This window comes from Lathyrus oleraceus, chromosome 4 (genome assembly GCF_024323335.1).
Source record: "Lathyrus oleraceus cultivar Zhongwan6 chromosome 4, CAAS_Psat_ZW6_1.0, whole genome shotgun sequence".
Lineage (NCBI taxonomy): Eukaryota > Viridiplantae > Streptophyta > Magnoliopsida > Fabales > Fabaceae > Lathyrus > Lathyrus oleraceus.
The window spans coordinates 344,302-416,390 of record NC_066582.1 but is presented as its reverse complement, the minus strand read 5'-3'; the positions used below and the strand labels follow the sequence as shown (position 1 = coordinate 416,390).

The 72,089-nt window shown below is 34.8% G+C and overlaps 3 protein-coding genes across 6 annotated transcripts in view; 2 read left to right on the top strand and 1 right to left on the bottom strand.

The window, feature by feature from the left end:
• Positions 1 to 2,244, top strand: part of LOC127138237 (elongation factor 1-gamma 2) — a 2,256-nt gene extending 12 nt beyond the window's left edge. The window contains exons 1-6 of one of the 2 annotated variants that reach the window (XM_051064634.1): positions 1 to 113; positions 190 to 235; positions 317 to 580; positions 663 to 764; positions 875 to 1,361; positions 1,594 to 2,244. The exon at positions 1 to 113 is cut by the window's left edge and continues 12 nt beyond it. In XM_051064634.1, the coding sequence (XP_050920591.1) occupies positions 227 to 235; positions 317 to 580; positions 663 to 764; positions 875 to 1,361; positions 1,594 to 1,973 (1,242 nt within the window). In that variant the 5' untranslated portion in view covers positions 1 to 113; positions 190 to 226 and the 3' untranslated portion in view covers positions 1,974 to 2,244. Of the gene's footprint in view, positions 236 to 316; positions 581 to 662; positions 765 to 874; positions 1,362 to 1,593 lie in introns of both variants that reach the window. The other variant, XM_051064633.1, reaches the window with a different exon arrangement.
• Positions 2,245 to 12,326: 10,082 nt separating this feature from the next.
• Positions 12,327 to 14,743, top strand: LOC127138236 (prolycopene isomerase 1, chloroplastic). The gene is made up of 6 exons (XM_051064632.1): positions 12,327 to 13,000; positions 13,077 to 13,364; positions 13,443 to 13,634; positions 13,719 to 13,877; positions 13,963 to 14,199; positions 14,305 to 14,743. Exons 1-6 carry the CDS (start codon positions 12,428 to 12,430, stop codon positions 14,617 to 14,619), a joined length of 1,764 nt encoding a protein of 587 aa, XP_050920589.1. The 5' UTR covers positions 12,327 to 12,427; the 3' UTR covers positions 14,620 to 14,743.
• LOC127138235 (DExH-box ATP-dependent RNA helicase DExH7, chloroplastic) lies at positions 14,692 to 63,145 on the bottom strand. 3 transcript variants are annotated; one of them, XM_051064631.1, is made up of 34 exons: positions 62,835 to 63,144; positions 62,578 to 62,683; positions 62,231 to 62,427; positions 62,076 to 62,132; positions 60,831 to 60,981; positions 60,342 to 60,742; positions 58,974 to 59,192; positions 56,986 to 57,097; positions 56,367 to 56,558; positions 55,354 to 55,433; positions 44,698 to 44,820; positions 44,436 to 44,522; positions 42,284 to 42,384; positions 40,280 to 40,337; positions 36,441 to 36,506; positions 26,094 to 26,176; positions 25,799 to 25,982; positions 24,591 to 24,737; positions 24,415 to 24,516; positions 24,173 to 24,325; positions 23,378 to 23,482; positions 21,956 to 22,096; positions 21,106 to 21,195; positions 20,969 to 21,025; positions 19,498 to 19,581; positions 19,031 to 19,129; positions 18,805 to 18,945; positions 18,232 to 18,302; positions 17,914 to 17,983; positions 17,599 to 17,691; positions 16,520 to 16,732; positions 15,744 to 15,836; positions 15,412 to 15,534; positions 14,692 to 15,189 (listed from the first exon to the last, which is right to left on the bottom strand). In XM_051064631.1, exons 1-34 carry the CDS (start codon positions 63,090 to 63,092, stop codon positions 15,112 to 15,114), a joined length of 4,335 nt encoding a protein of 1,444 aa, XP_050920588.1. In that variant the 5' UTR covers positions 63,093 to 63,144; the 3' UTR covers positions 14,692 to 15,111. The 3 variants fall into 3 exon arrangements, 2 of the variants coding, with proteins under 2 accessions (XP_050920588.1, XP_050920587.1); XM_051064630.1 differs by having other exon boundaries at positions 24,591 to 24,746; positions 62,835 to 63,143; XR_007808736.1 differs by lacking the exons at positions 14,692 to 15,189; positions 15,412 to 15,534; positions 15,744 to 15,836; positions 16,520 to 16,732; positions 17,599 to 17,691 and having other exon boundaries at positions 17,912 to 17,983; positions 18,801 to 18,945; positions 24,591 to 24,746; positions 62,835 to 63,145.
• Positions 63,146 to 72,089: the final 8,944 nt, after the last annotated feature.

Below are 72,089 nucleotides of genomic sequence, written 5' to 3'. Positions count from 1 at the left end.
AGAAGCTAAAAAAGAAATAGGATGTCGGGTTGAAGTGATCCGACCCATTGTGTAAAATAGAAAAACCCTAAAACGAAGTGAGTGTCCGCCGCTCGCAAAAGCGTTACTGTGAGGTAAATAGCATCTCTTCCCTGCTTTATCTTCTTTCTCATTTTCATTCTCATTATTCATTCATTTCTCGTTCATCAGATCTTAAACTAACTAGAGCGGCATATTCAACTAACCCATGGCTCTCGTAAGTCTCTATCACTCACTAATGTTTCGTTACTTTTCTAATAATCATAATAATCTAATTGCTTGCAACTTGTTTTTGTAGATCCTGCATACTGGCCAAGGAAACAAAAATGCTTACAAAGCACTCATTGCTGCCGAATATGCTTCCGTTCAAGTTCAATACGCCCCTAACTTTGAGTTTGGTGTCTCTAATAAAACTCCTCAATTTCTCGCCATGAATCCTCTTGGCAAAGTTCCTGTTTTGGAAACCCCACACGGTCCTGTCTTTGAGAGCAATGCTATTGCTCGTTATGTTGCCCGATCTAAAGACGACACCACTCTCTTTGGATCTTCTCTCATCGAATATGTAACTTTTTTTTGTCCAATTCCCCCTTTCAATTCCTCTATTTTACTATAATATCTAATTTCATCCTGTTTTTACTTTTCAGGCTCAAGTTGAGCAATGGATTGATTTTTCATCTTTTGAGATTGATTCCAATATTCAGAAGTGGTACTACCCAAGAGTCGGATATGGAACATACCTTCCTCCGGTAACTTCTCTACCATGCAAATCTCTTTTTATTATGTTCCTTTTCCCTGATATTATGTTTCCAATTGGTTTTATGTTTTGGATTGATCTTAATTCTTTGTGTGAATGAAGGCCGAGGAGGCTGCAATTGCCGGGGTGAAGAGAGCTTTGACTGCTTTGAACACTCACCTTGCCTCCAATACTTACCTGGTTGGCCATTCTGTCACCCTTGCCGACATCATTATGATAAGCAATTTGTATTTGGGTTTCACTAAAGTCTTGGTCAAGACCTTCACCTCTGAGTTTCCTCATGTGGAGAGGTACTTCTGGACTTTGGTCAACCAGCCAAACTTCCGCAAGATACTAGGTCAGGCCAAGCAGACGGAAGCTGTACCACCTGTTCAATCTGCAAAGAAGCCTGCCCAGCCAAAGGAGTCTAAGCCCAAGGAGGCCAAGAAGGTTGCCGAAAAGCCCAAAGAACCAGAGGTTGAAGAGGAGGCGCCCAAGCCCAAACCCAAGAACCCACTTGATCTTCTTCCTCCTAGTAAGATGGTACTAGATGAATGGAAAAGACTCTACTCAAACACCAAGACCAACTTCAGGGAGGTTGCAATCAAAGGTATTGCTGTTATTCTCTTCCCTTTGGTGTCCTTGTTTTCAATTTCATTGTCAAGGATGGTTATATACTAGCTTACAGTAATAGTTTCATTGTCAAGGATGGTTATATACTAGCTTACAGTAATAGTTTCATTGCCAAGTTTGCTCTATGAATATCATCTCAATTTAAAGAATGTCATAGATTTCCATATAGGCAAGATCAATTAAAAGAAATCCTTTTTCCCATCTTGCAGGATTTTGGGATATGTATGATCCTGAAGGATACTCTCTCTGGTTCTGTGATTACAAGTACCAAGATGAGAACACTGTTTCCTTTGTCACTTTGAACAAGGTTGGTGGATTTCTTCAGAGGATGGATTTGGCCCGCAAGTATGCATTTGGTAAGATGCTTATAATTGGATCGGAGCCACCTTTTAAGGTGAAGGGACTGTGGCTTTTCCGCGGGCAAGAAATCCCAAAGTTTGTGATGGAGGAATGCTATGACATGGAGCTTTATGAATGGACTAAGGTGGACATATCAGATGAAGCTCAAAAGGAGCGAGTCAGTCAGATGATTGAAGATTTTGAACCTTTTGAGGGAGAGGCTCTTTTGGATGCCAAGTGCTTCAAGTGATAATTTATTATATGCAAGGTTATTATGCTCGTCTTTGTTTTTGGTATAGTTTAGTTTCTTTGTTATCTCAGTTTCAGGGAAGTTCAAGCCGATACTTCGATTTGACTTGATGTTTTCACCATAGTTTTCATTTTTGCAAGGGAAGACTAGTATCTTTTTTTAGTATGTATGAAAAATTGTGGATTCAGTGTGTTTTTTGGTCCCCTGTTTTGGTACATGGGTTCGAAGTGTTTTTTATTTGTTTTAAAAAATAAAGAAATTTGATGGAACACTTACAAAGGAGGGGAGCATGCTTGAATTCGAAATGTTGATTTATTTATTTATATTTTTATCATTAGTCTCTAGACCAAACACTAAGTTCTGATGAGATATATTTATTACAAATATTAAAAGAAAATAATTACTTTTTAAAACTCATATTTTTTCAATAAAACATAACTTGTATATTTTCAAATCAAAATCTTCTTTGGCTTGATTATATATTAATGTAAAAGATTGGTAGATATGTATAATTTGTTAGTATGCCTCAGTAGCTCATCCTAAACCTGTGTGTAAAATATGTAGACACAACAAGGAAGCAAAAATGATTTTCCTATATATTTTGGTGAGTTGAATGGCGGCGTTCTTTTCTATATATATTAAGTTTGTGCTGGTTTTTCTTTTGAAATATATTAGAGTAAGATCGAGGTAAAATATGTTCAACCATGTACAATTTTTTAGAAGTGAGTTCCTTTATTTTTTGAGCTTATTTATTGAGTTTATTATAGATTTTTTTCATTTATTTGTTTAAGTTCTATGAATTTTATTTAGGGTGATCACTACACCCTCCTACCCCTATGGAAGGAAATTTAGGAAATTTAAAATTGTCCTTCGGTATTTAATATTGTACATATCGACTATTTTTATTTCATAACAATAGGATAAGTTTAGATTTTAGAATTTAGACAAACTCCTCAAACACCGTGAAAGCTCTATTCTACAACTTAGATGAATGTGTCTATATTTCGAAACATGTATATATTTTTAACTTTGATTTGACCATGGACCTAGGTTGGGTTTGTTGTGGTGGGTTCGGGTGTGTTTGAATTTTAATATTTTTTTATTTTTTTATTTGTTTTTGACGTTTTTTTTAGTCCGTACAGATTTCAAAATTCAGATTACGGAATAATTTTATAAAAGCGATTGCTTATTGCATCCTAAGTGGCACTCACACGTCCTAATGAAAAATTAATAATGTCTTTAAAATTCGGAAATACATTTTCGAACACATCACACACAAGATCTCGTAATGAGTCACCTTCATTTTATTAAAAAAGTAATTAAAAAATATGCTTCCAAACAAAGTTGGGAAGTATACTTTCGTAGGATTTGGATTTCAACTATGATGAAATTATTTAAAGTTATCCAATCTTAGTCCTGAGTCTACAAGCCTTTTCTTCCATGTTTGAAGTATGTAATGTAAGTGTTGATTTTTTTAAAGGGAATTGTTTAACGCAATCTATAAATTACTTTTTCACCCTCGTGAAAAATCCAACAATACCCATAGTATTTGAAGATCCATCTCCATATGCACCCTAACCAAATACGTTCCTGAATCAGACCCTAGTCTATGTACAAAAAAATGACAGAAATGTATTCCGTGTACATTCCGGAGATGCATTATCGGATGTTGTTTAATAAAAAATGCGTTGAACCTTTATCCTTCCTCACTTTTGAAAATACACTCTCTCAAACCTCTCAAATTTCTCAAACTCTCTCAACTCACATTCTCACAAAATCATTCAACGAACTTAAAAGCTTATTCCATTAACATTAAGTCGATCAAAAGCTCACTCAACACCGAACTAAACTCATATTTTGTAAGTTTTTGGTTTTTCTAAACTTTTTTGATTTTCTATATATATTTGTAGAGATTGAGGATTATATTATATAATAGGTAGTTTATACATGTTATCTAAATGAGAAACATGTTTGATAGGTAGTTTTAATGACCAATGCATTATTTTGGATGTTTAGAGGGACTGCATTATCGTCATTAACGTCACTATGAGTTGCAGAAAATTTTAAAGATGTATCTCCTAAAATCTTCAACGTTTTGATTCTCAGAATCTGGAGATGCATCTCCGGAATTTATCAGTGCATTTTTTTTGCTTGACCTCAATGAGTTTGATATGTATAATTCTTGTGTGGTTTACTTATAGACATTATGGTTGATATGTCATGCAAATTAATGCATGACAGGATTGCACATCATGCATCGATTCAAAGGGAAACTACTAAACCATTGCAGACACCTGTTATTTCTATCTCGGTTGATGCGGAGTCATCAGCTTCTAGGGCTCATGTATTTTCGCCTTCAATTTCTCATAGGAGACAAATGTCACATACTCATGCATCTAGGCTTCCATCTTTCCGTAGGAGACATGTGTCACCTATTCAGGCAAATGAGGCACCAAAGGTACCATAGGTACCACATGCACCAGAGGCACCCGAGGGGCTTAGGTAGGTCCTTCATACTTGTCATTAGTGCCTATTTACCTGATTCGTACTGCCAAACATGTCTGGGACATCGAGGTAAAATTTAGTTGGATTTATTCTTTATAAATCATGTTTGTTATAATATTAGAAGTTTCTGACGATGATTTATTTTAATGTAGGACTATGATGTTTTAAAATTCATCAACCATGCTTAGAAGATTACTGGTCTGCAACAACCTAATGAGGAGTGGTTTCAGGGTGTGTTGCGACTATCAGGGCTGAGAGACTTGTACAAGATTAGTTATGCTACGGTTAACCATGGTATGCTGTCTGCATTTGTAGAGAGATGACACTCAGAGACGTCATCATTTCATCGTCCACACAGTGAGATATCTATCACATTGGACGATGTCTCATGCCTACTACATCTTCCGATCAGGGGAAGACTATTAGACCACGATGAGATTAACAGAGATAATACACTAGAGATGATGGTAGACTATCCGGGAGCTGATCCATGGGAACCCCGCAGGAGTTAGAAGCCATCTGAGGTGTTCATACTAGGCTTCGATTCCTGGAGAGGTTCTATACACAACAAATGCATGATGTAGAGCAGGCTGTTGATGATGACGAGTAGGTTGCACAACATAGAGTATATGCTCTGATAGCATACATGTTGTATTTGGTTGGCACATCCATTTTTATGGACAAAAGTGCCACTTATATGGATGTCATTTACATGCGATACTTTGATGACTTTGAGCAGACCTATGAGTACAATTGAGGGTCAGTTGTTTGGTCTACCTGTACTCCAAGTTAGTTGAAGGTTGTATGTGGAAGACCAAACAAGTGACATGTAACATCACACTGTTGACGGTAATATTTTTGCATCTTTTAGTGTTTGTGTGTCATTTTCATAACATTTTTGCAATGCCATTACTAATGAATCATGTGTTTCATTTTCAGGCTTGGATCCTCTATCACTTCCCATATTTATCATGTTGGTAATGTTCTTCCACCTACACTGAGGATATGCAACATGCTTATGCATTTGTCCCGCTCAGAGGGAATCAGGTCACAAAGCCATACATAGTGTATCTTGACCACATGGTAGCAGATCATATACACTTCCATACGTACGTCGATCACTGTGAGACGCATCCTTTGGACGAAATTGCCTTATACTCTGGATGGTTAACTTGTGGTTTACGTATGATGTTTCTTCATCTTCATGAGTGTGTCATGCGGTAGTTCAACTACATGCGGTATGTTCCCATAGAACCCTCTATTTGTGCTCCTCCCACTATGACACATAGAGACATGAGTGTTATGTTTGATGATTATATTAATCACCTGGTACAATATGAGGCACAATGTACCATAACTCCCAATGACTGGAGTTATGCACACAATTATATCAAGTGGTTCTTCAGGGTCTCACTTCCTTATATGACACCAGATGCTCCGGGAGATCTACCTAGACCGGTTCACCAGGAGATATTAGAGGAGGAGCAGGCTAGGGCAAATCATGTTGTTGATGTGTTGCCTAGATGTCTCCATGTCATGGTGATTGGGTAGATATGTATAGATAAATGACTCTTTTCGGTTGGATGTGAGGCGAGGGACGTTCTAGATGCCATGACGGGGGCGGCACTATAGTAAAAGCGGCATCATAGGAAAAAAGGGGGCCCGAGTTCGTCATACCCAATAGTTTATAGTATTTGTATTAGGAACACTATTATCAGTTATATTTTATTTTGACTTCATTATGTACTATGGATTTATTACTTTATATATGTTGTTTTTATCATATCGGTTGTATGGTTTAATATTTATAAAATTGAAAACTGGATGGTTCTAGCTATAATATATCGTCAAATTCATGAGCGCGTCTCTAAATAAAAGTCAAGAATTATCTTCTGGTGTGGTTCTAGAGATGTTTCTCTAGATTATGTCTAGTGTGAATACTCATGACTTCTCGGCAAGTGTATCGATAGTATCGTAGTAATAAAATATAGAATGCACAGGGACCGCTTTTTAACAAGACAAAATATGTGCAAAGTATAGAAAATAGTAAAATGGGGGGTTTTCGAGTTTGCAATGCGAAAAGTAAATAAATGTTTAAACAGAATTACGAAAGCGGTCAGATTGTGTATTGAATCCCCTATTTCTCTATTGTTGATGTTTGATGCCTTATATGAATAATCTCATTACTATAATCTCACGATGAATTAACAAAATTGATATAATCGATCCCTCACGAAATAACTCACTAATCACTGCTTGGAGCTTCATATCCCTAGTCCACAAACGTAAGTAGGATTAGGAGATGCACAAAACGTTAATTCTCTATGCCACTATTCGGGGTCTCATATTCCTATTCAACCAACGTAAGTACAACAACTGCCATAGGTCCAACTCATATACTAATGGTAAATATTCCATATGTGCCTAAAATCAATTTAAAAGAGCATCTCATATTAAAAGCATTAAGAACAATAAGCAATTGAATAGGATTATATATCAAAAGATTTATACAAAGTCAAATCAACATATTACCCAACAATATTAAAATAAGTTAATCATAACACAACTTAACCTAGAGGAGTTTAACTACTCATAATTCAGATTATAATACCAAAAAAATAGATGAGAATAACATGTGAATTACCTTGAAGTAATAGCCTCCAATGGTTTTCAATGCCCAAAATATCACCCTTGATGCTGTAAAAATCGCATTTTGCTCTCCAAAATTCGTAACCCTTGCAAAAGTGCAGAGTTTCCCCTTAAAAAGAGATCAGAATGGATTAGATGCATAAAAAACCCCAGAAAAAAGAGCCATCGCGTGCGTGATGAATTGCATCGCACGATACAACCTTTATGTCACTATCACGCGCACGATGCTGCGCAATGTTGCACGTGATTATTCCACTGAATGTATGCTTTTGCTCCCTTTTTTACCTGGATTTTTACTAAGTCCAATTTCTTCATACTTATATATTTTTTTTCCTCATTCCTTGATCTTTCTTCTTTATTTTAGCTCATCTTTCACTTGTTTTGATCCGATTGTTCGACTAAATTCATGCAATGATGGACTGTTATCACTCTTCGATTAAAAACTTGATGACTTCTCGGCAAGTGTACTAATAATGTCGTAGTAATAAAATATCAAATCCACATGGACTGCTTTTTAACAATACAAAATGTGTGCAATGTATAAAAAATAGTAAAAGGGGGATTTTCGAGTTTGCAATGTGAAAAGTAAATAAGTGTTTAAACATAATTACGAAAGCGGCCAAGTTGTTTATTGAATCCCCTATTTCTCTATTGTTGATGTTTGATTCCTTATATGAATAATCTCATCACTATAATCCCACAACGAATTAATAAAACCGCTATAATCGATCCCTCATGAAATAATTCACTAATCATTACTCGAAGCTTCCTATCCCTAGTCCACCAGCGTAAGCAGGATTATGTGATGCATATAACGTTAATTTTCTATGCCACTACTTGGGATTTCCCATTCCTATTCAACCAACGTAAGTATAATAATTGCCCTAGATCCAACACATAGACTAATTGTCAGTATTCCCTATGTGCCAAAAATTAATTTAAAAGAGTATTGCACATAAAAAACATTAAGAACAATAAGCAATTGAATAAAATTATAGATCAAAGGATTCATACAAAGTTAAATCAACATATTACCCAAAAATATTGAAATAAATTCATCATAACACAACCAACCTATAAGAGTTTAACTACCCATAACTCATATTACAATACCAAAAACAATAGATGAAAATAACATGTGAATTCTCTTGAAGTAATGGCCTCCAATGACTTACAATACCCTCAAAATCATCCTTGATGCTGTAAAAGTTATACTTTACTCTCCAAAATTCGTAACCCTTACAAAAATGCATAATTTTCCCTTAAAAAGAGCTAAGAATGTACCAGTCGCGTCAGAAAAAGCCTAGAACAAAGAGAAATCGCGTGCGTGCTGACTTGCATCGCAGGCGCGATGAAGCCTTTATGTCACTCTCTCGTGCGCAACGTTGCACGTGATTATTCCAGTGGCTGCAAGCTTTTGCTCCCCCTTTCACCTGAATTTTCACTAAGGTCAATTTCTTTACACTTACCTATTTTTTCCTCATTGTTTGATCTTTCTTCTTCATTTTAGCTCATCTTTCACTTATTTTGATCTGATTCTTCAACTAAATTCATACGTTGATGAACTGTCATCACAACCCCGTACTTGAATCATTTTATCTCATCTTTCACTTTTACTCTTTTTTTGAAGAAGAGTCTTTTTCCACTTCTTATTTTCTCATTTTTTTTTTGGATTTTGACCAATTTTCTCTAGTACCCCAATCCCAAACTTAAAATTTTCTCACTTTCAAGAGAAACCCCAATCTTAATCTTTTTCATACACTGTTGGAATTATATTTCTACCTAACTCCAGAGAGAGGATGTAAAGAAAAGATCTTTCAAGTCATATGGATGGGATTTTTAGACCACGTCACCGAAAGAAAGGTTAAGTTCAAAGTCGTTAGAAGTGGATATACCTATTACTATATAGTGGTTTAAAAAGGCTCAAAGTTATAAACAAAGAACTGTCTTAGTGTGTGTTAGTCAAACCAGATGAACTTAATCAGAAATAGATCAAACTAGATAAAATAATAATGCATGGATACACTAAAAAATAAAGAAAAGTGAATACCGAAATTTATTTGGCTCAAACCTTACTAGATACAGTACCTGAAGGTTGAGTACAAGTCCTTTGATTCTTTTCTCATCCTTTGCCTTCAAGTTGCAAGTTACTATTATGATGATCAAGTTTCTTTTGGATCATTTGTTCAATGGTAAAATGCTAAACTTGCAAATATGAAAAAACTAACACCTACAAACTTGTTCATTAAAAACACCATAAATAGTCATGAAAGGGGCATGCTCACGTAGCTAATTCCTCTCTTGAAAGGTCTCGAATAATATAATCTAAATTATACAAAAAAACTAGTTATAACCGATGACTTTCCTCCCATCCAACGTTTCTTTTCCGTCAGTAGTTTGACGTTTTAAATCAGGGGTCCTACAATATTAGGGAGACTTTTTCACTTGAAACTTCCCCTCCATAATAATCCTTAAGCCGTTTTCCATTCACTTTAAATCTACTCATATCACCAGGATCTTGAATTTCAATAGCACCGCTCTAACAAACTTCGGTAACCACGAATGGTGCCGACCACTCTTTCCTAAAAATAATCTCAAACGTGAATTAAACAGTAATACTTGTTGGCCTAGTTGAAATTTCCTCCTTACGAGCTTCTTGTCATGATATCTTTTAGTCATTTCCTTATAAATTAATGCATTTTCATACGCGGGCAGTCACATCTCCTCCAATTCATCCAGTTTCAATAATCTCTTCCTCCTAACCAACTTTTTGTCAAAATTTGGAAATTTCACCGTCCAATATGCTCTATGCTCCAATTTGACAAGAAGATGACACACTTTCCCATACACAATTTTATACAGAGAAAAACCCAAATGTGTTTTGAAAGCTGTTTTATATGCCCATAGGTCGTCATCCAATTTCATTGACCAATCCTTTCGAGAGGCTGCCACAGTTTTCTCCAAAATTTACTTTAGTTGTCTGTTTGATACTTCAACTTGACCGCAGGTCTGAGGATGATATGGTGTTGACACCTTATGTTTAACATTATATTTTTCCAACAGTCTTTCCAAATGCCTATTGCAAAAATATGTCCCTCTCTCACTGATTAATACCCATGGTACACCGACCTGACAAAAATATTCTTTTTAAAAAAATTAGTAACAATTTAGGCATCGCTAGCACTGCAAGCAATTGCCTCCATATATTTAGTAACATAATCAACACATACAAGAATATAAAGATACATATTTGATAGGGGAAATTGATCCATGAAATCAATTTCCCAACAATAAAATGATTCTACTTCAAGCATAATATTTAAAGGCATCTCATCTCATTTTGAGATGTTACCCGTTTTGTTGCACTCGGGGCACATAGACACATATAACTTACAATCATTAAATAGAATAAGCCACCAAAATACACTCTATAGTATTTTAGTTGTCGTTCTCTCTCCACTATGGTGTCCCCCATATGCTGAGCTATGACGTGCCACATAATGTTATTTGCTTCTTTACATGCAACACACCTACGAAGTAAATCATAAAGACTTCTCTTAAACAAATATGGATCATCCCACAAATAAAAATTTGTCTCTTAGTTTTCTTTGTTGCCAAGTGTATTCTTCTGACACTGCATTTATCGCCTTATAATTTGCCATGTCCACAAACCATGGTCTTTCACTAATGCCATCAGCTGCTCGTCCGGGAAGGTCTCTGTAATACCTTGCATATTTGTGGTCACTTCAATATTTTCTAACTTGGAGAGGTGATCTACCATCACATTTTCTACTCCTTTCTTGTCTTTAATTTCTAGATCAAATTTTTGCAACAGAACACCCATCTTAGCAATCTTGATTTGAAGTCACTTTTATTGAATAAATACTTCAAAGTTGCATGATCTGTAAAAACAATAACCTTTGAGCCAATTAAATAAGGGCAAATTTTTTCCAAAGAAAATACTAATGCTAGCAAATCTTTTTCAATGGTGGTGTAGTTAACTTGATTATCATTTAAAACCTTGCTAGCATAGTAAATCAGATGAATTTTTTTTGCGTGCCTTTGACCTAACACTGCGCCAACAACATAGTCAGTAGCATCACATATGATTTCAAAAGGAAGCTCCCAATTCGGGAATACAATTATCGGAGCAGTTGTCAATTTATATTTTACGACAAAAAAGGAGTGTAGGCAATCTTTATTAAAGTTGAATTCATTTTCTTTGACCAACAAGTTACATAAGAGTTTTGAAAATTTTGAAAAGTCTTTAATAAATCTCCTATAAAAACCTGCACGACCTTGAAAACTCCTTACCCCTTTCACATTTATCGGAGGTGGAATTTTTTCTGTCACTTCAATTTTTGCTTTATCGACCTCTATGCCTTTAACAGAGATTTTATGGCAAAGAATAATGCCTTAAGTTACCATAAAATGATATTTTCCCTATTTAACATCAAGTTTGTCTCGGTACATATGCTAAGGATATTATTCAATCGATCAAGACAACAATCAAATTATTTATCAAAAATAGAAAAATCAATCGTAAATACCTCTATTGAGTTTTCAACCATGTCAGAAAAAATAGAAAGCACACACTTTTGGAACTTTGTTAGTGTATTACATTGTCCGAAAGACATCCTTGGATCCACAAAAACTCTAAATGGGCATATGAATGCAGTTCTCTCTTGATTAGCGGGATCTACAATAATTTGGATGTATCCCGAATATCCATCCAGAAAACATTAGTAGGCTTGTCCGACTAATCTTTCAAGCATTTGGTCCATAAATGGCAATGAAAAATGATCCTTCTGTCTAACTAGATTTAACCTGCGATAATCAATACAAGATCTCCATCCTGTAATAGTAGGAGTTATGATTAATTCATTTTTTCATTCCACGAACTATCAAAAATAAGATAAATCTTACCACTTCTTTCGTTGTTGAGTTTAAGCGTGAATCGAGGTTGAACAAACGGTTTACATTGAGTTGTTCCTTGAAATGCATCTCCGAAATAAACTTTGTTCCATTTTTTTGAAGGTTATTATTCAAACCGTATTGATATTCTTTTTCCTTTATCACAAAATAAATATCAATTTATGTTAACATTTTTAATTAATATTTGGACAGATAAATGATTTAATTGTGAAAACGTTATTGTACCATATTAGAGTAGATTTTAAGTTGAGAATGAATGTTTTTGAAGAGGATATTTGTAAGAAAGGAAACTGGGGCAGTGACGTGGCTAAACTAAAGACAGTGAAGTTTGGAAGTCGAAAAGAAATAACATAACACTAGATTTGATGCTTCCTGGGCCATGCGATGCCATGAATACGATGAGGGGTGTTGCCGTGTTTCCTTGTAATGTTGTGAGACTGAGAAGACACTGCTCAAGAATTCATCATCCTACTAACAGTAATAATAACAGGAGAATTAGGAAAAACAGAGTTGTGGTGAGAAACAGCAGGAAATTAGATGATGATGATGATGTTGTAGAAGCAGATGTAATTGTGATTGGGAGTGGTATTGGTGGACTCAGTTGTGCAGCACTGTTGGCAAGATACCAACAAAATGTTATTGTTCTTGAAAGTCACGACGTTGCCGGAGGTGCTGCTCATTCTTTTGATGTGAAAGGATATAAGTTTGATTCAGGTCCATCATTGTTCTCTGGTTTGCAGTCAAGAGGTCCTCAGGCAAACCCTCTTGCTCAAGTTCTTGATGCATTGGGAGAGTCTGTCCCATGTGCTACTTATGATTCATGGATGGTTTATGTGCCTGAAGCTGATTTCTTGTCACGCATAGGTCCTACTGAGTTCTTAAAGGATCTTCACAATTATGCTGGTCCTGAAGCTGTTCAAGAATGGCAGAAACTTTTAGTCAGTTCTTTTCTCTTGCTACTTGCTGCAAACATGTCTATGTATTAAACAGACGTTGTTTTTGTTTTTTCCACAGGATGCTATACGTCCCTTGTCCACAGCTGCAATGGCTCTCCCCCCTCTATCTATTCGAGGAGATTTCGGTGTTCTTTATACTGCTGCTGCTAGATATGCTCCTTCTCTCTTCAACACCTTCTTACAAATGGGTCCTCAGGCTGCTCTTCGATCAACGCAGCTTCTCTCCCCTTTCTCACAAATACTCGACTCTTTGGAACTCAAACACCCTTTTATAAGAAATTGGATTGACCTACTCTCTTTCTTGCTTGCCGGTGTTAAATCTGATAGTATACTTTCTGCAGAAATGGTACTCCTACCTCAAACCATCATTTATTTATATTATTATTACATGATTCTTGAGCTAACACTTGTTCTCCCTTCTCAGGTTTACATGTTTGCGGAATGGTACAAACCAGGGGGCTGTCTTGAGTACCCACTCAATGGGTCCGCAGGAATTATTGATGCTCTTGTACGAGGATTAGAGAAGTTTGGTGGACGGATTTCTCTTCAAAGTCATGTGGAAAAGATTGTAGTTGAAAATGACAGAGCTGTTGGAGTGAAGCTGAGAAGTGGTCAAGTGAGTACAGTAGTATATTAATTTTAAATATTTGATGAAAAAAGGTGCAAAGATGAACTTATGTTCAAATTATGTCTGGTGCAGTTCATACGTGCTAAGAAGGCTGTTGTGAGCAATGCATCAATGTGGGATACTTTAAAGTTGCTACCTGAAGAAATTGTTCAAAAGTCTTACTCAGATAGGATTAATACAACTCGCCAGTGTGAGTCCTTCATGCATCTCCATTTGGGATTCGATGCAGAGGTGAGTTTTTGTTTTGATGGTGACGGCTTTTTATTTGTATCTTTCACTTTCCGTCTATTTGAAGTATTAAACATCGAGTGAACAGGGCATACGCAATGACCTGGGAATTCATCATATAGTTGTAAATGATTGGGAAAGAGGAGTCGACGCAGATCAGAACGTTGTGCTGATATCAGTGCCTAGCGTGCTTACTCCTAACCTGGCGCCTAGTGGAAAACATGTGTTACATGCTTATCTTCCAGGAACTGAACCATTTGAGTTGTGGGAAGGACTTGATCGTAGGAGTGCTGAATACAGAAATCTTAAAGCTCAAAGATCAGAGGTAAGTATATATATATGAATAAAATTGAACCAATGAATAACATAACAGGCAGCATATATGTAGTGTGTTTTTGATTGATGATTATTATTGTCAACAACAAAATAGATAATGTGGAGAGCAGTGGAGAGAGCAGTGGGAGAAGGTTTCAGCAGGGAGAAATGTGAAGTGAAGTTAGTTGGAAGTCCACTGACACATGAAAGATTTCTTAGGAGGAACAGAGGAACATATGGACCAGCTGTCAAAGCTGGTCAAGATACCTTTCCTGGACATTCAACTACAATACCACACCTTTATTGTTGTGGAGACTCCACTTTTCCTGGCATTGGAGTCCCTGCAGTTGCTGCCAGTGGTGCAATTGTAGCCAATTCATTAGTTTCAGTGTCTCGGCATTCACAGCTGCTTGATGCAATTGGAATTTGAAAATCATGCATCATGCAATTCTCCCATATTGGAAAACCATTGTTTTTGATTCTCAAACTTGTACACATGAAATAATAATACATATGATTTTTCTATTGTATGATAATTTATGAGTTTTAATTGATTTGTATCTTTAGTATAAAATTGTTTACACATGGACCGAATCACATTATACCATATAAGATATTTGAGTCCAAAGATACTCTCAAGCACAAAACATCCTAAAACAGATTATAGGGTTGGCATCAAGGCCAATATTGTACAAATGAATAAAGCCTCTGCTCTGCCTCCATTGGAAATGAATATGCCATCCCTTTACCACATTTAAAGTGCAAACATGATTATTGTTGAGGTTTAGTTCATACTCAATGGTCTGAAAAGGCCTCTTGTTTGTTTCCAGGAGAGGCTCAGCTTCTTTTACTCAAACAGAACGACCCAGTACCAGCAGTGCAGATCAGATACAGTTCTCTTCCATGTGACACTGATGCTCAATCATTTAGGCACACTGCCTTCTTCTAAAAGCAGATTGATGATAGACTTAATGATCTCGTCATTTAGAACGATTACATTCTGAAAGAAAACAAAAAATGATGATATTGTTACTAGAACAAAACAAAGCAAATATCATCATGTTAAGCTTGAAGTTAATTCTATGAAATATTAACAAGATTAAGGCAGGCTTTGATGCGTTAAAAATCAACGAAGAGGATAAGAGAAACAGTATGTGCAATGGGAAAACTTCAAGAGAATTCAAAATATCATTAGAAAAGGAATATAGCTATAAAATGGTACCTCTGGTTTTCTAATAAGCTCCTTCAGAATTGAATGTAGAGCCAATCGTAGCTCCTTGAACAAGACAGCTATTTGGGCAGGTGCATTCAATTTTAACCATCCATCGATGATGACCAGTCCAGTCTATTGTGTAAAGGAAAGATGAAAGAGCAGCATTAAACAATCTATATAAAAAATGCTTTTTCACATTTAGAAAACTAAAGAATTCAATATAATAACGAAACTGATATAATAACCTAGTTCATGGAGGACCGCCAATTGGGGTATATGTGGTCCATCTTAGCATTGCCATAAACATCATTTATTTTAGAATATAGTAACAGAACATGTACCTGATGCTGAACATTGATTGACCCTCCAAAGAGCAAAATTGAGTATGGAGAAATGACTGAAGTATCTCTTAGAAATATTTTGTTCGTCTCAACCTGACAATTTTAACATTTACGTCATTGACAGGTAATTGGATTGATTATAAATGTAACAAGTTTGATGCATATATTTTATATGTTGCTTGAGGGGGGTTTCAGAATTAGTGTAAATAAGGTAATGATGCAATTACAGTAATCAGGGAAAAAAATAAATCCTTGTATTTATGTCTCTTTATCTATAAATATATTATCCTGTATGTAGTTGATGTATGCAATTGAGAAACAAATTCACTTTTTCAAAATATTAAGTTTGAGATTATAAGTAAAGTTAGCCATGAACATAAACTTCTCTGGAAAGAACATCCAAAGTAGTTATATAGGTTTATTTCAATATTTTTGGAACTGTAAATATATGCTGTAGGTACTTTAGACAAAAGGAGTAGAGAAAAATATAACTTTGAATATTATTAATAACTTGATAATAGTTTGATACTGAAGACTAGACACTAATTCCTATTTATAGGGATACATAGACTCAATCTTAAATAAATAGGAAAATCATAAAATAATCTAACACGTAATATAAATATGATAATATAGTTTCGTATATTCTAACACTCGCCCTTAAGTTATGTTTATTAAATTTTAAACATTACATTGGTTTTAAAACAACAAACTAAATGAACAGATTCAAAGAGATAATAAATTTCCAAATTATGTTATGTAAAAACGTTACAAACCTTTTCAAGGAAGACAAGAAAAGGGTGCTTGAATACTTTTGTGTTACTGTTGATAGAAGATGGGTGGAGATGAACTTCTCTTCTTCCATCAAACCAGAATGTACGACTAGAATTCACAGAGCTAGGAGACCGCTTAAGGCTGCTGAGAGCAGTTGCAACAATACCTTGTTCACCAGCTGCCACATTAGGGTATAAACCTGCACATAGTATAGCCTGCAAAGAGTACATTCAGATCTTTGGTTGAAATAATATCCGATGGGGATATTTGCTCATCATATTTTCAACATCACTCCTGTATAGGATAGGTCAGGATATAGGAGGCTATACAGAATGAGTGGCCTTGTACAAGGACTGACCCTTGACTCAGAAATGAACATAGATGCCCAACAAGTATTTCCCCAAATCGGACAAATGGATTACTCTTTCAAATGACATGTAATAAGAACTGTTATTAGTATTCTAGATATGTAAGACGGATTGCATAAAAAATAGTTTCAGGGACAAGCAAAGTGAAATCCAAAGAAAGATACAAATATTCAGATTATCATGGAAAGGCCCGAAAACAACTGGAAAATGTAACATGCTTCAATTTTGCAGAATCATGGGTTCAGGCCTTTCACTTAATTGGTAAAATGATTACTCATAAATCCTTCAATTTAATTGATACTTTCCATTCAATGCATGCTGGAAAGTAATAATAATTAAAGCTCAGATTTAAATTGGGGATATTTGGAATGGTAATAAAGGAAATATACTTCCAATCTCAAGGGCCAAAGTGACAAGCAACCTCTTTGAGATATTTGCAACGGATGAGTATAAACATTTACAAAAGAAAAGGAAAGGAAAGGAAGAACAAAAAATGACGATCTATCTACACTCAGGATACTGAAAAGTGATAGAAAAAGTCATGGCACAAACTCAATAAGAACACTGATAGAAATGACATCATACATTAAACATAACATGGAGAACATAAAGAAATGCCCAAGTGAGAGAATCACAGAACATCATCTTAATGCTTTGATGAAAAAGAAACAAGCATTGCCTAAAAGTTACAACTAAATATATCCAAACCTTACCTTCAGAATCGAAGAGTGATGTGCATACATATTAAATGGTTGTGATACATCGGAAAGCCACCTGTCAAGACTCCCTATCCTTTTGCCATCCACCTGTAGTGGCCGTCCAGATTATAAATCAGAATATTACCAATAAAGAATTCTCACGTTATAATCTTCTAATTACAGTCGATGGTAAATATATTTTGTAATAATGTAGAAAACATATAAAGGAATATTTATAATAATGTAAATAGTCTAACACAACCTTTTAATCACTGTTGATAGTAAATATGTTTTGTATTATCATTTATTGCATAAGAAAAGGCAGCAAACCTGATTAAATTTTGGAAGAGTAATCAGACCAATGTCTGCTAGTAAAGTTCCAAACTGTATCCTCATCTCCCTGTCACACATAAATCATGTTCTTAAGAAGTGTTCGATATAGAAACAATTCACAAAAAATAAAAAAAGCTTAGTAACATGCCTTTTGGCATGTCCTTAACATACATTAATGTTGAGGTTCCAAAGACCCAAATCAATTACACGTTAAATTACCATTTCAATATACACGATAAATTAACAAAAGACTTCTTTGAAGTTTAGTCTCATTCTCTTGAATAGGATGCAATAATGATATCTAATACCTTATACCTTATCATAAACATTACTGGGCTGCTCAGAAAATATGAATTGCAGAATTGCTGTGCAGCTTTACCTCCTTTCTGCAGATGTAAATGGAATCAACATTTTTCTTAGAGAATGGAATACTACAATGAAATATATGTCCTGAAAATATGATAGTTCTTTAGAATTTGAATTTGGCGTAACTCATTTCTTACAAAACCGGCTTATAAAGACATTTCTAGGCCAAATGCATCCTATATGAGACTTCTCAACAAGTTCTTATGCATAGATTCATATGCATTCTTACAGCTAACAGATAAGTCTATGCGCAGCTAAAGTCTCATGATGATTATGATAAGCAAGGTCAGATTCTCTATTTATTTATTTACTTATTTTCCCTCACAAGGACACTACTTATTGGTAAGATGCACGGTAGTCATTTCTACTTATAAGGCTGCTTCATATGCAATCTCATTTTTTGATATCATTAGTAGTAGTGAGAAAGCAACATAACGTTAGATAGTACTACGTGCCTTAACCAAGGTGATCTAAACATTAAGGAGAGTGTGCCTATAAAACAAATCAGAATCACTTACTGACCTCATTCAAAATAGTCTCCCATCTTTTGTAAGCTATCATCATAAGTAAATGATCAGATTGCTTATCAACATCATTTACGTCACCAGGCCCATCTTGCTTTTCATTCAACAATATTAGTTTTGCTCTTTCAACATTCTGCCTCTGAAGACCCAAAACATTTAGTTAAGTAAAATATATATAGTTAACCAGACTAAATATTTATCAAATAACCGGTACGATAGAAGACCTCATCCTTAGGATACACAAATGGAGACTTGTAACTTAAAAATGCGGAAACTGAAAGAATAGGTGACAAGCAGCCAAAAATTGCACCATACACCATCATCTGCAGTCACAGAAACACCGTTGTTAGTGGCTGGCCCATCAACCTTATATCACTTGGAAAGAGAAAAATAATTGCAGGAAAAAGGTCTAAATTTATTTTCCAATTTTCAAGTAATTAAGGCTGTAAGTAATATACAGGCTATAGCTAATCTACCCTAAATAAGAAAAGGGCATTTACTAAAATAAGAATAAATCAAATCTACTGTAATTACAGGAAACTGAGACAATACTAAGGAGAACCAGATCTGCTTATTATGGTAAGAATGAATTAAGCCTAATATTGTATCAAGCCTATCCATTTAATCCACCCACCAAAGTATACCTTCACAATTAAGAGGAATATAAGAGTAAAGCGTAATGTATGTATACCTTCCCAATTAATACATCAACAGGTAGTTTTGCCAGATGATGCCCAAGAGGTGTCAACTCTTCATCCCCCTCAAGAGCACCGACCTGCAAAATTTTGGTTTCATAATAAGAAAACCGATACAAAATCAGGAAGCATTTGATCTATCATATTACATAGTTCTACAAACAAATTTCCACACACAAGGCTAATAGGAAATGGAATATCCTTTTTTTGGAGAAAACTACAAGGATGATAAAAGATAGTGAATGGAGTAGGAAAATGTCTAGGAAAAACAAATGGAACTCGGTTTAACAATTAAATTCTTCACTTTATTGATAAACGGAAAAACCAAACCACATTCCAACACCAAAGACCTATCAAAATAACAACTATGCTTCAAAATAAATGAGGAGTTTGAATATTCCTTTTCCTAAAGATCAAATAAGAATTGTCATGTTTGAGAAGAAAAATAAAGATTCAGTCATTCAAGAGACAGCAACCATGCTGCCTGGGTTGTTCTTACAAACCTATATCCAATTTACCATACTTGAGAACTTGAGAATAAAAATGGTATATTTTTAAAATGATTGAGTGAGTAATATACTCGGCAAGAGCATATATTTTTATACATATGTACAACTTACAAGAAGAGAAATTATAACTAGCATTATCTTCTACTCCTCTAGCCTTATTTATAAGCAAAAGCCTTCCTAACTTTTTAGCCTTAAATATTAGCAAATGTCAACTAATCAATCCACACTTAATGCCCAAAAGTATCCTTGCATTAATTACTTAATAGTGTGAGGAGATGACAATTTAATTAGGGGTATGTTAGTAATTATATTAGTTCTTTTACATGAAATCAAGAAAATTAAATACACTTAACTATCATTCTTAGTAAGTGTGAAAGTTGTTTGTTTTGCTTATAATTAAGGGCGGAGGGAGTAAGGTACAACCAACCTAAGAATCCAATTTGCAATGATATGACTAAATCTAATTGTACTTGGAAAGTAGAACATTAACTATATTCTACTTCCACGTACATTATTTTAATAATCAAAGTGAGGATCAGAACCAAACAAACATAGTTTCTAAAATAGGATAAATATGATTTTGCTCTCTAGAACTACAGAATTTTTGTAAACTTAATCTCTATTGTTATTTTATTACTTTAGTATATCATGAAGGATATATTTTCAAGGACCAAAATATAAGGTTAAGCCCCTAGATATTTTCATCGTTGTTTAAACCCTCTTTGGTAATTTTTATGCAATTTTTCATCTATGTTTAGAATCCGAAAAAACACCAAATTAAAGACTAAGCGTTGTTGTAAATATTTGTAGGAGCTAATCTTGATAAAATGATATTTTATAGAGACTAAAAATGCATCAATCCTTGTAAAAAAACATCATAGAAAACAAAATTTATAGAGAAAAAAATTCAAAATAAATCTTTCATTGAAATCAGTGATAGTTAAAAAGATCAGAGTACCTCATACAATAATGACATTGCCGAATCAATTGCTTCAATTTTCGGAGGTTCTAAAGCCTGTTAATGGAAACATATTGTAAAGAGCTGCCCAAATAACTGATCACAGTTTTTTTAAATCCTAAAGAACAACTGCTTACCATAGACAAAAACGATTTGATAAATCCGAGACATAGTAACTTAATCTGCAGACACAATTCAACTAATGGCATTCGAAGCATCTCTGGGACCTGAAAAGAAGAATATAACATAGACGTGCAAGGAAAAAAGGACATTAGAATGATCGAAGTACAGAACATAAGACACTTGGTTTCACAGCAAATTGTAATCAAAATATTTAAAACCATACATAGGATTTCACAATTGTCGGTGCAAATCATGAAAAGGGGAAACAAAATGAAAATAAGGAAATATTTTAAAAAATGATTAGTGAAAACTGTGGAATTGAGGAATGGTTTTCTAAATATTATTTCAAAAGTTTTTATTATACAAACACTAATTCATTTAAACAGACTATCCTGAACATAATGGCCCTGAATAATGGACTGAATACAATTATTACAAATAATTACAAAAATATGATATTTACAACAAAAACATATTTACTGTAAATGAAAACATAAAACAGTCTAAATGCACATTGAAGAATCTTTGTTTTTAGAATTCATGGTACAAAGAAACTGAGTAATTGAGAGAATCTGAAATATCTAATCGATTTCCACTGAAGCAGTGGCTGTTTCAAGTCTGTTTTTTATCTGAACGTTTTTCAAATGTCATCCCTTAACCATTGTTTCACTTCATTGAATCACACTCATCCATAGAGGTGTTAAGGTGATATATATATATATATATATATATATATATATATATATATATATATATATTTTGTGGGCAAGTCTCAGAACAGTCGTAACTTGTAAGTTGTAACTGTCATAAGCTGCCAAGTAATAGTAAGAGTATTCTTTTACAATCTCCTTTCAAAATGCATACCTGATAAGGACGCATGAGTTTTTCAAATCTATAACGAGTGTACAAGCGAAAGCATATTCCAGGTTTCACACGTCCAGCTCTACCCTGACGCTGCCTTGCATTTGCTTGAGAAATCCAATCTTCAACCATGCTAGACAATTTCTAGTATCAACCATAAAATCAACCAAACCAGATAATAAGGTGTTATATTATATCATTCCACACATGTTACGAGTTTATTAGTAATTTTATAGTTGTAAATTGTAATTCTAGCTCTGGAAAAGAAAGAGAAACCAGTAAACAATAAAAATAGTAGAATAGAACAGATCACTTCCATTTCAACTTCTTATTTATTTATTTATTTAGACCAGCAAAATAACTGAAAATTAACAATGAAGATGGGAATTTTCCAAAGACTTATTGTCTTTAGGTCCATTGTGATAAGTGTCCCACATCGGACAATATGTGGCCTGAACATGTGTTTATAAGTGGGGGCAGTCCTCACTCTACCAAACCGGTTTTGTAGGGTTGAGTTAGGCCCAATCACACATTCTTAACATGGTATCATAGCCTCGTTTAAGATCCAATGGGCCACCTACTATGGTTTCCGCTATCGGGCCACCCACCATTTATTTCCACACTCCAGATGTCCAGTCCTGGACGTGAGGGTGTGTGTTAAGAGTCCCACATCGGACAATATATGACCTGAACATGTGTTTATAAGTGGGGGCAGTCCTCACTCTACCAAACCGGTTTTGTAGGGTTGAGTTAGGCCCAACCACACTTCTTGACACATTGCATTCAATGTACTGCAACGAGTGTTGAACTTAGATTACGTTTCTATGATTTAATAGAAAGCAGGAAGACTTAAGAAAAGTGGGTTGTTGTGGTTGAGCATCATACACATGTGTCAAACATATGTTCATGTTTGACACTTATCTGACAATTTGGGTACTTCCGGTTGTATTTAACATTTTTTTACTTCCATTCCGTGAACTTTTATACCAATAAAAATGGGAATATTTGTCAAAAAAAAAAAAAAAAAATGCAAGAGAAAAACTTATCATCTCAACAATGGCCCTTGCCAACTAAAAGAATATTGATTCTCTCTTTTGATTTAATATTTGTGTTTCCATGTTAGTTTTATGTGTTGCACTCTGAATAATTTCCATACACTTGCATGTACTGTACATTATTGGTAATACAACAAGTGAAAACAAAATAAGTTACTTGGCATATCCATCTCCACGTCAAAAATATAGCTCACAGATTTATTAACCAGGTGAAAACAATATACATTTAGTAGTCCAAAAATGTAGCTGATGATGAAAGTTCAATGGCAATATGTCTATAATCAAAACTTCTACGAACAAAATTAGTTTTGCGCAATTGACTTGTTCAAGTAAGATAACAATTCATCAAAATTAGAATAAAAGAACATACCTTCTGCGGATTATAACGATTCTCCTTATGTTTTCCACAGTCAATCACATATATCACATCATCTATTGTTATGCTGGTCTCTGCTATATTTGTTGCTATAACAACCTAGAAGTACGATTTAATATATTTTAGATATATAACCTAGAAGTACAATAAAAATATATTTTAAGATATATGTAAAGATAAACAAAAACCATTATACATTTTAGAATATCAGAAAATATCTTATATCTAATACTCTAACATAAGATTAAACATTTTATAAGTTCTTGTATTCTAAATATAGTAAACAATAGGCACAGAGTTGAAACTTTGTCAACCATTTATTCGGCCATGATAGGATGTCTATTTCATTAATCGTGTTATGGCACACATTACTTGTGAACTTTTATGGTTGAAATATTTACTCAGAGTTGAAACTTTGTGAACTAGGACCGATGGAACATATGTGATGATTAGTCGGCCTTGTATTTATCATCAAACCTCGTCTTTCATAAGTGGAATAAACACATAGAACTGATTGTCACTTTATCGAGAGAAGATCCTTTTGGATATCATTAAACCTCTTTAGTGGGCTCCAATAATCAGTTGGAAGATATCTTCACAAAATCTCTACAAGAATCTCAAATTGATTTTTTATGTGACAAATTAAATTGGATGCATATGATCAGTCCTAGAGCAACGTATCAGCAAAGTTCTCCCTCATGAGTTCTAATAGACTACATTACCAATTGTAGAAGTAGGATCTTATTTTATAGTACTAGTAAATAATAACATATGATGGATAAACCTCACCTTGCGTATATTTCCTGGAGGGCGTAAAAAAACCTTTTTCTGTTCAGTTGACGCAACTGATGAATGCAAAGGAATAAGCCAATCAGAAGATGGCCCACCAAACTGGTATGACGCTGCTAACTTATCATGTAAGTGGTTTATCTCAAACACTCCCTAACAAGTCAAATTACAATGAAAAGATATTACTATATAAGAAAATACAGGTAAGCATAACGACTCAAATGAAAACCAAACAGTCTTACCGGTAAGAAGACAAGGATGGCACCCTCACCACAACTTTCATCAATGTAACATATCAGATCTTCAATAAGATCGTAATCAATGACATCCTCATTCACTTTTTTCTGAATATTTTTTCTGAATGGTCAAATTAGAGTTACAATTACAGGTAAAGGTTCACAATTTAAAAGGGACTAACCAGATTTTTTTGGGCTTGTTCACTGAATGACTGATAATAACTGGGAACAAAATGTGGATTACAATGTTCTTCAGAGAGCAAAGACTCATCACCCCATGCAGATAAGACTAGATTCTTCTTCCCCCTGCTGTTTGTCACAGACGCTCTCTGCAAGTTCTAAATTGCAACATTTCATTAATTAGGGTAAGGGTAATCTGTATAACAGGAACGTTCATTCATTATGTTATTAGGCAACAATCAGCAATAATCATGTTTTAGGCAGCAATTATGCTATTAGACAGATTTTGAGTAAACAGGAAAATTTAAGGAAAAATGAGTATGCATTAATTTTGGGACTGAATATTGATTGAAAGAGACCAAGCTCTCGAATCTTTAGAAGTAAAGACCAAGACTCTCAAATTTCTTGCATAGAAATTGCCTTGCAACAGTAGATTATTTATTTCCCTAGTTAATTTGTTAATTCCTATTTTGTTGTAGTGTAAAATATGAGAGAAAAATATTATAGATAATAGCTTAATATTGATTTGATTGTAACTTGATAACCACTTGATACAAAAGACTAAACATTGATCAATATTTATAGGAATACATAGACTTAATTCTAAATCAAGAACAAATCATAATAATAATAATAACTAATATAAAATTTGATACTAAGAGATACTAAGATGCTTTAAATTAATACTACCTTCATCCCAAAATATAAGACCCCTTAGAATAAATCACGGGAATTAAAAAAGTTGGTTGGAGTATTAAGTTTGTTGACTATTTGTATGACTTTACAAGTTTATCCTCACAAGAAAGAATTATTTAATGTTTGTGCAAGAGTACTTAGTGCAAATGCAGAAAAAAATATAACATAATTGGGGGTATCTGGGTAAAGAAATCAGTAATGCACTTTTAAATTTGAAGAGGGCCTTATCAGAGTCTTATATTTAAAGATAGAGATAGTATAAAATATATTATAAGATAATTTATAATATTCTAACAGAACTCATTCTCCATTCTGAGTTAACACTCTGGAGATTGTTACAAATAAATTGTTGATTCTAGTAACTTTATCACTATAGGTACCAGTTTCTTTCATATCTATCTCTCATATATTCCCTGGTCCAGTTCTATTAGCTAGAAGGAATGGTTAAACAACTCAAATCAGAAAAATTACAACTCGATTCAGCAAAAGTAATCTAAAGATGGCCATAGATTACCTGTCCTTTAGAAAATGTTTCATTTGCTAAAGAAGCTGGTGAATCTGAAGCAAGTCTATAATTAATCTGATCATATATATCCTCAAGAAAGTATGTTGTCACTGGATGAGTCCTGCCTTCTGCAGTAACCACAGGGCAATGACCGAAGTATTTTGAAAATAAACTTGAATCCACAGTTGCTGACCTGATCATTATGATTGTAAGATAAAAAGGAAGTCAAGCTAAAAGGAAATAAAAATAAAAAGATAAAATAGACCATTAGTTCTTTGAACAAATTTAAATACTTAAAGCATACATTAGAATGACTTTGACTTTTGAAGAGCCTTCACTAGACTGCCTCTCAATTAGATTCTTTAATACAATTAGAATAAAATCACCCTGTAACAAATCAAGAAAAAAACATACAAGATTAACATATTTCTAAATAAAAAATAGATTATCAGCATAAGAGAGACAAGCGAGAAAGCATTGTGAGTCCTCTAAAAAGCAAAAAATATATGCCGAACCAAGAGATTTCTAAAATCTGATGCACCTGCAGTGAAGGTGGAGGAGCTGATTCTTTTGGACCGTGATACAACTCTAAAAGGTAAAAAGTCAATAGCTATAGAAGGTAGAAGACAAACTCAAGAGGTTGTAGTGGACTAAAAAAATATAACATCAATTGAGACTATATAACAACAGAGAAACACTTGTAACCCCCTAAAGATAGAGTGTAACCCAGGTAGAAAGCTTCTAGGAGCAGGGGGGAAATTTATGATCTGGATTGAGATTATGAATAAAGCAGTAATTAAAAACTTATCGATCCTGGAGTAAGACTTCCATTTAAGAAATCTTAACTCTAAATATTGTGTTAAGAGAGTAAAAATATATAATTTATGATATATTGATACATTAAATTATCTGATGATATTAATTTATTATCTTAGAGTATCTCTTAAAATTAGTTTCCGTGCAACCAAGTTGTTATTAAAAATTAGTATAAAGTTATTATCAATTGAATTACACCATTATCATATTTGAAGTCTTTATTAGTTCTCCTTTCCTTTTATCTAAAACCCAATAACTTCAACAAATTGCAATAGCAATAACTGTAGATCCTTCTAGTTTGCATACCAAACTATACAAAACAAAATAACAGATTCCTATCTATAATTTTGTAAAACAAAAGTGTGTTAGCTAGGCTTTGATACTGAGAACGTTTATAACGTATCAAGACCTCATAAAGATTGATATACTATCAGTGAGTTTGAGCTTATGCTAGGAAAACTACATTAGCTTTTGACATTGTTTAAAACTGAATAATATATTTTAAATATTTTAAAATTACAAGCACTAATCTCATTATATTAGCATTGATCTCTTTATATAAGACTATTCTAATTTAATAGGCCTGACTAATAGGCTAAAAGCCCGAATATAAATTATTACATATAGTAGTAAAAATAACTTAGTTACAACACTATTCTCAAGCTGGTGAATGACTATCTATCATTTCTAGCTTGAAAACAATTCTTTCATAATTATTGTTGTTCGGCCCCTTAGTTAGAAGATCTGCAACGTTGTCTTGAAAAGAAATATATGAAGTGCAAATAAAATCTCTATCTAACTTTTCTTTGATGAATTGTTTGTTAACTTCAATATATTTGGTTTTATCATGCTGCACTGGATTATGGGTTATGCTAATAACATATTTATTATCATAATAAAGTCTCATTGGCTCATCACTCTTTATCTTCAAGTCTTCTAATATCAGTTTCAACCAAAGTAGTTTGTTAAGAAGGTGTGGTTTAGCCTAACTCAACCCTAAAAAACCGGTTGGTAGTGGTTTAGCCTAACTCAACCCTACAAAACCGATTGGTAGAGTGAGGACTGCCCCCACTTATAAACGCATGTTCAGGCCATATATTGTCCGATGTGGGACTCTTAACATAGTTCACATATCCCTTGTGTCATTTCTCTAAATTCTGCTTCAGCACTAGATCTAAATACAACACTTTATTTTTTACACTTCCAAATCACAAGATTCACCCAGAAAAGTACAATATCCTCTAGTTGATCTTCTATCCACAATTGACCCTGCATAGTTAGCATCACTATATGCTTCAAGACTCACACTTCCATTTCGTTCAGACAAAATTCCTCTACCTGGAGTTCCTTTTAAATATTGCATAATTCAGATCGCATCATGTAAATGAATCTCCTTTGATTGGTGCATGAATTGGCTGACTAAGCTTACAGTAAAAGCAACATCTGGTCTAGTATAAGATAGGTATATAAGTTTTTCAACTAATCTTTGATATATTCCCTTATCAACCGAATATTTTTTCATACCCATTTGGTGAATCTTTGGTGAATCCTTAACTTTGTTTAAAGCACAAACCTATCATAACTTTGGTGAATCTTCCAAACCATGCTCGTGGTGATTGCTTTATCCCATATAAATCCTTTTTTAATTTGCACACAATATTGGTGGTAGTAAGTTCACGGTATCCAAGGGGTACATCCATGTAGATCTCTTCATCAAGTTCTCCATGAAGGAGACATTTTTCACATCAAATTGATGTAAATTCCAATTATAATTAACTGCTAAAGATAATATCACCCTTACAGTATTCATTTTAGCAACCAATCTTGCATAAGATTGGGTGAATCATTTCCAACCAATCTTGCATTGTACCTCTCAACAGATCCATCAGCCTTGTATTTTACATTATATACCCATTTGCACCCTACAGGTTTCTTTCCATTTGGCAGAGAAACCAATTCCAAATTATTGTTCTTATTCAGTGCCTCCATGTCTAAATCCATGGCTTGTTTCCATTTCCTAACAGACAAGGCCTCAGATAGAGAATATGTATTGTTACAGTGTTTAGACTTGTGAGGAATACTTTATGGGTGAGTGAAAAATGTTCAAAACTTAGGTAGTTTGATATAAGGTAAAGTGGATTTTTAATACATTTTCTGGTAGCTTCTCTAAGGGCAATTGGAAGATATAAATCCTTGTAGTGTGGTGGTAGTATTGAGTTAGATTATGTTTCTTGTTCATGAGAAAATTTAAAAATTGAATCACTAATGGTTGAAGGGTCGGAGAAGTTATTTCATGTAATGTCGGATTGGATTCTTGGATATGACAAGATTCAGAAATGTTCTTCTTTCTTGTATATACTAAATTCTTTCCAAATCTTACATCAGTTTCAACATTTCCATTTTTTTCAGAATGAAGTTCTGTCTCAACATTGTCACCACTAGTTTCAGTTTCAACTTCCGATTCTAAAGTAAGGTTAGGAAGTAGAGAAGACTCGTCTTCTTTACTTATATTCTCTCCCTGCAAATGAGTTTGAAGGAAGTAACGTTCTTCTTCATGGAAGGTGACATCTCGAGAGGCAAAGTATTTATGAGATGGTGGATGATAACATTTGTAACCCTTTTGGATAAAAGAGTGTCATATAAAGACACACTTTAACGCTCTAGGATCAAGTTTCCCTTTCCCATCACTATGGATATGGACAAACGACATACACCCAAATATTCTAGGGGTCAGATTACTTGAAGTAAACACATCATGATAGAATGAGGATAAGACTTTCATAGGAGTTTTGGAGGCTAGGACAGTAGAGGGTAAATGATTAATGAGATACGATGCCATTAAGACAGCATCACCCCAATATTTCTTAGGGACTTTATTTTGGAATATCATAGCACGAGTTTGGTCTAAAAAATGTCCATTCTTTCTCTAAGCAATCCCATTTTGTTGAGGGGTTTTAACACAAGAAGACTCATGAATAATACCTTCTTTTTGACAGAAAGAATTAAGATGGTTAAAGTAATCTTTGGCATTATTGTACCTAATTCTCTTAATACTCACACCAAACCAATTTTTAACCATAGATAAGAAGTGAAGAAACACATAACAAACTTCAAATCTTTGTTTTATCAAGTAGACCCAAATAACCCGGGTGCAATCATCAATAAATGTTACAAACCAACGAGCACCTGATATATTTGGAACATTCGACGGACCCCAAACATCAGTATGATTTAAGTAAAACGAAAAAGTACTCATTTTGTTACTGATTGAAAAAGAGACACGCTTGTGTTTAGCAACTAAACTTTTAAATAATGAAGGAAATAATTGTTTTATGACTCTAAATGTTGGATGAAAGGCGACAATGATACAGAAGGACCTTCTTTCTGTTGATTTTAATTCATTCTGAATAAAAAAATTTGCTGTTTCTGAATAAATTTGGAGGAATACTTTGGTTATCGAAGTAATAAAGGTATTCCATTCTCTAGCCTTTCCAATCGTCCTCCTTGAATTCTTGTTCTGGAATACACAAATATTGTTATAAAAAACAACATTACATAGTAGGTCGGTTGTGAGTTTTTGTATGGAAATTAGGCTAGTGAACAATTTGGGAATATGAAGAACATTTTGAAGGATTATAGATGGTCTTATTTGGACAATCTACGATGGATATTTTTTTATTGCTAGGACATAATGAATAAGTAGAAAAGTGTGTGAGTAAAGGTGCCATGTCGTCAGTGGCTCTAGAATCTAGTATCCAATATCGGTTAAAGGGTTTATTTGAGGCATTAAATCTAAAAAAAAAATTGAGACTTGCCAAGAGGAAGTGAAAACGGAAAGGTACCTGAATGTACCAACATAGAAGTACCTGTCGGTTTCTTTAACTTACTAAGGAGAGATTTCAGACTCTCTACTTCGTCTTTGTTAAGTTGAATCAATTCACCTTCCGACATATTGACGGATGTCATGGAATGTGTCTAACTCAATAGAATAAAAAAGAACTAGCAAACTAGTTCTAAAGGGGCCTACAACCTTCGATTGAACTTTTTTTTTAAAGTGAGTAGTGTTTTTGCGATGAACAGTGTTGCGGATTATAGAAATATATTGTATATTTCATTGTGATAGGAACTATTACATTGTACGGTATAAATAGGATACAACAAGCTGTACTAACTTGTTAATAAACAGAGAAATAACTCCGTATAATTGCTGCTACCTAAATAAGGAAATAATAATAATAGAGAATAAATCTATTTACACCACTGTTTTGTAACAGCTTAACAAATCATAATCAAATGATTATGATTTGATATGTGCTAATCTTCAACACTCCCCCTCAATCTGGGTGGTAGATGTCTATCATACCCAGATTGGATTTGATATTTTCATAAGTATTCCTTGGAAGAGCCTTGGTTAAGATATCTGCAGTTTGCTTGCATGATGGGACATGATCAATATTTATAATCTTCTGATCAATTTTTTCTTTAATGAAGTGCCGGTCAATTTCCACATGTTTTGTTCTATCATGTTGGACTGGGTTCTTTGCAATGCTTATAGCAGCTTTGTTATCACATAGTAACCTCACAGAATGGTTCACATGAATTTTGATTTCATCTAGCATGCTCTTAAGCCACATTCCTTCACAAATACCTAGGGCCATAGCTCTAAATTCTGCTTCTGCACTACTCCTCGCCACTACAGATTGTTTCTTGCTTCTCCAAGTTACTAGGTTCCCCCACACAAATGAACAATAGCCTGTAGTCGATTTTCTGTCTGTGGAGCATCCTGCCCAATCTGAATCTGTATAAACTTCAATGTCCCTGTTTGAATTCCTCTTGAAGTGGAGGCCTCGGCCTGGTGTGCCTTTGAGATATTGGAGGATTCTATTCGCCATTTTCATGTTAGACTCAGTTGGATTTGACATGTAGCGACTAGCCAAGCTTACAGCGAACCCAATGTCGGGCCTAGTGTGAGATAGGTAGATTAGTTTCCCAACTAAACTTTGATATCTATCTTTGTCGGCTGGTGGACTTTCATCTTCTCTTCCTTTTATTTGTTCTATTGGTGTATTAGCTGCCTTGCACCCAAGCATTCCAGTTTCTTGAAGTAAGTCAAGGGTGTATTTCCTTTGTGATACATAGATACCATCCTTTGTTCGAGCAACTTCCATCCCTAAAAAATACTTCAGTTGTCCCAAGTCCTTAACTTCAAATTCCTTTGCCAAGAGTCCCTTTAAATGATCAATTTGATCATAATCATTTCCTGTAATAACGATATCATCAACATAAACAATAAACAAAGCTACCTTTCCTTCCATGGAGTGTTTAACAAACATAGTGTGATCTGATTGGCATTGGTTGAACCCGTCTTTCTTTACAACTCGAGTCAATCTATCAAACCACGCCCTTGGAGACTGCTTGAGGCCATAAAGGGATTTTCGGAGCCTGCACACCATATTTGCGGTGCTGGATGATTCAAGTCCAGGAGGAATCTGCATATAAACTTCCTCTTCTAGGTCACCATTTAAGAAGGCATTCTTGATATCTAGTTGATGGAGTGGCCAATCTAAATTTGCAGCCAAAGAGAGAATAACTCTAACTGAGTTCAGTTTGGCCACCGGTGCAAAAGTCTCTTCATAGTCTACTCCATATGATTGAGTAAATCCCTTTGCTACAAGTCGAGCTTTGTACCGATTTACACTCCCATCTGCATTATACTTCATGGAGAATATCCATTTGCATCCTACCGGCTTCTTCCCTGATGGTAGGCTTGTGATCTCCCAAGTGCCATTCTTAATTAAGGCCTGAACCTCTTCAGTTACGGCTGCCGCCCATTCAGAATTTTGGAGTGCCTCATGGATGTTGCTTGGAATATGTGTATTGTCAAGGGCTGTTACAAACGTCTTGTAACTCTGGGACAATTTTCCATAAGATACAAATCTTTCAATGGGATGTTCAGTACACGATCTTACATTTTTTCTCAAGGCAATAGGAATATTAATGTCGTCAACATTCACAGAGTTAGGAGCAGTATTACCTGAGGGAACGTCATTTTCTAGAGTCTTGGAGGTTTCTTGGTTCTGCCTTGGAGCTGTGCAGGACTCTATTCCCTTCTTGCTCTTCCTGGAGTACACTCTCACGTAGTTTTCTGGTGCAGTTTCTGTTGTAGGGGCTGTAGTTTCTACTGCAATTTCCTCTACATTTTCTAACGTAGTTTCTTCTGGTCCATGTGTAGGTTCTGCAGTTTCTGTTGCATTTTCATTTGGTTCAGGTGTAGGTTTTGATGCCTCTGCAGTGAGTTTGGGTTCAGTTAGCTCAAGTTCCAAAAGTTGGGATTCTACCACTTCAATTGGATAGATCTTCTCCCCCTGAATGCCAACTTTGGGATAATATGGTTGATTCTCAAAAAAAGTTACATCCATGGTGTGGTAGAATTTTTTGTTTTGAGGTGAATAACATTTGTATCCCTTTTGGTGAGGAGAGTAGCCGAGGAATATGCATTTAATGGATTTCGAGTCAAGTTTACTGCGTTGGGGATCAAGATTATGGACAAAGGTTGTGCATCCAAATATTTTCAAAGGAATAGATGTAAGGATGCGATTGCTTGGGTATAAGGTTTGGAGAGTGGAGTAAGGCGTATGAAAGTTAAGGATTCGGGAAGGCATTCTGTTTATTAGATAGGTTGCAGAGAGGACAGCTTCTCCCCAAAAATGGTTAGGGACATTTGTAGCTAGCATGAGAGATCGGGTTACTTCTAGGAGGTGTCTATTCTTTCTCTCGGCAACCCCGTTCTGCTGAGGTGTATCCACACATGAGGTTTGGTGTATTATTCCATGTTGCGTAAAGTATGAGCTTAGTGCAGAATTATAGTACTCACGACCGTTATCACTCCTAAGCACTCTAATCTTGCTTTGAAATTGTGTTTGCACCATGGTATGGAAACATTCAAATATTCTACCAACTTCCGATTTGTCTTTCATAAGGTAGACCCAAGTGATCCGTGTATGGTCATCAATAAAGGTGACAAACCATCTTGATCCAGTTACATTTCTGACTCGCGATGGTCCCCATACATCACTATGAATAACATAAAAAGGTTGGGAAGGTTTATAGGGTTGAGGTGGGTGGGGGCTGCGTGTATGTTTGGACAATTGACAAATTTCACATTGAAACAACTTCTGATTTTTATTGAATACTTTAGGAAGCATTTTTTTCAAGTACATAAAATTTGGGTGGCCTAGTCTATAGTGCCACAGCATTGCAGAATTTTCACTACATGCAGAAACTACAGCGCAAGAGGTTGCCTCGGATTCTGGTTTAGATGCTTCAGCCTGAAGGATATAGAGTCCAGCACATTCTTTAGCATTGCCAATCGTCCTCCCCGACTCCAAAATCTAAAATTCACACAGGTTAGGAAAGAATTTAGTGATACACTTCAAATCCTTTGTAAGTTTACTGATGGACAGCAAGTTACAATCAAGTTTAGGCACATACAGTACTGAACTAAGAGTAATATTTTGTGAAATAATGACTGAACCTTTACCCATGACCTTAGAAAGGGTACCATCAGCAATTCGAACAGTCGAATTATTTTGACATGGAGAATAGCTATCAAAGACAGTCAAATCTCCAGTCATGTGATCAGATGCTCCTGAGTCAATAATCCATGAATTTTGTTTTCCCATGCTAGTGTTTAGAGCATGAAAAAGATTACCTTTTTGTGCCACAGTAGCTGTACCAATTGTTTGTTGAAGCATTTTTTGTAAGGCTTCCATTTGCTCCTTGTTGAATGGTGATGAGTGAGAATTTACCTCAGCTGTGTTCCCCCTGCTGTCCCGGTTTTTAGTCCATTTTAGCTCTGATGGCTTTCCATGAATGATCCAGCATGTCTCCTTGGTATGACCCGGTTTCTTGCAGTGGTCACACCAAGGCCGAGTTTTCCTTTGGAAAGAACGTTGATCTCCCCTTGCTGCCATTGCAGATCCTTCTATAGATGGGACTGCACTGGATTTTCCAAGCATCACTTTTCTCCTGCTCTCCTCTCTTCGTATTTCCGAGAATGCTTCTCGAATTTTTGGAAGAGGTTTGGTTCCAAGGATTCTCCCACGAACTTCATCAAGTTCTGTGTTCAAACCTAATAGAAATTTGTAGACTCTATCTTTCTCCACCAATTCTTTGTACTTCTTTTTGTCCTCCGTGCAGCTCCATTCAACTTCATCATATACATCCAGTTGCTGCCAGTGACGATTGAGAGTATTAAAATACTCTGTGACTGAGCGGTCATCTTGACGCAAATCATGGAGTATGCTCTTGATTTCAAAAATTGCAGATGTATTGTCGACATTAGAGTAGGTTTCCTTTACGGCATCCCACATCTCTTTGGCAGTGTCATAGTACATGAAATTTTCTCCAATTTCATTTGTCATGGTGTTTAGCAGCCATGACATTACTAGACTGTTTTCTAGTTGCCATTTTTCGAGGGTTGAATCCCCCTTTTTTGGACACTTGGAGTCTCCTGTGATATAACCTTCCTTCCCTTTTCCTTGAAGGTAGATTTTGACTGAGCGCACCCATTGATTGTAATTCTGGCCATTCAATTTGTGACCAGTGATAGGAAGAGCATGTCCTTCAGCCAAACTGTTGGCTGAATTTTCTGCTTTAGTATCTGCCATGGGTGGTGCTCAAGATTTAGGGATGGTTCAGATCTTGTGCTCTGATACCATATAGAAATATATTGTATATTTCATTGTGATAGGAACTATTACATTGTACGGTATAAATAGGATACAACAAGCTGTACTAACTTGTTAATAAACAGAGAAATAACTCCGTATAATTGCTGCTACCTAAATAAGGAAATAATAATAATAGAGAATAAATCTATTTACACCACTGTTTTGTAACAGCTTAACAAATCATAATCAAATGATTATGATTTGATATGTGCTAATCTTCAACACGGATGAACAGTGTTCCCGACGATGAACGGTGTTTTCGGTGATGAATAGCTCCTCGAATGAATAGTATTCCTACGGTGAACAGTTTCTGAATCTAAACCCCGCAATTAAGGCAGCTAGGGTGTTTTTATGCTGAAGTGAAACCCTCTCGACGAGAGCTCTGATACCATGTTTGGAACTGAATAATATATTTCAAGTATAAGACTATTTTAATCTAATGGACCTAACTAATGGACTAAAAGTCCGAATATAAATTACTACTAATAGTAGTAAAAATAACTTATTTACTACAGACATAAATCTTATCCCAAAAGCTAGCTTGAAAGATAAGGGTGCTCAAATACATTTATACATTCAACAATCCGAGAATCTGAGCAATGTGAGACTCCAATAACTTTAAAATCCACCATCACGCCTAGTGCGGGTCAAATTCCCACATTGCAATAAATAAATAACTAAATATACTGAGAGCAAAAAAGAATCCGAGCTCTGGTACCATGTTAAATGGGTTTGGATCTCATCCAAAAGCTAGCTTGAAGGATGAGGGTGCCTAAGTACACTTATCCAAGAACCTAAGTAATGTGGGATTCTAATACAATGTCAATAGTAAGTATTTGTATAAATACGACTTTTAGGATTATTAATTGTATTACATATACACTAATATTAAATGCCTACTTTCTTTCTCACTTTCCCTACTTTTCTATCAATGGTAGCATCTATAGGTTGATCCATGACGTAAATACTTATGCAAGGGATTCAAGGACATCTTACAAAGAACTACATATCAAGTTAGATAAGGCATAAATAATTAGAACCATATCTCAGTGTAAGATTCACGCAGATGTTTATTGTATACCATCCTAATTGATTTCACTGACCAATAAGGATCTCTCATGAACTTCATCAACTATGATATGAGTAATACCCGTCAAGCTTCGGTTCCCCTGCAAAATGATTAAGGTAAATCATAACTTTAAATTTAACAAAAAGAACAAGGTAAATAATAACTAAAAGTTCAATAAATAAAAGGCTCAGAATCGAAAAGGCAGTAGTGTTGTTTGTGACATCAGTATGAAAATACCACTAGTCACATCAACATCAGATGAAGTTAATTAATAATTACTAAAACATGCAGCATATAAAAACTATTGAAGCCTAATTGATAGGCTCGGGGTGATCCATAAAAAACAATGATGAGAAAATAAGTGAACTGTTTCTTAATTTCATTTAAAGGTTTCTTAAATAGATAACCAAGAATTATCATAGGTTCATGGCATGAATTTACTTCAACCACTTGAGTACTTAAGCTTTATTGTGTTAGTGATACTTGCTTATAATTGTTGTTTCCCAGCAGTCTATGAGATGCTTAGCTTACAGGCTGTCAGTTGTGGTAATTCAGTGTTCTTGTCAATCTAACCTGAAACTAACACCTATATGTGGAGTTAAAGAATAAATGTAAATGAAACAGAATTCCAGAAACAATCTTCTCTATGTTCACTGATCTCTCGACTACTAAGATGATATCAGAGATTTAGGGCTCTGATCTTCTCTCATGGCTCTTCCATAAACCCTGAGTTGTAATTACAACCGGAGGTGTCATATCAAGCAGTGACGCACACTGTTCCAATGCTCGAAAAAATCTTTCCAGCACCATAAAATATTACAAATTCAGATCCACAGAACGAGAACTGTGCTAATCAGTCACTGCAAGCTGCAGTAATTTTTTGATCTCTGCTATCCAGTTGCAGCTTCAACCACATTCTCTCATTCCATAATGGAGAAACTTGACAAAAAGAAGTTACAGTAGGAATAGAAAATAGAGTCTACTATCAAAGGCCACAAGCCCCATCACTACCTATTGAAACCGATTATACCTTCATGTTTTCTCTCTGATAAAGATAGAAGTTAAAGCGAGGTTAACCAAGCACTTTGTGTTTTGGGAGCAGCAAGACCAACCTCTTATGTTTTGGCCGCAATAATCTTCTTCAAGCAATGGTCTCACACAAGTTATTGGTAATACAAGTGAACAGACACTCTGAGAGCAGATCCAATGTCAGTACCATTTACAAACAGGTTACAGGTGAATTTAGGCACTTGCTCACATAATTGTATTATACTAAATTGGAGGAAAGGTCAACGTCAGAAATGTCACATAGGTTGATTTACAGTTTTCTATTGCTGACTAGTTTCTGCACAAGAACAGTTGGATGTGGTCATGGAAGAATTGCCTAGAGAATGATGCTCTTATTGAATTTGTTAGTAGAAAATTTGAGCCATGTTTCTAGCACAATAGGATCAGATTCAGAAGTATAGAGAGAGCTTGTAACTAGAAGAAGGAATTGTTAAGTGTGTTACATTATTCTGTGGGATGTTGATGTTTTTTGCTATCAATGTAGGACCTGTATATTGTAGATCACTTTAAGTCCCAACTTGTGGGCGAGGTTTTACTCGATTTTCGGGTAGAACAATGGAGTTACTTTTTCGCTTGTAAATATGACTTCGACTAAAGTTTTTCTATCCATGTCATTGTCAACTATAAATTAATGCCAATTATTCCAATTCGACATGAGAAATATAATTTTCAACAGAAACGTGATTCAGGAGATATATATAGAGCAACCACCTGAGTTTGATGCTCAAAGAAGGTCAAGACTTCTGGCCAAGCAACTCAAGGTTCTTCATGTACCAGCTGAAGATGAATGGGCTGATTTACAAAAAAATCCCATGCCGACAGCCCAATTCTTTCATCTTCAAACCAATCTCAATATTCTTGAGCACCCTCTGGTTGCTCACCCGCCATAAGCCAATAGGAGATCGGACAGTATAATTTCATTTCATTTATCATTTAAGCAATGTAGTTAGTTGAGGCTAGTTTCTCCTAGAACTAACTCTTGATTAATCTTCCACTGCATCAGCATCTGGTTCACTCTATAAACGAGAGTGGTCTGCTGAAACTCATACTAAGTGCTTTAATACTACAGTTTGAGTGTTATAACAGAAATTAGAGGCTCGTGTTTTTCTCTCTATTTTCTTTAACCAATGAAGATTTTGAGTTTCTGCTCATGAATACTTCCTGTATAACCCTGTTAGCACTTGAGAAAATATCATATGTTTATTTCACATTACAATATCTTAGTTTATCTTGTATGGTCAGTTTATCAATGACTGGTGCTGTAACTCATCTATGACATTGGTTTGGCAAAGGGACTAACTTAGACTATTGACAATGTGTTGAGACTTGAGACCATTAGAGGTAAGTTCAGACAAAGCAGAAAGTAAGCAGATAAGAGTAACTCGGATAAGAAAACCAACTAACAACTTAGAACTAGCAGTTAAACAAACACATAGTCATTTGGCTTGAGACAAGCTATAACAAACCACAAAGATGCTCAAAAGCGGACTAAAAAGAATTTTGCGGTAGCAACCTAGAGACTGAACAAACAATACTCAAACAAACTAAAAATGTAAGCATAAAACAATCCAAAATCAGAGTGAATGAAGAAGACTCGACAAGAAACAACCGAACAGATCTAGGACACACTGACAAGCAGAAATAGGGGATAAGAGGGCCAAGGAACCATGGTGAAGGCACACAAGGGAAAGAAATTCATCTCCGAAAAGCATTGTATTTGCAAAACAGCTAGCAACCAAACTTCAAAATAGCAGTGTCTGGACATATGTGGCAAGGAAGTGTCAGTGATCACATTGGTGAACAGATTGAACAGGACGACAGCTTCACGTGACGCCGTGCCAACCGAAAAGTGTTGTATATGCAAAACAGCTAGCAACCAAACATCAAAATAGTAGTGTCTTGACAGATGTGACAAGGAAGTGTCAGTGATCACATCGGTGAACAGATCAGACAGGACGACGGCTTCACATGACGCTGTGCACAGTGGTGGTGGTGGTGGAGCCTTCACAAAAATGAGGTGGAAGGAGACGACACATGTAAGCTTGTATCAAGGCCATTGGAGCTGAAACTTTGGAAGAACGTAGATCGGTTGGAGGCACTCCAGATGGCAGGGTTTTGCAGGGGGAACTTATTGAAAAAGATTTCTTGCTGGCTGGCTGCTGCGCTGTGGCCACAGATGGAAGATGTCACTCCCGGAAAGAGGAAATCAACAAAGGAGAGAACAGTGGCAGTAATATTCTGTTTGTATAGCTGACAATATTAGAGTTCCTTCATACTTAGTGGAACTTGGCAACAGTGTAGTAGCTAAACAGGTGACGGAGTATCAAACCATGCTCTAGATACCAAGTTGTAGTTATAAGTTTTAGATAAAAGGAGAAGAGAAATAATAAAGAATTTATACAATAATGTGTAATATTATTGATGATGATTTGATACTAACTTAATACTTCCTTTGGTTGCTCAGCCACTTTGAGCTAGTGAGGGGATGTGAGTATTTTACTCCTATTATTTGTGTACCTTTCATTTGTAATTAGCATTCCATTTACCATTAAAGCAATGTAGTTAGTTGAGGTAAATTATCCTCCCATAACTAAGTATGGATTAATCTTCCATTGCATCAGCATATAAATAAGAATTATCGGTTGAAATACAGATCGAGTATTTTTTTGTAATAACAGAAATTAGGGTCTCATATCTTTTCTTTGTTTTCTATGCTTTTCTTGGATCGTTGAATGTTTTTTAAGTTTTTTCTCATTGAATACTTTGTGCATTAACCTATTAAACTTTTCAAAAAAAACAATGTACCATCAATTTTCTCAGAAGGATGCCTGTTGTACAGAACAGAAGCCTTGTTTTCTCATTCCTGGCATGAAAATAAGCAGTCAATAAACTAATATTTATACAATATAACAAAAAGACAAAACCCATGGCATTTGCACATATTGGAGAGGAAAAATACAATGTAACTAGCATTCCATTACAGAATACTTTCTTCATGTCAGTAATTAATAATTTTCTATACAAAAGGATCAAGGTACTGCAAGTGCATTGTTAAACAACCTTAAAATCTTAAAAATAAAAATATTTAGTAGCATAAACATATTTGATTAATGACAGTTGAAAGTTGATAAGAGTAAGCAATAATACTCTTTCTCATCTCTTCTATCTCCCACAGTATTGCAAGTACTCTGTGTTAGTGTTAGATTAAGTAAACATTTAGATATTCTAGATTGATTGTTAGTATTCTTAGAGTGTACAACTACCCAGAATGGTGGTTATTCATTAGGCATTAAATGTATTTTTGTAACACCATTATAAATACAGGTAGTGTGATCTAAGCATAGACACACAATTTACATAATTCTATATGGCTCCTCGAAATACCTTCCCCGTGATTGATTAGGGAAGTTTAGCACTATGCTACAAGAGTATGGCATGACTTAGATTGGAGCCTGATTACTCAGTCTTCTTTTTGCATTCTTCACCAACCACTTGCTTCTACCTGCTGGTCTATGTCAATAGCATCAGTCTCACCGGTAATGATAACGCTGACTCCAGCGGTTGAAACAACATTTATCTCTACACCTCTAGAATAAAGATTAGGGACCATTAAAATATTTTTTGGGAATTGAAGTTGCTCAATCCAAGACTGGTGTGGTTTTTACTTGGAGAAAATATCCTCTTGATATACTTGAAGAAGCATGCTTGCTTGACTACAAACCTAGTGACACTCCTATGCATTCTAACATCAAACTACTAGAGTCACTGAAAGACCTTGGTATATATAGGTGTATAGTTGAAAAACTTAATTACCTCACAATGACCAAACCAAACATTATTTTTACTGACAATGTGGTTAGCCAATTTCTAAATACTCCATGTGATGACCATTGAAACACAGTGATTCACATTCTTAAATGTATAAAGAGTGCGCCAGGTAAAGGATTATTTTATGAAAATATGTGTAACGCCAAGTCGTGGGCTATTCTGATGCTAATTGGGCAAGTTCATCGGCTGATAGAAGGTCCACTTAGGTCCACTTCAGGGTATTGTATTCTCATTAGAGGGAATTTGATCTCATGGCGGAGCAAGAAACTGAACATAGTTGTGAGATCTTGTGCAGAAACAGAATAGCGTGATATGGCAACAACAACTTGTGAACTCATGTGGTTAAAACAATTACTATGCCAGCTCAAATTAGGAGACGTCAAGGCAATGAAACTATTTTTTGACAACCAAACAGCACTACATATCGCCTTCAACCCGATTTTTCATGAAAGAACTTAGCACATTGAGATCAACTATCATTTTGTAAGAGATAAGGTTCTTTCAGGAGAAATTATAATTAATTTTGTTGGTTAACATGATCAATTAGATGACATATTTACTAAATTCCTTAGAGGACCTCGGGTTGAATCTATTTGGAACAAATTTGGTGCATATGACATGTATGCTCCAGTTTGAGAAGTGTTAGAATTAAGTAAACATGAAGATATTCTAGATTGATTGTTGGAATTTATGTCATACAAGTTTCTAGGTTTGTGATAATTCATTAGGCATTCAATGTATTTAGTGTAAGTTGTAACACCATTATAAATACAAGTAGTGTGATCTAAGTATGAACACAGAGAACTAACAGAATTCTTTAATTAGCATTTTCAAAAACACTGTTATGGTATCTAGAGCTTTATGCTTGGAAGATTTGGGTCAATAAGCAACTTTTTAATTGAATCCATCATTTTGGGTCATAAGCGATTTTTTTATTAAATCAACCATTTCAAAACAAAATGTTGAGGGACAAGTGAACACCTGGCACTATCAAGACGGACTTGATAACCAATCAAGGAGCCATCGGAACCTGGTGAAGGTTCACACCGCTCATCAGCTACCCTTTCAGCCACGGAAATAGCCTAAAACATAAACAACAAATAATAAGCTTGGAAATCTCAACTTCATAATATGCTTTGAATGAAAATTTAAGCAAGTACAATCTAACATGTGGAAAAGAAAGATAAAACATGAAAGCACAAAATTTAAATTAAAAGTAATGTTGAGAAAGAGAAAAAAAAAACAAAAAAAAAACATGCGAGAAAGTCCAAATTATAAGACACTTTGCAAAAAAAAAATTGTCTTAAATTATAAATCACTTTACAATATCAATACAGCATTAATAATTTTTTTCCTAATATACCCTTTAGTATTTATTACTATTCATTTTTTCAACTCTTTTAATTTCTCTTTCTTAGGTAATTAATGAAGGGTGTTATTGTAAAGTCATACATAATCTGTCTTTTCCATACAAAATTAATTAGGTTTCTTAACTCGTGTGAAATACGCAAGACATGTGATAATTTGGGTCGGAGGGATTAACTCTTGATTCCTTTTAAAAAGGTGTGGACAAAATGAAACCATTTGAGGTCATTTTTTCCATTGATACAAAGGCTTGGTTGAACATTTTGCAACTCAACAGAGCCAGTATTTGAGGCAAGGGTATTAATTGGTTCAGACATTCTCAATTTTGTTAGGTGGGAAGCTTTTCAGAGTCTCCAATGGATTTTGGAGCGCTTATATTATTGATGGAGGAGCAAGTGCTCTTAAATAGAATACGGTGAAATTAGAAAAGGAAATTCCTAATAAATACTCTTCATTGCGCCCAATGTCAATTCTATAATTAAGGGTCAATGGCTCTTAAATATAAATTATTCAGCTAATCAAATCTCCTTTTAATGGGATTTTTATCCTATTTAAATACAAAATACATAGCTAATTAATATGTCCAGTTGGTTATGGTTGGTTATGGTAAGAGTCTCAAATTAGACAATATATGGCATGGACATATGTTTATAAGTGAGGGTGTTCCTCACTTTAAAGTCGATTTTATAGGGATGAGTTAGGCTCAACCCAAATTCTAAAATGGTAACAGAGTCTCTTTCAAGATCTTGGCCACCTGTTTATATCCATGCACCAAGCCCAATAATATTGGGTGTGAGGGGGGGGTGCTAAGAGTCTACATCATACAATATATGGTTTGGCCATATATTTATAAGTGGGAGTAACCCTCACCTTACCAGTCAATTTTGTAGCAACTCAAATTCTAAGTCTTCTTTTCCCTTTAGTCATGTGTTACCAATCAGATACACCGGATTCCTCCATTTCTATGGTTCCTCCTCTTCTTACATATTCATTTAGTTGTCATCTTGCTCTAATGGAGAAAGTTGTCACTGAATAGACCGATGCCTGATCTCATGTCCTAATCCCTCAACCTGAATTCGTCACTTGTCATTGAAAACACTATCATTTAGGGTGACGGCAGGTAAAGATTGATGAGATGATAGCTCTACATTCTTACGAGACATGAATTCTTGTGCCCTCCCTGCCAATGAAATCTATTGTTGGTTGTCAATGGATATTCGCGATCAAGGTAGGCTCTAATGGTCAGATTGGTCTCGTGAAAGCTTGATTTGTAAATTAAGGCTATGCTAAGATATTTGTAATGGATTATGGTGACACATTATCCCAAGTTGTGTACTTAGCCGACATCCAAAATGCATCCTTGGATGGTGATTAAGCTAAAGAAATTCATATGGAGCGAGTGCATGGGTTCATAGCTTAGAAGGAGTCTCAAGGCTCTGTATATAGGTTGCAAAAAGCTCTGTATGGTCTCAAGCAGATTCCAAGAGTATGGTTGGGTAGATCCAGTTCTTTGGGAATTTGGCATACTTTGCAGTGAAAAAGATAATTATAAAGTATTATATCTCTATTTACAAGATATAATATGGTATTCCTATTTAAATATATGATACGATATACCTATTTATAAGATATGATATGATAAGTCTATCCTCTACAATAAACATATAGATCTTAATCTCACTTTCAACAACGACAACTCCAATATACAGCTTATAATTGCATTAAATATACATCAGCAAAATATGCAAGCAGAAGATTTAGTACCTACCGCTATTCTCCTTGGTTGAGTGCAAATAATATTACACTGTCCACCATGTCCTGACTCAATCATCTCATCCAATATGAATTGTGGAACCTACAGTAAAGTCAGTCTTAAAAGATTATGCCGACACTCTGATTCCAAGGGGGAGTTTGGCATCTATAATCAACTTTACTCAAATTCCTAAAGCAAGAAGAATGCAATTGACTAGGAACATGAAATTTTGATATGATAAGTCTCAAGAAATCACAAGCTACAACTGAAATGTCACCTGAGTTGTTTTTCCAGAGCCTGTTTCCCCACAAACAACAAGAACATCATTTTCCTTTAGCATTTGCAATATATCACCCTTAAGTGTGGCAATAGGAAGTGTAGCTCTAAAATTCAACATATCCTGGAGCAGAAAATATATCTAGGTTAGTACAAAATGATATTTTTCTCCAAATAAAGATCAATCAATTGTACTGAAAATTTTGGCAAATGCACATTTTACACCAATTGTAAGAAATATAAAACAGTTATAAGCTTCTGCCTAAGTCCAAGCATTTAGAATAGATGACCTAGAAATTGTATCAGTGCTCTATTATCTATATGACAAAGAGGTCAAAACTAAAAATTCATTCTTCATATGTAAGTTAAATTCCAATACATGATAAAATAGTCCATGCAATATCCATAATTCAAGCTCAGGATTATTGTGTGAGGAGATGTGTTAGAGAAATAAAACCGGTTAAGGATATAAAACCAATCTCGTGCCTGGATGAATTGAGAAAATGAAGCAAACATTGCAAGCCTTTATTGTGAAAGCTGCAAAGGAGTCTCTAGTTTCTCTAATCTCAGCAGAATTAGACCTCTGTGGCTTGAGCGTTGTTAATTTAGGAAATGGAAATAGTCTTCAAGTTCTGGTGTGCCTAGGGCTGGTGGAAATGTTGAAGGTGCGGTAATGGAAGTGAATCGTCTACGACCAGAGTGAATTAAAATGCTAAAGAAATGAAGAGTAATGTGGTAAGGAAGCATGGTGTCTCAATTGATTGTAATGACAGAAAAATTAAATGCAAATGTTATAAGAAGATAATAACAAAAGGTGCTTGTTTTCTCTATGTTTGGTTTTATAATTTTTTGGATACTAATTTTTTTTCTTTCTTAACTACATGCCCACCCCTCTAAGAAATCCTTGATCAAAGATGTGAGGACTAACAGCATAGGCCTTTGCATGCATGGTGCAGGCTATTACTTTAACTCCCAAGTTTCATTATAGTCGTGAATTTAAAGTTGGTTATGAAGTTAAAAAAGGATCATACAATTGTATAGCAAGGATGGTGAGAGACACGGATGAAAAAAGTCTCATTGGTTTCTAGATTGAGGATTTCAAAAGTAAATTAAATGTTTGGTAGTGAAATCGTGCACTTCTAAACAAAACTCCGGCACATAAGTGGAAATTATTGGGAATTGGTAATGAAGGAGCATTAAGAATTTCTGTTTAACAGCCGTGCTTTGAACTTGGGTACAGCTCGTGTCATTACTTCTGCTTATGCACCATTTTTGGGTCTAATCCTTTGTACGAGATGTGTTGATATTTGTATATATATAGAATATTCCTTATGTTATCTAGAATAGAATATACATTAGCATATTCTTTGTGTATTTAATATAATGAGCTATATATTTCGCTATAATACAACTTCTGTAAAGCTCGTTATAGGAAGACGCGCTATATGAGTAATCTATCCTAGTAGACATTATACTAGGAAGCTCCTGAGTCAACCTCTAATCTATAAGCCAGTCAGCGGGATAGATGAATATGAACTTCTCTAAGAGAACAGTTCAACGGATTTAATTGAATTCTGTTATCTGATCAGATTAGATATTCTCTAAGACTGTATAAGAGAGACCTAACTAACTGGATTGCTAGTAGTGATCATACCCGATGATGTAAACCCGATTGAATCAGCTCTTGTGATCATATCCCATGCTATCAATGGGAGTGAAGTCCGCCTATCCATCAACATAAAAGTGAAAGGAGCCCGCTAACTACTGCACTTCCTAATGTTGTATTGAGTTTTTCCTAAACTTGCCTGCCCATAGTCTTAACTTTTCGCTTAAGCTCTCAGACTAGAGCTATTCTCACTAAACCGAAAATTCTAATGTACCCCTCTCTCCTCAATGGCTAAATACCAAAGCTAACCTTAAATGGGTTAAAGATCAAGAACAGGAGCTTAGCCTCAATCTTAGATAGGAGATTCTCCATAACAACTCAACTACGTCGAGCCTTGCCTTGAACAAGCCAATCTTCCCGTGGTACTGGCTAATCCAGGAGATCTGGTTCTAGAATCGGGTGCGGGTTAATAACTCATCTAAGCATGACCGTTCTGTCTGCCCACCCCTTCTTCCATTCCATAAAGTCAGGGCGTAGTGTTATTCTGACACACGGTTTTATTCAACTGTTTCTTATTCTCTCTTTTCAACATGGTATCTAGAGTCTATTGAGAGGCAGCTTTCAACTGTGCATTACTCGATTCATTTGTTGTCTTCTAGTGAGAAAAAAATCTTGACAAAGAGTGACCCAGCTCCAGTTTGCCTTCCAACAACACATTTAGGCATTCATTTTCCGCTCACCGCCGCCATGGCGCCACAGATTCTGGCGACTTTCTAGCATACCAGCACCACTGACAGAAGCATCTTCTCCGATCAGGCCCATCCCCAGAAAATCGCTGCCAACTGCCGCCTTAAGCACCCACACGCGTCGCTTCGTCCTCCGCGTGTGGGTCTCATGCGATGCCGCCATCCTCCGTGCATGACGACGCGTCTAGCTTTCAATTAGATCGTCGTTTTCACCGCACCACTCGGTTTTATCCTGGTTCCGATGGAATTTCCAGCAGGAGTCAATAGTACTACTGACCCTTGTTAGAAACTGCATGGCAAACCTCAACTCCAGGTGAATGCGGCTCAAATTGATCATTCGAACATTCTTCAGACCTCACTAACTCCTCAGAGTTTTATGCCAAGCTACGATGATTTCATCAGGTGGTGTCACAATAATCAGAACTCTTGGTTCTACTTGTTCAGTTGCACACACTTGTAATTCATTTATTTGTCTCTCTCAATCATCTTTTCTTGGCCCTTGGATCCTTGATTCTGGAGTGTCTGATCATGTTACCAGTAATAAAGGTCTTTTCTCTTCCCTCTGATTTTTTAGCTATTATAACTTCTACAAATGGTTCTCAAACCCGATCTGAAGGGATTGGTACAGTTCAAGTTCTACCTTCTCTCTTTGTTACTTTTGTTCTCTATGTATCGAATTGTCCGTGTAATTTAGTTTGAGTCAACCTTTTAACTTGTTCTCTTGATTGTATTGTCACCTTCACTAAAGATAATTTTACCCTACAAGACTGGCGTTTAGGACGGACGATTGGCGTCAGATGTGAGTCTCAAGGTCTTTACTACCTTTCTGTATCATATAAGACATGTTAAGTCGCAGATTCTTCACTCAGTATTGTCATACCCCAATTTTGTCCGGGCATATTTAAATTTTTGTAAAATCGATTTCATTTTTAATTTGTATCATATGCACAGCATGACATGCATTCCATCATAAATAATACTTAAAATATCAGGCAGGATAAATCTATTGAGGATACAGACAAATCGGTTAAATTGTTTCTCAAGAAGGTGCAAATCAGCGGGTAAAAAGTTTCAAAATTAAAATTACAGACACCAGTATTATTAATCTACAGTTCACGTAGTTTAACCTGGTGTGCTCGTGGTATTTTTCAGCGGCTGTTTCGGTTGCGTTTTGACCCGCCTGAGCCTTTTAACCGGTGCAAATTTATTTCATAGTTTGAAGAAACGCTGTATTTTTTCAATAAGTATATTTTGTGCTGATTATTTTAATGTGTCTGATTTAATTTTTCGAATAAATTTATATCCAATTTCTATTTTTAATCAGATCATTTTATTTTCTTTATTCAAAATATCAAACTAAATAATTAGAATTTTTATTTGTGATAATCATATTTTTAGTTAAGAATAAATAACAATAATAATTTTTAAAATAATAATATTAGAATAAGATAACATTGGATTCTCCTTTTTTTTAAGTTGACAGCATATTCAACTCCTCTCTTCTCTCAACAGGTTTTCTCTCCACTCACAGACATAAACTCTCTTTCCCTGCTACCTAGAGCCACACACAAAATCACTTTCCCTGCTACCTAGAGCCACACACAAAATCACTCACCTATCTCACTCCTCAATGACTCTCTTAAAAAACTAAAAAATAAGATAAAAAAGAAAGAGGTGACTAGATCCCCTAGAGTAGCCTTCTCTCTCGTCAAGAAGAAAGAAGAAGAGGCCAACGCACAAATAAAAAGGAGGACATTTTCTCCTTCCATAGGGGATGACACCATTATCCTCATCAAATCTCAACCACCATTAACGATCCCTTACCTCTATCTAGCAAACCCACAAACTAACCCAACAAATCCAATGATTTCAGTCTAATCTCTTCGATAACCTCCATTCACCACCGCTTTCCACCTCCTAACAAAGCTCCGGTGAAACTCCATAAACCAACAACCAAATCCGATCCAAATTCCTGCGGTTTTTTTTTCTTCCGGCGACGTCATCACCCACCGACACCACCACCATCTCCGCCGTCAATCCAATCCGTTCAGTTCAGAAATTAGTTTCACTTCAACAGAGGTAGCTTCCGTCACTCTCATCGGTAATCACTTGAACTTGCTGAAGTGATTGTTGTCTATAGCATTATTTATTACCTGAACTTACTGAAGTGATTTTTGTCTATAGCATTATTTCGTTCCTTTTGGTTATTTCTTATTGTATTCCATTTGTGTGTATCGCTTACCTGCCACTGCTGTGCTTTGTATATTTGAAAGCATGAATTTATAGTTTGATGCGATGTTTATTTGGTTTAAATCACATTTTTTATTTTGTTATGATATCATGTAAGCTTGGTAAATATACTTGAGTGCTGCTACAATATTAGTTAAATTTTTTTTACTTAGCATTTTCGTGCATATGCGTTGATTGTTGGACAACATCCTGGGGAAGTTATTGCTATGAATGGTGTCGAATTTCCTCTTCATTGTTTTTTTTTGTTGACTTGTGAGCTGAGTTTTTATCTAATTAATGCTTGGTTGATATATGTTTGTTGTGAGATTTAACTAGTCCTTGTCCACTCATTCCATACATTTCTATTTCATAGTGATTAATGATTTTAAAAATAGTTACATTGTCTTGTTGGAAGTTGGATACGTTGTAATTATAGTATTCATATTAATATTCAAGTTATTAGAGTGTTTTGTTTTTAACACTCTACAGTAGTCATATTCCTACATTGATTACATTAGAATATTGTGGTGTAGTCACTAAATAATCAAGATATAGTATTCAAGTTGCCGTTGTTCATTTCGATGCGCTTTTAATCGATTTTTTCCCAATGGACTCGACAATTCCATGTCGTTGTACCATCAAAATTTCAATAAATTAATAGGATTATTTCACCGTGTTATGAGTTCGCGAATAACATTGATCATTGTTATCTCGCACAAACCGGTTCGAGCACACCGATTCAATTCAATCAAGTAAATCGACATTATTACCCATTTTTCTTTCTTTTTTTTGATTTAATTAATTAATTAAAAATTTTAATTAGTTTAATTTTGATTAATCAATTTTAATTAACTTAATTATTTGATTTAATTAGATGATTTTGATAATTAATCTTAATTAATTCAATTAATCGATTTAACCAAATTTTTAATAAATTAATTTTGTTAAAACAGAAATTGATCGATTTCTCCCACTATCACAACTTCACATTATTTCAAACAAAAAAACTATTTCATGTCATCAATTAATTCATAATCACTTTCAATTCTATTCCAAACCAATTCATCATCGATTCAAAACAACTTCGAACCATTTCAAAAATCACACAATTCTCGATTCAAATGTCGAGTCATTTTTTTTAAACACCTTTGTAAGTCGATTGCTTTCTAGCATCGCTATCAACCTCCCATAGCTTACTCTTGGACTTTCTTACAATGAGACCTATACGGTTTTATTTAATCTGTTAGATGAATTATTCACTAAATAAATTCAATTCATTCACAAGAATGTAAATTTTAAAACCTCGATCCGACATCGAAAGTTAAATTAAAATACTTAATCACATCAAACACCATTTCATTTGGAAATGAAAAGGGGGATGGCTTTGAGTTTTCAATTCCTCTCCTCGATTATTTGAATACGAGTTCTCTTACTCGGTTAGTCAAATAGTCGTCATTTCCATCCACTTAAGCACAAGCGAGTCAAAACACTTTTATAATAATGAAATGAAAAAGGAGATGGCTTTGAGTCTTCAACTTCTCTCCTCGATTGTTTGAATACGGGTTTTCTTACTCGGTCAGTTAAACACTCGTCATTTCGTTACAAACTTCTAAACCCGATTAAATCAAATTATTTTCATAATAATCTAAATGAAAAGGGAGATGACTTTGAGTTTTCAACTTCTCTCCTCATCTGTTTGAATGCGAGTTCTCTTACTCGATTAGTCGAACAATTGTCATTTTTCCGCAAAATCAATAAATCAATCAAAACTGTACGAAAGGAGAGATGGTCTTGAGTTTTCAATTCCCCTTCTCAAATGCTTGGATATGAGTTATCTTACTCAGTCATTCAAGTACTTGTCGTTCATTCTAAAATACGTCAACCATACGCAAACCTATTTTCATAATCACTCAGATGAAACAGAAAGTGGTCTAGAGTCTTCTATTCTCTTTCCCGATTATTAGGATACGAGTTGTCTTACTCGATTATCCGAATATTCGTCCTCCGTTCAAAATACCTTAATTATTATCAAATCCTTTCTATAATTAAGGATGGAAAAAGAAAGTGGTCAAGAGTCTTCTATTCCCTTTCCCGATTGTTAGGATACGAGTTGTCTTACTCGACTATCCGAGTAATCGTCATCCAACCAAAAACATCATAACCAATCAAACAAAATATCCAACATATTAATCCAACTTGTCACCCTCGTGTGACCAAAACTCTTTTCAAAAAGGAACACTGTTGATCCTTTCTAATGCGCACAACAAACCAATGCTTAAGCCTCCGCCGAGAGTAGACAAGCCAGCGTTTAGCCTTTAGAACGCGATCTAAACAGTTGTTCATAAAAACACCAACCAACCGTAGTTCCCTGAACTACGAATGCTCTGATTTCCTTATTTAAGGATACGTAGGCAGGAGATTGCTGTATCTTCGCGAGCACACTAATAAAAAACCTCCCCTTTCTCCTTTCTGAGGTTCTCATCCATTTCAATTTCTAATATTTTATAACCCAAACATAACAAACAAACATAAATTAACACACGAAACACACATTAGAACTAAAAGGTTCCCGTTGAGTACAACGGACGTAAGGGGTGCTAATACCTTCCCCTTACGTAATCTACTCCCGAACCCGAATATGGTTGCGATGACCATTATTCCATTACCTAAAGGTTTTATCGATATTTCCCTATCCCTTTATTGGGATAAATAAAGTTCGGTGGCGACTCTGTTCGAACTAATTTTTCCGCGACCATCGCGAGGAATCGCATTTTTCGAGATGCGACAAGTATCCATGAACAGTTAGGTCATTCAAGTGTAGGGATAAACTTGACACCAACTTCTCTAGTTTGTGAAAACATGAATGACATAACTGAACATTGATAGTGAGTGGAGAATATGTGGATGAGTATATCTTAGATGACACAGAGAGTTAGTAAAAGCCTTGAGACTCATATTTGACGTCAATCATCTGTCCCGAACGCCAGTCCTGCGGGGTAACATTGTCGTTAGTAAAGGTGACAACAAAATCAAGAGAACGAGCTAAACGACCGACTCAAAGTAAATTAAATGGGAAATTAGGTATCCGAAGAACAGAAGTAACAGAGAGAGAATATAGAATTTGAATAATATCAATCCATTCGAATCGGGTTTGAGAATCATTTGCAGAAGTTATAGTAGTTAAGAAACCAGAGGTAGAGAGGGAAGAGAAAAGACCTTTATTACCGGTAAATGCACCAGAATTAAGGACTCAAGGGTTAAGAAAAGACAATTGAGAGAGGAAAACAAATGAATTACCGGTGTGTGCAATTGAGGCAGGGGAACCGGAGTTCTAATTATTCCCACACCATCTATTGAAATTATTGTAGCTTGGTGTAGAGCTTTGAGGAGTAGGTGAGATTCGAAGAATATCTAAATGATCAATTTGAGCCGCATTCACCTGCCATTGAGGTCTGCCATCCAACTTCCAGCAAAGGTCAATAGTATGCCCGAGTCGATTACAATGTTCACACTTGGGACAAGGTTTAGAGTTGGATGGTCCTCCTTGAATCCAATTTTGATTGTTGTTAAAGGACGCAAGGGCAGCAATGTCGGTTGGTGCAATGGCAGCAAGAGATGGAAGGGTGGTAAGAGGCTAAGTGATTGTTTTGCATGTACTTGAAGAACGATAACAGAGGCAGCAAAACTCAAAATTTGATCACGAATGGCAGAGTACTCCTGAGGAAAATCATGTAGAGTAATAAGCATGAGAAGGTGTCGCATTGCTCACGTGACTTCTCTTGTTCAACTGTGGTGCAACCAACAGGAGGTAGGAGCTCATTAATATCATGGAGTGCACTATAAACTTCGTCGAATATATGTTGACATAGACCCCTCAATCTTTTTAGGAGTAATAATATTCAACAATCTATACACACTCCATATAGACGTTGAGTGTCAGTCATGGAGAGTTGGTTCGTGTGCACCCAAACTGATTCACACGTGATATGGAGATGGAAGATCGGTTTGATATCGGGATGAAGAGTGAACTTGATTACGCTGATAGTTGAGCATCAATCTATTTCCATTTCAGCTTTTCAACTGCACCCACTGTGTCGGATTTTGTGGTGAGGTGATCCTTGTAGTTTTGACCATGGACCAATAATTTGATATCATCGACCCCAACTATCGTAATTGGACCCAATCAATTTTTCTATTGAGAGTGGAGAAGTGACATAGTTGGTGAAATTGTTCTTCGAAACAGAGGATTCACCAGATTTTTCGTGAATGAAGAAAAAAATCTAAGGTCAAATCTAGGAAAGAGACATGACGGCGAGTAGGGCGACTGAAAAGTCGTCGGAATCAAACACCGAACGTGCTGTCACGCGCAGGTTAGGTTGTTGCGCGAGTGGCCCACGCGCAGAGGTTACAGCGGTGCGTGTGGAGGCTTTTGGCGGTGAAACTTTGGGGAACGAACGAATTTGAGGAGGCACTTCTGCCGGTAGTGCTAGTTTGCCAGAAAGTCGGTTAGAAACAATGGTGGCGGTGGCAGTGTGGTGGCGATCGGAAAATTGATGTCGGAATGAGTCACGGTAGTGGATGGAAGGCAAACCAGAGTTAGGACACGGTTTGCCGGGAAAAAAATTCTCACGGGAAGAGAGTGGATCAACCGGTTAAAATACAGTGAAAGGTTGTTTTTCAATAGGCTCTGGATACCATGTTAAAATATGAGAGAATGAGAGACATTTGAATAAAATTGTGTCTGAATAACACTACGGAGGTTGTATTATGTAGTTAAATTTACAACTCATCGTATTAATTATATAAGAAATATGCTAGAGTTGTTCTATTCTACATAAGCTAAGAAATATAAGAAATAACACTACAGTTGTTCTATTCTACATAAGCTAAGAAATAGAGCATTTAGTTTTTGACATATAGTTCATCTGGTTGTCGTATAATTGGGAGTGCATTTGAGATAGTAAGCTCTCCTATTTCTGAAATAATATGTATTTTGTACTTTAAATTGCTTAGTTAATTATGTTTCAATTGATTTTACAATTATTTAGGTTCGAATTAATAATAATTGTTTAAAGCAAGAGACCGTGAATGATGTGGTATTTGTGATGATTAATTCAAGAATAAACAAGCGAGTTAGAAAAGCAATTAATTATAATATTGAGAATATCTTCTTATGCTGATTGGATTGTGCATAATGTAAAAATTTGGATATAGATGCTCCAATTGTAGATGATTTGGTTGAAGTTGTAGAAACTAGTGGTAGTGGTGGTGCAAATGATTCGAGGTTCCTAATGTTGATGAAGATGGACATATAAATTTCATTGATGAGAATGAAGATCATATGGAAGATGATCATGAATTTCCTAAATGATGATTGAATAATATCCTAAACTAGATATCTAGAACTGTAGTTTCTAGAGATTTATTGATTATGAACTTATATTGTGGGACTGTTTATGAACCTGAATTGTATTTTGTGTTTTGAATCGTAATCTTATATTATAAATTTTTAATTTAGTGTTGTGACTTAGAGGTAATTTCCTTTATGCTATTTTGTATGCATATATAATTTTGCATTTGAGATAGAATTAGGTTTTAATATTAGGTTTAGCTCATTCTTATAAAACCGGTTTGTAATGTAAAATGTATACTCTTTAGAAACTCTGTTCAAGCTTAATCTCTTTTCAATGTAGGAGTAGGAGTTGGATTTTTCCAAATACACCCTCTATTGTCCAATATATTGGGCTTGGTGCATGAATAATTTGGTGGGTGATCCGGATGGATAAGTTCTTAGACCATATTATGTTTTTATATTGGATTTAATTCAACGTTACAAATTGACTTGTAAGGAGAAGGGTGTCACTCTTTATACAATCGTTTCAGACCTTCTCTCTTTTAAATGTGGGACTTGGGTTTTTCATGTTACTAGACAAGAACTCGAGTTTGAGAACTGATCTCAATCTTATACTTTCTATCACTTTTCCCTCTGAATTTATCACAGATATGGAGTGCTAATAATACAACTATAAAGAAAACAACTAGTCGTTATAAGAAATCAAACAAAATACATGCAAACCTGGTATCTTTGCGACCCCATTTTAGTGTATTGCACCTGTCTCAAATTAGCATTCTCCAATTCCTTAATATAGGTTCCTCCTGCATAATGAAATTTTAAACTCATGACAGTCAAAAGGTGACACCCACTTAAACTTTGACCATTTTATTTGTAATATTATGTTCAATTACTATCAAAATCAAAAGGTATTGAAGTATTGAGTTTGTAAAAGATCTTTTGAGCATTCATTTCAGCCTCTAACACCTTTGGATGTTAATGGTGGATTTAGTCCCACATTACTTAGAGATATGACTAATATAGTGTTTATAAAGCTTGGACAACCCTCGCCTTACAAGTTGGTTGCTCTCATCTTACAAGTCGGTTTTATAATATTGAATTAGGCTCAACCAAAAATTCTAAGATGGTATTAGAGTATGTACTAGATCTGTTGTTGGCCTTCCCGCATCGTATAAAATGGTATCACAATCTGTCCTAGATCTGTTGTTAGGCTTCCCGCATCATCCATGCTTCAGACTCATGGGCCCAAGCGTGATGTGGTCTCTTGAAATTTTTGCTTTCATTGTGGTCCTCCCTTAGCTGCTGACTGCAGCATTTGGGATGCCTTCGTTATGGCATTTGGGATGCCTTCATTATAGTCTCCAACACCTTCATTGTGTTGGATGTGAAGGGATGAATTTGATCTCACATTGCTTAGAAATATGGTTGGGACGATTTAGGAAGCTTGGGCAACCCTCATCTTACAGGTCGGTTTTGTAAAATTGAGTTATGTCCAACTCAAAATACTAAGAGCTATATACAACATACCCACAAATATTTCTACTTACCATATCTAAATGTTTCTTTCAAACACTTAGCACACATAGATATTTATATTTTCAACTTTCGAAGAAACATTTTGTTTGAAAAATGGCCAGACTGATTTAAAAAAACATCATCACAAAAAATAAGCAGAAAATAAAAGGAACTAAGATTACAAATCCAAATTGATTTAGATAAAAAGTGGAATAACCTACTCTGCGCAAATGATTGATGAATTTCAGTGGTTGAACTTTTATTTTCATCAAGTCTACTGATGTTTTGAGGAAAATTATCGTCTATAACATCAGCAGATGCAGTTTCAGCAGAACCATCACCACTTAATAATGACTCCACAAAACGAGACTTGTGATCTTCCATGTTGTCTTCTAGTTTGGTTAGCGATTCCCCTGTAAGTTTTAAAATTCATATCTTCTAAGGAAATTTTATATTAAAGTGTTAAAGAAAATTCATATCTTCTAAGGAAATTTTATATTAAAGTGTTAAAGAGTTAAATATGTTTTTAGTCTCTACAAAATCACAGTTTTAAGTTTAGACAATTAGACCCTATAAAAAATGTTTTCATTTCCAGCCTCACCTTTTACAAAAACTGCATGCTTTTAGTTAGGAACTAAAACCACTCAGTTTTTGTAAAAGATAGAGACTAAAAGTGGATAAATAAAATTGTAAGAACTAAACTTAAATGAGAGATTTCTTATTAGGTCTAAAAACATTTAACCCAAGTATCAAAAGAACCATACAAATAACATGACAGTCAGCAGTACAGAATCAAAGAAATCAAAGTTCAATAAAACATATAAAAAGGAAAAGGCTTACCTTCCATCCACTTCATAAAAACTGACGCATAAGGCTCAGTAATCACGAGATGAATTGGGACATCAGAAAATAGTTGGGACAAAGCATATGCAGCCACTTTATTCTGTGCGTCCTGCAATCAAGTAAACACTGCAAATACTGTATCCACAGAAAACAATTCCCATAAATGAAAAACTAGTGTATTGTTCCAAACATTTTACATAAATATGTAATGATCAACTCCATTGTTTACTTTGTGTTAAACGTGAAGAGAGACACTAGTCCACACATATTCAAGTAAAATCCAGTACAACCTTTTCAGTGATAGATTTGGTCTAGGGTTTGAGAGAGAGAAAAAACATAGAGTTAGCAGATAATGAAACTGAAGTTGTTAAATTGTATTATGAAATTCTAACTTGCTGAAAACTAAGCTCTGGTTTATGAAGAGAACAAAGTTGGTTATAAAAGTAATTGCGCAAGCATTAAAGATTGTGCTTCTTCAAATGAAGCTAGATGATTTCTACTCTCAATTAGTGAGATAACTCAAGTGTATTATTGTGGCAAATCTTCAAGCTAAACATCAGCTTAAAATCGAGTCACCAACAGCTGCTACAGAACTGATTACGGATTTGATTAAGAAGCCGGAGGAACTACAATTCTTCAGAAAAATGTTGTGAAGTTCAGGTTGCAGTTGCCGCGACTTGGTTTGCATAAAACGATGAAAGTGTACAAGAACTTTGTCCAAAAACTTTGAATGCACTAATGCTACCAGTGACCTGGGGAAGAATCGTGCCAGACAGTCCATGGGAGCCAGGACAGATGTGTCTGGCCCTGTTGCTCCCTCTGCTCACAGAGACGATTGTATCAGCTTGGCTATCTCTAGGCTGACAGCTCCATCTATAGGTGTTAGTTATAACTTATATCTGTTAGGAAAAAACCCTCATGCAGTCCTTAATCTTATATTACGGTAAAGATTTAGTCTTTTATCTTCTTTTTTTCAAATAGGTCCTTCAAATTTCGAAACATAACAATGTTGGCCTATTTTAGAATTTCCATTAAAAAAACATGTGACCATTACAATGATGAGCTGATCTGGAATGTCCAACTAAGCTTTTAGTGAAAAAACAAATTATTTACCCACTAAGTTGGGTCGGCTTATTAAAAAAATCGGGGAAAATGCAACGTTCATCTGTATGGAAGAACGCAAAGTTTGTCCCATCCTTATATACCCCAGGCAGTTCTGCTTCAAAATAAGTTGGATTACTGTAAAATGTCAGGGTTTGAATGGGCTTTAAGAACCCTAACTAGTTTTAATTTGGGGTTTCCTATTTATAATATAAAATATATTTAAAAATTAAAATTATTCATTTAAATTTATTCTGGTTTTTCCTCTAAACGACTAGTTAAACATTTCATATCAGCTCCATAACATCCGCATCATCACTGTAACGGACGGCCAATCTCGTTAACTTTATGAAGTTAAAGAAGCAATTTTAGAAAACAAAAAAAGACTAATCTGTTACAGTAAAACAACTTAAAGGACCACAAGACCAATTTGCCTAAAACTAATTACATGACCTCGTGAAAGTTACAAAATTTAAAACACCTATTTGAAAGAGAGAAAGTAAAAGGACAAATGTGGTACAATAAAATTAGATAAAGGACCAAGAGAACAATTTGCCTAAAATTAATTATATGAACTCGTTAACGTTACATAAGTTAAATGATCTATTTGGAAAGAGAAAAAAAAAGTTTAGAGTACTAATTTGTTACAATAAATTTAGATAAATGACAGCGGAAGGGTTTTTGTCTATTTGTAGCTATTGATGTTAAGTTGTGCAACTGTCGTACCAGCTTTGTAGTTTCTGGTAAACCATAACCTGTCTACAAAAGCTTTATTTACACAATCAAATACTTAGGGAACATTGAATACAGTTTCCAATCAAATTTCATATCTCTCACCTTTTTCTCAACCATAGAATCTTAATATGGGCATATAGATCACTCACCTCTGCAGATTGAAAGATTTCATTCTGATCTGGAAGCTTAAGTGTTACCAGCCCCCCGGCTTTTCGATTCTTTCCCCTCCCACTAGCTTTACGCAATATGCTTACAGTATAGGAAAAACTCTTTCCTCTGCCAAGTATTTTATTGAATTTTGGAGCTTCCCATCCTGATTTCTGGCATAGCTGATGAAGAATAGCCTTTGGAACCTTTTGAGGGTCTCCCTATCCATAGATAGGTTGTAACAAGTAAGAAATAGATATTGTCGGATCATATCAAGATATATATATATATATATATATATATATATATATATATATATATATATATATATGTATGTATAGACATACATATACATACACACACACATATATATATATATATATATATATATATATATATATATATATATATATATATATTCACATGGAAAAAGATATGGCATGCTTGGAAACAAACGACATCCATAGTTGTTTTTAATTCTATTGTTTACAAAAGAACAAACTGGTTAAGATTAAGAGTGAAAAAGTACATGTGGGGGATAAGAAACCCCCCTAAACAAAGTACCAAACCAGAAACCAGCCCGAGATAAAAAGATAAAGTCAATGAAGCAAAACTAACTGATCGCTCATCATATATGGTTAGCAAAACAACATTAAGAAGGCCATGATTTACACCAAATAGAAGAAAACATATAATCATATCTCAAAACAAGAGTTCTAAATTCAAGTCCAGGTCCATGAAGCATTTTATTTTACTATTTACGAAATATTGAAAAATAAAATAATAAAAAATTGTAAAAAGGGAATGTCATTATGAAAATCCAAGAAAACATCTCTTCCACCTTCCTTGACAACTATATACTAGTTTCAGTAAATCATTTACATGTCCAAAGCCCAACCAATGTAATAATATGTTTCTTCATGTTAAAGAGTCTCACATTGGATAAGATAGCCTAAACATATAAGTTAGGGCAATTCTTATCATACAAGTCGGTTTTGTAGAGTTGAGTTAGGCTCAACTAGAATTTTAAGATGGTATCGGAGCCTATACAAGATTCACTGAACCACCTACTATCAGGTTTTCGCTGTCGGACCACCCACCATTTATATCCACGCGCCAAGTCCAGTAATGCTAGGCATGGAGGGGTGCGCTAAAGAGTCTCACATCGGATAAGATATGGCTTAACCATATGTTTATAAGGGGGGACAATCCTCACTTTAAAAGTCAATTTTATAGGATTGAGTTAGACCCGACCACAGCTCTAAGATTCAAACTCCATGTTGCCAAAAGATATTGAGAGTAATTGGAAGGCACGTGGACTGCATTAAACTTCATCGAGATAGTCATGAAATGTAGCTAATAAAACTGACCTTCTTCCAAATGCCATCTAACTTATCCAAGTTCTTCTCAGATAATCTTTTGATTTTTTCTAGTTTCTGTGCTTTCAAAATATCAGAGTGTATTTCATTAGACGGCACATTCTCCAAGAAGAAACCGCCAAGCTCAATGTCTTCGGCCACTTCTTGTGCAGAATCTTTTTCAACATGAGCAGCTGGCAAGCAAGAACTAGCAAGATTTTCCTCCACGTTAGGAAGCTCCACAGCACCTCCATTTATTGCTTCCCCGTTAGAAGGCAAAATAATGGCTGAATCACTTTCTCCATCACCTGTTGCTTCTTCTGTCAAAGGCTCATGGCCCATGGATGCTCTCTCAGATGCATGGTTAGTACTGATTTGCTCGTATTCTAATGCCAAATTTTCATCTGATAATCCTGCTCAATGTTTTGTACAATCAACTAAAACGAATTGAATATCACAAAAAATATTGAAATAGATAAAAAAAATATAATTCAATTTAACCTAGAGCAGACAACTCCTCTTTCAGTTTCCGTATGATAAGGCCTGCCTGCTCCTGTTGTTTTTTGTCCCTTTTCTCCTTTGCCTTTGTAGCTTCTAATCTTGCAGCAAGATACTCCTTGGCAATAACATCATAAGGCCTAGGTTCACGGAGCTAATAACAAAGAAAAATATATCATAAACTCTTCGAACATGGTAGTTAAATTAGAATATTTTATTTAAGACCAAGAAGGGGAGGCTAAGATCATAAATTGTGGGATTGTAAGATCCTACAAAAATAATATATATATATATATATATATATATATATATATATATATATATATATATATATATATAGTTTTTGACGGGTGTGAGCCATTTGCTAGGGTCTCTTAGGTTTTGAATTGGGTCTACTTCATCCTTACAAAATTGTCTTGTAAGGAGAGAGGGTCTACCGTGTGTATGACCCCTCAATGAATAAATGAAAAATCAATTCATTTCATGTCAGGCCGTCAAGTGCGGTGCATGGGTGAGGGCCCAGGGAAGGTGGATTTGTCACTTTACATGACGCTAGTTTTTGACACATTTGATTCATACAAACATGGTGACACTATCCAGTCAATTTGATCAATTAATTTCAATATGGGAACTGGGACTTTTCCAATATACCCCATCTCGCCCAACACAATTGGCATTTGATGCATCGATAATGTGGTGGGTTGCATGATGAATATGTTTTGGTTCCATTTTAGGTTTTGAACTAGGTCTAACTCAGTCTTACAAAATCAACTTGTAAGATGAGGGGGTAACTCTTTATATACTATTTTTATATCGTATCTCTGAGTTTTTCTCAGTGGACAACTGGCTTTCAAGTTGTTAGCACGGTGTCTGAGCGTTTTTTATCTCTCACATTTGCATAAAATTCAACTGTATTCTGGATTTGAGGCATAACAAGATTTGAATAAACAATATATTAGAACTTATAATAGGTCAAGGAGTGTGAGAAAGGGCAAGAAATGTGCAGAGAGAAATTGAGAATCTTAATAAAGATGAAAAAGACATTTAATGATTTAACCCCAAAACATGTCTTGCAACAGGCAGCACTCTATTAAGACAACACAGAAGCTACTTGAAGTATTAACACAAAGCAGAAACCACTAGAATCGTGTGAATACAAAAGGAACCTACACAAAGATGCAATATGTACTGGAACAATATGAACAGCCAGATGATTATTAATCTTGAAGAAAAGGAAAAAAAAAATACCTTGTTTGCAGCACTATTTTCGTAAAAAGGATCATCTTCCCAAGACGTATTTTGATCCTGTAAAGAGCACAAAGTTAAGGTTGGTAGAATTTCAAGACAAAAGAAACACAGGCAATGGTTAAATGGTAATAGATAATCTGAGGTGGTTAAATTACATCTTGTTCCTGCTGCTCGACGTATTGCCTAATCCAATCGGCTTGAGATGATTGGCAAGAATCTAAAGTATCATTATTCAAGTGTCTCTTGATTAAGATGGGAGATTCTAGAAGTTGGTCCTTAGTTGTTGTGATAGATGGATCCGGTAAGGAAGTTGAAGAGTGATGTTGGTTTAATATAACACCAACAGAACCCCCTGCGGAGCCAATCATTATTATAAACACATAATGAATCTCCAAAGTTGGAGATAGAACACAAACCTTGATTATAATGAATCTCCAAAGTTGGAGATAGAACACAAACCTTGATTATAATGAATCTCCAAAGTTGGAGATAGAACACAAACCTTGATTATAATGAGAGGAAGTCCCGGTGGAAAACTTGAGTGGAAGTTCAGTTCCGGGCAAATTGAGGCATAACCAATCAAGAGCTGATTCAAATGTAGTAGAATCCTACAAATTGAAAGAATTGAATATCAAATGTAGTAGAATCCTACAAATTGAAAGAATTGAATATCAAATGTAGTAGAATCCTACAAATTGAAAGAATTGAATATCAAATGTAGTAGATTCTGACAAGTTGAAGAAAGGAATGGGGTGATACCTTGAGAGCGGAGAGAGCGAGTTCAATGTGATGATCGGTGAATCCTTCGCAAGAGAGTTTCTCGTAAACAGCTTTGAGCTTCTTCGCTTTCTGATCCTTTGTTAGGGTATCGTCGGCCGCGGGGGTGGGGCGGGAAGAGTTGAGCAAGAGGCGGCGGAGGCGGTTCTCGTTTTCAGCGGAAATTTGTAACTTGGGGGCTGATGAAGAGGATGACTGAGGACCCTTTCTGCTCTGTTTCTGATTCTTTTTCGGCGCCATCCTTCAACCTTTCGTGCCTCTTCTTCAGAGTAACGCCTTTTTTTAATATGCAATTGCAACAATGTAAATGTCTTTTTAATTAATTAAATTAAATTTTAAAATAACTAATATTTCAAATCATTTACTCAACTAAATACGGTTTTGTTTATGATTTTTTATTTTAATTATTTTAATCATAAAAAAACTGAAAATAAAATTGAAAATTAAAAATAATTTATAATATTATTTCATAAAATTAAATTACACAACGATTGAATAGGAAATCAATGATTTGGTCAATCGTAACGCCCTTTTGTTCCATATCTCGACGCATTCGCTTGCCTTCGAAATCTCCCTCGATTTATATGAGGTGTTTAGGATCTCCTAGTATTGGCTTAAGGCAATGGTGGTTGGTGTGATGGTCCTGGTATATCTAACAAATTTTTAATTATTTATACCTAGGAGACGGGGGTGTGGTAGTCGAGTTCGGTGCACATGTTCTCGTACTTTGGTCGTGATGGATGGGTCACTTGTGGACGGGTTGGTTGGTTGAATCGGGACATTAAATCGTTTTAGAAACAAAATAATGGTTCTTGTGGTGGTTGAGTGCTTTGACAATGTGGTGTTTGGGTGTATGTTGGTGGGGGAGCTATGGTGGGATGGGTGGAATCGTATGAATCATCAGGGATATAATAAAACGTAGTGGTGGCATATAGTTGTTGGTGGTATGGGTTATGGTCTTGGTTTTGTGTTTGAGTGTTCGTTGCGGGGTTGAGTGGTTGGGTGTATCTGGTATGGTGACGTTGTGAGGTTAGTCGTTGAATTTGGATGGGTTGACATTGTTGTTGGGTTTGGTAATGGCGTGGGGTTGGTTGTTGGACGGGGGTTTGTTGTTGGGTCTGTGATGACTAAGCTCGTTGGCTTGGGTCGATCAAATACCTCAACTCAAACACAAATTGTGTCGTTGTAACCGACCTATACCAATTCATATAATTTTGAGTTGGTCTAGCATCATACAATAGGTTCGTTTAAGATGTGTCGATGTCGATTCCTTCATTGACACACATTTTCGTAGCGAACTTTTTCCAATCAGAATAATCTCGTTGGGCATCAACTCTTAATTGATGTCTGTCTCTCAAACACGTCGGAGGGTCTAGAATTTGTTTTTGCATGTCAAATTGTAGTTTGACACGGTCACTCTGGTGCATCTCCACAGTAATGAGCTTGATGATTTATGTTTTTAATGTATAAACTAGAGCATCATTAGGGTTAACCCGATGATCGAGACCTAGATACGACCTTCAGATAAATTGTATAAGAAAAATACATGATTATATGATTATATGATTTATAATTTGGTAATGTTAAAACCAAAATTAGAGTTGTTTAGTTGTAATACATCGCCTGATCTAAGGTGGTCTATAAGATTGCGATAGACTATTATAGTTTGTTTGAGACATCTATTATAGTTAATCCCCATAACAATCCACATAAATCGAAAAGATTGAAAATAAATTTTATATATATATATATATATATATATATATATATATATATATATATATATATATATATATATATATATATATATATATATATATATATATATATATATATATATATAGTATAAAGTATTCAATTCGAAGAAATAAAATAAAATAAACTTACTTTGTTGCGAAGGGAAATGTGAATGACTTCTCGTTGATCGGGGTGAGTGACAGTATTCTCGACCAACCTCATGCTTGTAGGAAAAAGGCGCAAGAATAAAACGAACAAATATCCTTTTGTGCATTTTTAAACAAATGATTATATAGATGGGACAAAATGTAACAATCCAATTTTAGTATTTAATTATTATATTATTATTATTATATTTTATTTTATTTATTTAGAGTATTAATTAATTAATTGGTTGTTAGGTAGTAATAATTGATTATATTAATTAATTTGGTGTGTTAATTAATTATTTAGTTGATATGAGATATAATGAATAATTGAATTAATTAACTTGGTGTGCATATTGTGTCAGTTTAATTTAATTGAACTAATTACAGATGTTTAAATATTAGGTCTTATTGGGCCTATTAATTAAATTAGAGGTATCATGCTTTAAGCCCAAATAGAATATTAGTATATAAGAGGTGAGGAGAGTGAGAATTAGGATTCATTTGATCATTTGACAACAATAGAGAAAGAGAAGAGGAAAAGTAAGGAGAAGAGGGGAAGAACAAGAGATGAGCTAGGGTTTCCAGAAAATCGAAGAGGTAAGGGGGGAATCCTTATTATTATGGGTTAGTATGATGGGGTCAATGGGTAGAAGTATGTTTAGGTTAAAATCCCTAATTTTGTATGGTTTTGGAATTGTTAGGTTTTGATAAGTATTCTCGATTTCTTGGATTCTAGATATTGAATCGGAAAGCGGTGAAACGTTGGGTTCACATTGAGGTACCGCATGCATAGAGTCACATGTCTTGCATTGAGTCACATTAGAGTTATGTAAAAATTGAATATATGCGTTGATGTGATTGTGATGTGTGTATGAGATATGGTAATTGAATTTGGTGATGTTTGGACACATAATTTGGTAAATTATGTGATTATGTGATAATTGTAGTTATGTGTATATTTGGGAATATAGTATTGGATTTTAATATTATACTCTTTGCGTTTTGGTGGATGTTTGGAACATGTGAAATAAATGTTGATTAATATTATTTACATGGTTATACGAAGTGTGATAAATTCCTCTAATTGTTGATTTAATCATTGTGCCTTATTATACTTCTTCATAATGATTTGAATTCTCATCCTTTCTGTTTGAATGTTACCTTTACATGGGTATCGTGCAAATACTAAGGAGTAGTATTGCTGAAGTAAGTGGACGGTAGCTCGCTCGAGATTAGCCGGAGAGTTTCTGTATTTTAGTTTGAAGACTAGGTAATGAGTCAATGCTCTGGTCATGTAACACTGGGTAGATTAGTAGTATTGAACTCGTATCCTATTTGGATAAGTATTATGTTACTACTTGTGAACATGCTTATTTGCAATTGTTGTTGAGAGGCCATAGTGCCAAATATTCTGATTATGGTTTTAGTTTATTTTGAAGAGATTATTGAGAGATGATCATGGTATGGGACATGGATCATTTGATGAAATGCATGAGTATTCATTATTTTTCCGCTGCGAACGCATATTCTTGAATATTCATGATAATTAAAAGGTGTTATTTTAAATGACCAGGTGTATTTTATATTGATGATGAACGATGTTTGGTTTTTGAAAGCTCTTAGTTTTTGGAAACGTCGATGTGACGCCCTTTTGTTTATATGCGTGCTTATTTACTCTAATTAAATGCTAAGTATTTTGGGGTAGAAAAAGGGGTGTTACACAAAACACCTGAACCACAACTATATTTTCCTATTTTATTTATGTTTCTTAACAACGACAGATACATATTATTTATCGTATTACTAGTAGTTTCCGAAAATAAAAAATCACCAAATAGAATTATAATATAACACCGAGTTTTAAGTATTTGAACGTCATAAAGGATGGTTCAGTGTATATGAGGTCGTGGATCACAACGAAGGGAGACCAAGGGGATACTATCGAGTGGAACTAGATAGAGGTTGATGCGACTATGGAAAGTTCCAAACCTTTTGTATGTCTTGCTCCTATGTCATAGCAGCATGTTCAAAGGCTTTGCAGGACCTTTCCAACTTACTATTTGTCATTTACAAAGTCATAAACATATTCAATATTTACAACAATAGCTTTTTGGTGGTAGTAGAGGAGGATTATTGGCTTGCGTGTCAAGGGAAAATAGTCTGGCACAATTAAAAAATGCAAAGAAAGAAAAAGGGTCACCCAAACAGCACACGTATTCGAACCGAAATGGATACGACGAATAAATTTGTGAGATTATGTAGTTCATGTCGTTAGTCCAGACACAACTGTACAAATTGGCCAAATACTAGACCAAGCACAACAACATAATTTTATATGTAACCATTTTACTTTTAATAGAAAAATAACTTTCATTTCATAAATATCATAACATTCGGTTACAACAATTTAAACAACAACTAAACAATAATTTAAACAACAATTAAACAAAAAGACAGACAAATACAAGGACTAAACAACATAACTATGCGATTACAATCATTAGGAGAATTTCCTTAGAATTGTGCATCATAATGTGAACATCTCTATCAGTTTTAACTGAGTCCCATAAACAACTTTCCCCATTGTCGTTGTACACCATAACTAGCATTTGAATTCTTCTGATCTTTTCACCCTCGACAATGTCTCTATCTAAGAACAGATCAACATCCTATTAAAATGCTCGAACTTTTTTGTGTTCCAAAGTCGAATCTTCATTGGATGCTTTACTGCCAAATAAATTAAACAGACATTTCTCATGTGAATATAAAAACATGTATATGAAGACTGAAGAAAAATTGAAGGATATACTTAGAAGATGTGTGAAAATGATGGGGAATTGATGCAGTATTTATAAAATTCCTAAACAAAGAAGTAGTCACTGGCTATAATGCATGCTCATATAGGATGCATGCATGTGCCATTTGCATTGACATCATGTACATGCAGTTGCCACAAGGGATGACGCTTATGTACAAAATTTCAATGCATGCACCACTATAAGTGACTACTCCTTTTGCCAACAATTTTTTTTGTTTGAAACATGGTTATTTTGGTAAATTATTTGAAATATTTATTATTTTAGAATTTAATTTAAAAATATTGCTTATTTAAAAAAAATATTCCAAGAATGTCATACAACACATTTCATAAGAAAATTCATTTTCCAATCACGCAACTCATTTTTACAAACTGGTATCATCATTAATAATAATGTCACATGAGTAAAAAAATTGAAACTATCCATCCACTAGTAACAATACTTACAATTATCCTTCACCCCTAAATTTTATATAAGTTGACGATTATATCCTTTTATAAATAAGTCAAATTGATGGAAAAAAATCATTTTGTTTTGAAGTTGTTCATCCATGTAGTATGAGGTTAGAGAAATAGACAATTTTTTGTGTTCCACATATCTTAGGTTGAAGTTGTCTAATTCATTCATTGTTCCAGAAGTCTTACATTGAAGTTGTCTTGTCCATATTTTACCATAAGAGATCTTAAGAGTAAGTTGACATGACCATCCTTTTTTTAAAGATGTTTATCGAATAATTTGGACTAAGATATTCGGTCCTTGTCATATTTGGTAGTCAATTTTACTTGACCACATATCTTTAGTATAAGACTTTTGAAAATGTTAATTTTTAGCCATCAAAGATATTGAGTTAGAGTCATCTAGTTTTTTTTTCAAATATACCTAAAATTATCTTTTTTACTAGTTATCTGTAGTCAAGGACACGATGGTAAGGTTATTCCGCATAAAGGTATAGGACAAGAAGCATTACAAACTCAACACGCAGTGAATGCACGATAAGAGTGGGAAGTTGGACTTATGAAGTAGTTGCATCATTTTTCACGAGGGTCGTACGACACGTATATTCTGGTACGATGTGAACAGTATATTGGTCGCCACTTATGATACAAAGAGATAAGTATTTATTTTTTATTAAGTTGAATGATTGTTAATAAATTATTATTAATATTTATAACTTATACTTTAGATGTCTTTAGGAGCGAACACCGAAGAAAGAACTTAAGATTGTAACTCATGGTAGTAATTTAATAGAGCGGATTCCACGACATCTCCCTCCTATGATATATGAATGGTTGGATGCCTTTGGTTTATTCTCACTTTAGAGAACCAATTTAAAGAGGATTTATGTCAAATTGGTACCTGCTTTTGTTGAGAGATGACATCCATAAACCTTGTCAAACCATGTGTCATATAGTCAAATGACAATCACTCTAAATGATGTTTATTTTCTTTTTCACCATTGGATTAAGGGTAATTTTTTGGATGCTCTGTCAAATATAAATGAATAAGGTGTTGTTGCTCTTGTTGTTGACATTCAGGGAGTGACCGTAAAGGAGATTACACAAGAAGTCTATGGTTGTAGGGGCTAGAGTAGCTGCATACTTTATTTTAACATCATCAAGGTATTGATCAATTCAACTATACCGCCAAAGCGTATATGTTGATGCTGGTCGAATCCACTAGTTTCACTAACAAAAGATTTACTATTGTACAAACAAAATATCTTTTTAGGAACTTGTCAGAATATGGTAGATATAGTTTAGGCACAACTATTTTAGTCATGTTGTACATGTTTTTAAGAGATGTCTCTATTTACTTTTGTTGGGAAATAATTAAATAATCAAAATATTTTTTAGGCGGGATACTTTTCCAAACCTGTGCAATTTAAATAGAAAACCAACATAACCAATTCAAGAGTATAATAATAATAATAACAAAAAGTTAAAATAACAAGAAAACTAAAATTTTAACGTGAAAATCTTATCTCAAATTTAGAGAATGAAAAACACTGGACATAATCTAGTAAAATCTTCCACTATATTAATAATGGGTATACAAAAGTCTTCTTAGTAACATTAAGGAGTAACAATCTTCATTGATAAATCATAAATGTGGGAAAGAAATTTCAAACAACTCCTTCATAAAATGTGGGTAAACCAAAACTACTCCATGGGAAGATAAAACTAATCCATGTGAGTATAAATAAAATTAACTCACTGATATGAACGACATAATGAGTTTGTATATCAAACTTATAAGGTTTGATACACTCATTTACTACTTGTGCCTTTTCGTCTTCTTTACTAAATTCTTTGAATCCCTTGTTAAGTTGCTTATTTGTTGTGATGCTTTAGGGATTAAGAAATCCTTTAAATACATGTCAATTGAGTTTGAACCAAATAAAACAATTCACATAAAAAAATTCTTTTTCTTTTATTTATTTATTTATTTATTTATTTTTAAATAAATGGTGGGATCCACTTTAAGAGTGAACTCACCCTACAAATATCCCCTCACGACTCAAGTGGGAAATAGATGTTCCATCATGCTCACCTTTTTTCTATATTTAATCATCTTTGTCACAGGTAAAGTCTTTTTCATGATACCTGAACCATTTTTGCCAGTATGAATCTTCTAAAGTGAAAAAACAACTTTGTCTCTAATGTATCTTGTATTCAATGATATCGTGCCTTAATGTGCTTTAATCTTTAATAAAAAGTCGGATTCTTACCAAGATGAACTACACTCTAACAATCAAATAACAACCTAAATTTCTATTGCTCAACACCAAACTCTTGGAGGAATTTATTCGTCCATAAAAGTTATTTAGACGCTTCAGTTGTTGCAATATACTCAATATCGGCAGTTGATAAAGCAAAACACTTTTGTAACCATGCTTGCCAAGACATAAATCCCCCTACAAAAGTTATCATGTATCCAGAAGTAGATTTTCTATAATCAATATCATCAACCATGTGTCCATTTGTGTAACCATCTAACACATGATCACCGCTCCTAAGGCATAATCACACTTTAAAAATACCTCTAAGATATCTAAGAGTCCACTTCATTGATTGTTAATGATCTTTACTAGGATTAGAGAGAAACTGACTAACAACACCAATAAGAGGATCAATATTTGGCCTTGAGCATACCATGACATACATCAAATACCAATTGCATATGCATAAGGATCATTTTTCATATCTTATTTATCTTCTCCACTCGTAGGACATTGCTCAAAATTTAATTTGAAATGACTAGAAAGTGCAGTACTCACATATTTTGAATTTCCCATGTTAAACCTCTCTAACATCTTCTAAATGTAATTATGTTGAGACAGCCACAATTTACCTTTCTTCATGTCACACGTAATTCTCATGCCAATGATTTGTTATGTAGGACCCAAATTCTTCGTTGCAAAAGACTTGCTTAACTCTTTATTTAAGATTCAAATTTCCGTAGTATCATGATCAACAATCAATGTGTCATCAATATATAACAACAGAACAATATAATCACCATCAATTAATTTCTTCACGAACACATAATTATCAACAATGGTTTTACCATAACCATTTCTTTCCATGAAAGAATCAAACTTTTTGTACCATTGTCGCAGAGCTTGCTTGAGGTCAAACAAACTTTTCTTTAATCTACAAACAATCTCTTCTTTACCTTTGACTTCGAACCTCTCAAGTTTCTCCATGTAAATCTCTTCCTCCAAATAACCATGAAGGAAAGTAGTCTTCGCATCAAGTTATTCAACCTATAGATTCAAGCTAGTGGCTAATCCTAACACAATTTGAATAAATGTCATCTTCATCATAAGTGATATGTTTTATTCAAAGTCAATACCTTTTCTTTGATTAAAATCTTTCACAACCAATATTGCTTTATTTCTTGGTTGAGATTTATTCTCTCTTGGCTTTATATTGTATATCCATTTATTCTTTAGTGTTCTTCTACCCTTAGGAAATTTCACCAACTCGCATGTGTGATTCTCATGCAAGGAATTCATCTCTCCTTGTGTGGCCTTCAACCATTTTTATTTATCAATATTTGAACTGGTATCTTGGTAGTTTTTTGGATCTCCATTATCAATGATCATCACATGATCGGAAGATGCAAAATGCATGAGGTATCGTCCTTTGTGATGGACATCTCACTACGTGAAAGATAAAAATACGACGTCTTTGAATTCCATTTCTCTACAAACACTGGCAACATACCATGGTTAATCATAACATAACTGGCTCTACACAAGTCTCGCATCCCAGATAACCGCACCGCATCCTGAAACCACTACTCAGCAGGCTGCGGAATACCCGCAATCTTATGATCATGGTTGATGCATTTTAAAGCATCACGATCCTATAGAAAAATAAATCATCGTCAGAAACTGGGAATATTATAACAAATGTGTTTCAAAGATTTTCAAAGAATGAATACAATTAAAATTTACCTTTTTGTCTTACACATGGCTAACATTATGGTTCAGATATATGGACATCAACGATAAGTCATACGAGCCT

Coding starts and splice junctions, on each gene's coding strand:
- LOC127138235 (XM_051064630.1), bottom strand. CDS start 63,092: ATGGCGCCGAAAAAGAATCAGAAACAGAGCAGAAAGGGTCCTCAGTCA. Junction 42,385..44,435: donor CTCAACCAAGGAGAATAGCG/GTAGGTACTAAA, acceptor TTTATGTTTTAG/GCTATTTCCGTGGCTGAAAG. Junction 21,026..21,105: donor TCAAATCGTTTTTGTCTATG/GTAAGCAGTTGT, acceptor TTCCATTAACAG/GCTTTAGAACCTCCGAAAAT.
- LOC127138236 (XM_051064632.1), top strand. CDS start 12,428: ATGCTTCCTGGGCCATGCGATGCCATGAATACGATGAGGGGTGTTGCC. Junction 13,001..13,076: donor AAGAATGGCAGAAACTTTTA/GTCAGTTCTTTT, acceptor TTTTTTCCACAG/GATGCTATACGTCCCTTGTC. Junction 13,878..13,962: donor ATTTGGGATTCGATGCAGAG/GTGAGTTTTTGT, acceptor TCGAGTGAACAG/GGCATACGCAATGACCTGGG.